This window comes from Marmota flaviventris, chromosome 10 (assembly GCF_047511675.1).
Source record: "Marmota flaviventris isolate mMarFla1 chromosome 10, mMarFla1.hap1, whole genome shotgun sequence".
In the NCBI taxonomy this organism is placed as follows: domain Eukaryota; kingdom Metazoa; phylum Chordata; class Mammalia; order Rodentia; family Sciuridae; genus Marmota; species Marmota flaviventris.
The window spans coordinates 121,213,579-121,285,667 of NC_092507.1; the positions used below are offsets into that span (position 1 = coordinate 121,213,579).

The following is a 72,089-nucleotide window of genomic DNA, read 5'->3' on the forward strand; positions in this document are numbered from 1 at the left end:
TGGATCATACCCGTCACTGACTACCGGTCCAGCATACAGCCATACTTGTGGATAGGCCTTTGCACCAGTGGGGGGGTGAGGTTCTTTGCCTCACCTCTGTTGGCCCCCAAATTTTAGACCATCACTAGTAGAGGAGGATGCAAAATGTCATGACATTAAGCCAATTGAGGGCTCCTTTGAAAAATTGTACCACCGGTGACATCATCAGCAAAAATACCCCAACACTACCACAAGTCGCTGCACCAACAGATAGTTCAAAATGCATACAGGTGAGCTCACAATGTGTCCAGGCAAGTTCTGCAAGCAGTTCAGTGATGGCTATTGTAGAAGGTGTAGATTGGTTTTATCTTTGACTTCACCAGCACTGGGATGAAGATAGGAATTCTGGCAATAATGGCTAAAGAAAAAATTATGTAACATTACAGAAGGCACTAAAAGAAAACAATTTTCTTAACAATTTACATTATCTTTAAGAGAATTATTAAATATAATGAAAAGGAAAGGTGAAAGTAAACAAACAGATCTGTTAACCTTCTTTTTTGTTTACATATTAAAACAATCCTCAACAGTTGTTTACCCAATATAAATTAAACCATATAAATCACGTGAAAAAAAAATATTTGGATCCATTTTATCATGAGCGCTCATCATATATGATATATGGACATTCAAACATATAACACAAAACACAAGTGTGCACACATAACATAATACATACAACACATAACATTATAGTAAAGGCCTTATAACTTTTTACAGGTGAAATCTCCATTGCAATGTTTAAAAACTCTATAGTCAAAAAATAGAACTGATCAGCAAAACATTAACCTAGGTCTGTATGAGCTCAAAAAACAAAATAGAACTTCATGATATGGCAAAGGGCAATAATAAAATAGATATTGAAAAAAGCATCCTGGTTCTGTTGCAGATGTAAGAATAGCCAAACTGGAGTTTTGGATATCAGTTGTTATGGATTTGAGCCAAATCATCTTCTTTTTGGTCTGTAGAAATCGCTTTAGTTAATCTTTCTGGAATCCAAATCGGCTGCTGTTCTCCCTGTGGAAACACATAAACAGACCCCCGACTCCAGACAATCACTGGGTCAGGACTTTGGTTAATCTCTCTGGAATCCAAATCGGCTGCTGTTCTCCCTGTGGAAACACACAAACAGACCCCAGACTCCAGACAATTACTGGGTCAGGACCTTTCCATTGTCCTGTTAGAATATCCTTCCAAAGTACCTTGGGCTTATGTACATTTTTTGGACACATATGCCTTTCCGCAGCACTAAGTCCTGATGAATCCAAATTTAAAAAGTTTAGAGTAAAAAGGGTTATTTTAAGTTTATCTTTGGGGAATATATACCCCTTCCCAATTCCTTCTTTTTGCTTTAATAAGTACATTTTAATAGTTTGATGAGCTCTTTCAACTATGCCTTGTCCCTGTGGATTGTATGGGATTCCTGTTATATGAGTAATGCCAAATGTTGAGCAAAATTGTTTAAAAGAGGTAGAAGTATAACCAGGGGCATTATCTGTTTTTAACTGTTTTGGAACACCCACAGTGGCAAAATTTTGTAAGCAATGAGCTATAACATCTTTAGTTTTTTCTCCGGCATGAAGGGAGCCCATCAAAAATCCAGAAGAAGTATCAACTGTAACATGCAAATATTTTAATTTTCCAAATTCTGGCAAGTGTGTGACGTCCATCTGCCAAATATGGTTAGGTATCAATCCTCTAGGATTGACTCCAAGATTAACTTGTGGTAAAAAGGTCACACAATTTTGACATTGTTTTATTATTTGTCTAGCTTGTTCCTTAGTTATTTTAAAATGCTTTTGTAAAGTATTAGCATTGACATGGAACTTTTTATGAAAATTTATAGCTTCTTCTAGTGTAGAGAAAATATGTATGTCATGTGTAGTTTTATCTGCTAAATCATTGCCCAAACTAAGGGCTCCAGGCAATCCTGTATGTGCCCTGATATGTCCTATAAAGAATGGATCTTTTCTGTCCCAGATTAGACTTTGTATAGTGGAAAGCAAAGAGAAAACAGTAGAAGAAGGGGAAATCCTACCAGCATCTTCAAGAGATACTATAGCATTAACTACATACTAACTATCAGAAAATAAATTAAATACAGAATCTTTAAACATCACAAAAGCTTGTAAAACTGCATTAAGCTCTACCTTTTGAGCTGATTGTTTGGGTACTAAAAATGTAAAAGTTTGATCAGGGGTAACTACTGCTGCTGTACCATTATTTGACCCATCAGTGAATATATTTGGAGCATTCATGATAGGTGTTTTTCTTGTCATTTTTGGAAAAATTACAGGATGCAATGACCAAAAAGACAATAAAGGATTAGATGGTAAGTGGTTATCAAATGAAACATTAGATTTGCACATGATTATTGCCCAAGTATTTAACTCATTAGCTAACTCATCAATTTGATTCATAGTATATGGAGTAATAATTTTATTGGGAGAAATTCCAAACACTCCCTTTGCTGCTCTTATTCCTTTGAGTATTAATTGTCCTACAGCCTCAGGATACCTAGTAAGAATAGTGTTAGGAGAATAAGATAAATGTATCCATAATAATGGACCTTCTTGCCAAAATACTCCTGTAGGAATATTTTTTGTTGGTAGTACAATAAATAATAAAGGCAAACTTATATCAATTCTATCCAAATGCATATTTTCCATATATGTTTCAATGATTTTTAATGCCTTTCTTGCTTCAGGCGTTAACATTCGGGGTGAATTTGGATCTGATGGACCTTTTAGGATATCAAATAAAGGTCCCAACTCTCCTGTTGGTATACCTAAATAAGGCCTTATCCAATTTATGTCTCCTAATAACTTTTGAAAGTCATTAAGTGATTTGAGTTGATCTACTCGTATTTGAATTTTTGGTGGACGGACCATGGTTGAGGATAATAGAACTCCTAAATAATTAATTGGAAAATTTAATTGTACTTTATCTATTGCTATCTCTAGATTATAATTTTTTAATAAGTTTGTAAGTGTGGCATAACATTCTAGCAATGTGTTTTTATCTTTGTGTGCTAATAATACATCATCCATATAGTGAAATATTTGTAGTTCAGAATTTTGATTTCTAAGTGGCTGGATTGCTTTGTTAACATAAATTTGACACATAGTTGGGCTGTTAGCCATCCCTTGAGGGAGTACTTTCCATTCATATCTCTGATCAGGACCTTCATGATTCAGTGCAGGGATAGTAAATGCAAAACGTGGACTATCCTCAGGATGAATTGGAATTGAAAAAAAACAATCTTTAATATCTATAACTAAAACATACCAGGTTTTTGGCAAAGCAGACAACTGAGGAATCCCTGATTGAGCAGGTCCCATAATAACCATCTCATTATTAATGGCTCTTAAATCTTGCAATAATCTCCATTTACCAGATTTCTTTTTGATGACAAAAATGGGAGTATTATGGGGAGATACAGAAGGTTGTATATGTCCTTCCATTAATTGTTGTTTGACCAGGTCATGGGCTGCTTGTATCTTTTCTTTAGTCAGGGGCCACTGAGGAACCCATACTGGTCTTTCTGATTTCCAAGTAATTTTTATTGTCTCAGTGGCCCTTTCTGAAAATCCAACCCATGTCTGTCTGTTCCTTGATCTATTTGTATTGGTGCTGCTATACCTTGTTCTTGTTTTTCTAATCTTTTTCCTTTCCTAAAACCTTGTCTAGTCATAATAGTGGGTGCATTTTGGTTGATGTTATTTGTTAATGTCAAACCTAATTGATCTAGGACATCTCGTCCCCATAAATTTACGGGAAGATGATCCAATACATATGGCTGTATAGTTCCTTCACATCCTTCAGGATCCTTCCAATCTAATACCATTGCACTTCTATGGGGATTAGTCGCCACTCCTAGGCCTCGAAGCGTTTGAGTGGCTTGTTGTAATGGCCAATGTTTTGGCCATTCTTGACGAGAGATGATGCTAAGGTCTGCACCTGTATCCAGTAGCCCATTAAATTCATGTCCTTGAATATTTAGTTTTAGCATGGGGCGAGAATCTAAATTTAAAGAAAGCATAGCCCAATCTACACCTGTGGAACCTAATCCCTTGGAACCTCTTTCTACAGTATGACTGGAAAATTTATCATGTAGGCTGGGTATTATTAGTAACTGTGCTATTCTATCTCCTGGTGAAATTACTGATATACCCTTTGGAGAACTGGCTATAATTTTTATTTCACCTTCATAATCGGGATCAATTACCCCAGGACTTATCATAAGTCCTTTTAGAGTAGAAGAGCTGCGTCCCAATAATAAGCCTACTGTTCCTTTGGGAAGAGGTCCTTTCACCCCTGTGGGAATGATTTGAACTCCCATCTCTGGAGTTAGTACTGCTCTGGCGGAAGCGCAGATGTCCAACCCTGCGCTCCCTCTGGTTTGTCTGATGAGGGATCTGATGGACAATGTGTCCTGGGCACTACCCTGATGGGGTTGCTGGGTTCCTCCAGTGCTCCGTATATTTGTGGTTTTGGGCCCCGGAGCATTGGGCCCCCTTGTCCATTTTTTGGCAATGGAGCCTGATGCCTTTCTCCACGATATCGTGGATAAACACCTGGTCCTTGTTCGTTTTTTGATAATGGAGTACCCTCTATGGTGGTTTGAGAACGGCATTCATTAGCCCAATGTCTCCCTCTACGGCATCGTGGGCAAATACCTGGTATTCTACTCCTTGGATACCTAGTTTTGTTAAACCCTCCTCCAATGGGGCAATTCCTTTTAAAATGTCCTGTTTGTTCACAATTGTAGCATGTTCTTGGCCTGGCATCTAAAGCCTGTTTTACTGCAGCTGCCACAATTTGCCCTTGTTCATTAATGTCTCTGGCATCTAAAGCCTGTTTTACTGCAGCTGCCACGACTTGCTCTTGTTCATTAATGTCTCTACATAATTTAATATATGTGTTTAAATCTTCATGTTTCCATGGTCTAATGATATCTCTGCACCAACGATTCGCTTGCTCATAAGCCAGGTGTTTTAGTAATGGCATTGCTTGTTCTGTATTCCCAAAAACTCTGGTAGCTGTTTGAATAAGCCTATCTACAAATTCAGCATAAGGTTCATTAGCTCCTTGTATTACCTTAGATAATTGACCTTGTAAACCTCCATGTCCTTGTAAAGTCTTCCATGCCTTAATTGCATCTGCAGCAATTTGTGCGTATACGCCAGGATCATATGCCATTTGTTGCTGCTGATCCTCATAAGGTCCCTTTCCTAACAACATATCTAGATTTCTCTGAGGATAACCAGCTGCTGCATTTCGCCTAGCCGTCTCCTTGCAAAATTCCTCATTGGCAACCTTCCATAACAGGTATTGTCCTCCATTTAGCACAGCTTTACACATATTAGCCCAATCTGCTGGCGTCATGTTCAAGTTGTTAATGGATTCGACCAAGCTTACAGTGAAGGGTGCTTGAGGACCATAGGTTGTTACAGCCTCTTTTAGCTGCTTCACTGTTTTGAAATTTAAAACTTGGTAAAATCGCTGCCCTCCTGCCTCAAATACAGGGCATGTTAATATTTGAGATCTTGTCTCAGGATCCCAACTATCAACTGCGGGGGTTGGGGACCTCCCAGCATATGGAGGTGGCCTTGTTAGTTGGACACTTACGTCCTCTGGTGATAGAAAGGTGTTAGTAGCAGTCTCCTGTAGAGGTGGTGCTGTTGGTTGGACACTTACACCCTCTGGTGATAGAAAGGTGTTAGTAGCAATCTCCTGTTGTAACTTTCCCCCTGATGGCTTTTTCTGTTTTACACTTTCTTTCTCTGTCTGACTAACTTGAGAGGCCTTCTCTTTTACTTGAATCTTTTCCTCTGTCTGACTAACTTGAGAGACCTTCTCTTTTACTTGAATCATTATGTCTTCTCCTTCCTCTACCATTGTCTGAACTGAAGGCTTTGGACTAAGCAAACAAGATACGAACGTCCACAATGGCAATGTGCCAACTGGCAGAGTCCCTGGGCTTTTCTTTTCTATTCTTTTTAAATCTTCACCATGATGGTTCCATTGTGATATATTTAACAACTCCTCCTTAAAAAGCCATGGGCTACATTTTTGTATTGTATCAACGTATGCCCTGACTGCTATTGATTTTACTGGGATGCCTCCTTCCTCTAACAATTTACTTAACACTCTTTCAGTTTGTTTTTTACTAATTTCTGATCCCGTATTTCTACTATAATACAACCCAACAAGATGACGCCAAACAAAACCGAGACAGAATGAGATAAAAAGGGAACAACAAAAAGTCATTATAGCCTTTCTATCCTCCTGACATGTGCATCCGTCCTTTCTCCCTATCTGTTCCTCAGACGTAAATAGTTTTTCCTCAGATGTGAGCGGTTTTTCTTCCGTCTCACTCATCTCCAGGGACAGGCAACTTAAAACAAAAGTGAAACAAAATAACAAAAGAAGAATCTTAAAATGGCTACCCATCCTCTCGCCCTGCCCTCAGGGGCGAGCAGTTTCACTTACCCTCAGTCGCTCCCCGTGCGAGCCACCAAATGCCGCAGTCTGGCTGGGCACAATCAGGAGCCACTTGTCAAAAGAAACTAACTTTATTTTTAGAACCAAACACGCCAAACAAACAGCCTCTCAGGAAAAAACCCCTCAGAGCCTCAACTGCCACCATCGGCTTTCCACAAGCCTCTCTCTCTCCCCACAAGCTTCTCTCCACCTCTCACAATCCTCCTGCTCTTGAGGCCGATTGGCTGGGTCACGTGGGCAGAGCCAAAAAGTCCCCCAATGAGCAGCTCCGTGGTCTGAAAGGGCAGGGAAACAGTCCAATGAGCATCACCGCAGAGGAGCCAATCAGCTAGATGTTGCTGGGGCCGCTGTGAGCCAATCATCAGCCGGCAGCTGGATTGCTGGCAGCTGGAAGTTTGCTGGGGCCCCTTCGGCTCTGGCTCTCAACACCCCACCAAAAGCCCAGCACAGTGTCTGCCTGCAGCCTTCTCCGGCCGTGCTCCAAGCTCTGAGGGCAGCTGCTGCCTGAGCCACCGCAGTTCCCACTGATGCCAGCGCCAAAGACTCCCGTGACACGGCAGTGGTCAGCAGTCTGGGGGCCCTGGGTGTGGCCACAGCTCTGGGGGCTGCTGCTGACCTGACTCCTGATGCTTAGGTGATTTCAGAGGAAACAAGGATCCCAGGATCTGAGGAAAAGCCCCAGATGCACCCTTCCTTAGGTATCCCAATTTCTCCTGAACTGCACAGCCCAAGTGTTCCCTCGTGTCATGATTTGGATCTGGGATGTCCCCAAAAGTCTCGTGGGTTGAAGACTTAGTCCCCAGGAGCCATGTCCAGAGAGTGGGGCCTCGTCGGCAAATTAATCCATTCAAGGGATTGATCCTTGAACTCGAGGAGGTGGGAACTGTGGACAGGTGGGGAATGACTGGAGGAAGCAAGTCACGAGGGGCATGCTCTCGGGGACAGTATCTTGTCCCTGACCCTTTCCTGTATCTTCTCTCTGATTCCCCTCTGCCATGAGCTGAACAGCTTTTCTCTGCCCCATCTTGCCACCACCAAGGTCTGCCCCACCTCAGGCCCAAAGCAATGGAGCCCACTGGCCATGGGCTGAGACCCATGCAACTGAGCCAAGGTCAACCTTTCCTCCCCGAGTCGTTCTTCCGAGGTAATCTGGCCACAGGAAAAAAGGCGACTAACAAAAGTACTGTGAATCCCAACGTGCCAGGTGACATTTTAAGCACGGGGGATAAACTTGAAACAGACATCCTTTAAAGTGGGCACTTTCCCACTTAATGTAGGTTGGTACCTACATTTTCTTGAAAATTATCAATTTTCATCCTTTGTGAGGTGGGCCTCACTCTAGGGGGAATAAACCCAGCTGAAACTAAACTTTAAAGCATGAAAAGATATTCTTGTGGGGTGGGGGTGGCTAAGAAAGGCATGTATTGACTATTGTCTCCTCATCTCACCAGGCCAAAACCTTCAGAGGGAAGAAGATAAGTTATTAATGAGAGAAAAATAGTGGGTGTCCTAATCACTGTTGTTGCATAACCAGTTACCCCATAAGCTTCTTAGTGTAAAAACAACAACTTGAGTTTTCTCACAACTTTGCACATCAGGTATTCAGGAAGGGCTCAGGGTAATTCTTGTTTTAGGCCCTTGCAGTCAGATGTTCACTGATGCTCTGGTCACCTGAAGGCCTGGCTGGGAGGGACATTCGAGAAGATTCATTCAGATGATTGGCAGTCAGTGCTGGACAGCTGGAACGTCCTCTGGAGTGTCACCTGGAGGACTTACACCTGGACCCTGTAGTACAGTGGTCCCAGGTTGGTCAGACTCCTCCCACAGCACCTGGCTTCCCTCAGACAGAGCACCCCGGGAGGGCAGATGGCCTTCTGTGACTCACTGGGAGTCACGCAACGTCACTTCTACCATGGTCTAGCAGTTGAAGCAGTCACAGGCCTGTATCTACTCCAGATAGGGGATAGAGAGCCCACTTCTCATGAAAATATGGTCAAGGAATTTTGAGGCATTTTAAACATTTTTTATTACTACATGATAGTTAGACATAATATTGGGGTTCATTTTGACATGATCAGACCTACGGGCATGGAGCATACTTTTCAGTCCCCAGAACTTCCTCTTTCCCTCCCTGGTGCCCCTTATTCTACTCCACAGGTTTTCCTTCCACTTATTTGTAGTCTCTTTAATTGGTGCTTCATATACACATGGAAACGTGGAATCACTGTGATATTCTCATATATGCCCACAGCATAAGTTGGCCACATCATTCCAACATTCCTCTCTTTTTCCGTCTTCTCCACTCTCAATCCTCCACTGACCTCCCTTCTATTTTCATGGGATTCCCCAACCCTATCTTTCTCCCTTATTTGTCTCTAACCTCTGCATATGAGGGAGGGCTTTAGACCCTTCACTTTCTGAGTCTGATTTATTTCACTTCGAGTGATGTTCCCCAATCCCATCCAGGAATTGCTGTGACACAACAGGAAATGCCATGACTTACTTATTATTTATGGCTGAGTAAAACCCCATTGTGTATATATACCACATATTCATTACCCATTCATCTGTGGATGGACACCTAGGCTGGTTCTCTCACTTGGTTGTTGTGAATTGTGCTGCTGTAAGCATTGATGTGCCTAGACCACTGTAGTATGATGATTTTAGTTCTTTGGGATAAATTCCCCATAGTGGTACAGCTGGGTCATATGGTGGTTCCAATCCTAGTTTTTTGAAGGACTCTTCATATCGCTTTCCAAAGTGGTTGTACTGATTTATAGCCCCACCAACAATATATGAGCATGTTTTTCCTCACCTCATCACCAGCATTTATCATTATTATTATTTATATTCTCATGATGGCAGTTCTAACTGGAGTGAAATGAAATGTCAATGTAGTTTTGATTTGAGTTTCCCTGATTGCTAGGGATATTGAACATTTTTTTCATTTATTTGTTGGTCATTCGTATTTCTTCTTTTGAGAAATGTCTGTTTAATCATTTTGCCCACTTGCGGATTGGGTTTTGTTTGTTGTTGTTTTTTGTTGTTGCTGTTATTGTTTTGGTACCAGGGGTTGAACCAAGGTCACTGAATCACATCCCAACCCTTTTTATTATTATTATTAATTTTCAGACAGGGTCTCACTAAGTTGCTTAAGGCCTCCCTAAGTTGCTGAGGCTGGCCCTGAACTGGCTATCCTCCTGCTTCAGCTTCAGAGTCACTGGGATTACAGGCCTTCCCCACCACGCCTAGCTGATTGGGGTGATTTGGGTTTTTAGTGCTAAGTTTTTTTAGTTCCTTATATATTCTGGACATTAATCCACTGTGAGAGGAATGGGTGGAGAAGCTATTCTCCTGGTCTGTAGGATCTCTCTTCGTGCTGTTAATTCCTTTCTCTGCTGTGCAGAATTTGAAATCAGGCACTGTGATGCCTCTGGCATCCGTCTTCTTTCTCAATATTGCTTTGGCTATCCTGGATCTCTGTTTCTTCCATTTGAATCTTAGGACGGTCTTTTCTAGTTTGGTGAAGATTGTCATTGGTATTTTGATGGGGATTGCATAGATCTGTACACTACTTGGGAGTGTGACCGTTTTAATAATGTTAATTCTGCCTCTCCAAGAACAGGGGAGGTCTTTCCAGTTTCTAAAGTCTTCTTCAGTTTTTTTTTTTTCTTAAGAGTCCTATAATTAGGATGGTGATGCAATACCAATGTCTTGTCAAAAGGTAACAAAGTTATTTGCATTCATCATATTAAATTTATATCTCACTCTTTTAAAATAAAATGCAATGGGAAACATTACTCAGCTGATTTCTACCTACTAGAAACACTGATGGAGTTTGATCACTTACCACTCTTGTCAATCATGTTCGTATCACTCCCATCAGCTTTCATTCTGGAGAGCACGGGTGCTCCACAGCTCTGGGGCTCTCAGCCCAGGTTGGGAGGACCACGTAGCACTGAGATTGGAAGAACCAGAGGATCAAGGACCAGGGAGGCTGGAACTTCTCCTCTTTTCTCCTCTCTGCCTCACCTAGGGCTGAGCTTCCGGGGTGTTCTCTGAAGGATCCAAACTGGCCCCTGAGGCCTATTACCTGTGAGTTCCAGGGCTCTTTGTCAACTCCCAACTCATGCCCCTGACTGTGACCATGTGAAAAGCCACCACTCATCCTCACCCCGACCTACAACCCCCCTCAAAAGGGTCTCGGGCACTGGGGAGTGTGTATGACTTGCTAGGTGCCTGTCCTGCTGCAGGCTCCTGCACCCGATGTCGGTCAGCCCAGGAGTGACAAAGACAGGGACGTGTTAAAGGTCGCAGTGAATGAGGGCAGCTTTATTCTTCACAGGAACACAAAGGAAGATGAACCCCTGAGTTCCTGGAAACCAGCAGGATGACCTCTGGGGGACACTCAGCTCTTCCAGGAACATCTCAGCAGGAAACAGAGGGAACAGCAAGACCGGGCCAGGGCCGGTGCCAATCATTTCAGAACTTCCTTTTCTCCAATGCTTTCACTTAGTTTCATGATTCAAGTCATTAGCAGCCCCCATATTTGTGGCCACCGCCGGAGACTCCAAACTTCTGACCACTGCTGCCATCACAGGAGTCGGAGCTCTGGCGACGGCATCGGTGGGACCTGTGGTGGCTGTGGTGGCTCAGGAAGCAGCCGCCCTCAGAGCTGGGGCCAGCACACCCTCCTGAGCTCGCAGCGCAGCCAGAGGCCACAGGCAGACACAGTGCTGGGCTCTTCGGGGGGCACTTGGGTGAGGGGCACTTGGGTGAGGGGCACTTGAGTGAGGGGCACTTGGGAGGGGGCTGGCACTGCTGCTGGTTCTGCTGGAAGGACATCCTGGCAAGAATCTGACCTTGAACAAAATAACACGAACATTTGAGCACAGAGTTTCAGACCAACGCCTCCCCACTTTGCTTGTCAGACCTCCCCTGCTCCCATAACTCAGCTGATTTCTAAGCAAAGACCAGTGGGAGAGACGTGGGGGCTTGGAGGGACGCTTGCATTTGGATAAGGCATCTTCGAGGATGTCAGATGGATCCGTGTGACAACAGGCTCAGAACAAGAACAGGAAAGGATCGTGAGGTCCTGTGGCTTGTGCAATTTGTGGCTCCCTGACTCCTACCCCCATCTCCCCCCTTGCCCTCATCTCCCCCGCCTGCTCCCTGTGGGTTCTTCCTGAGCTTCTATCTCAGATCTTAGCTCCTCTCCCCACACACTCTGAGCTGCAGATCTGTTCCTGTGGGGCACTCACCGGGTGCAGGAGGCAGAGAAGGCTGTTTCTGAGGAGCCCAGGGCAGGAAGCCTTTTATCCCATGCAGAGTGGGTGGCACATCACCTGAGCATGCTGCTGTTTCCACAGCCAGGGGAGGTGACAGTGCTGGACACTTCAGAGTTACCTGTCTCCAGTGTCTTCCTGGGCACGTGCCTCGAAGTCTCATAGGTGGGGCCAGGATGTCCTTGTGACCACCCAGTTACTTCCCTCTGCTCCTCCCTGACCGTGCTGCCCCGCCCTTGCCCATTCATTCATTCCCTGTCCCTTTCGCTTCATTCAACAGTAGTCACAGGAGATGCACATGACACGTCTCTTCCCTTTGAGCACCTTGCAGCCTTGACCATCACTCAGAAAAATCAATATATCGGATCTGGTGAGATGAGCACTATCAGAGGTGTTTACAAAGACTCAAGCCTCAGGGCCCAGCCTCGTCAGTCAGTCCACCGTTGCACTCCAGGCCCCAAAGAGCAATAGAACCTTCAAGTGCTCGCTGGGAGTGGCAGCCGGACAAGGCCATTGGCCTGAAAAACTATGAAGTGTGGGGTGAGGGGACCGTCATGCCCCCCTCGTGGCTGCAAGTGGACAAGTAAAGGAGTTGGCGAGGATAAGGCCCTTAGAACTCTACGGTGATAAGGCTTACAACCGAGGTTGTTAAGAAGGACGAGGAGGAGGATACTGTGTCCCTGTCCACCTGGCTGTAGGATATGGGTAGCAACTAAAAGAAAAAGTGGTTCGTGTGTTTGGAAGAGATGTGGAAGAAATCTGCAAAGAAGTGATGAATGACATCGAGCTTGTTTTCAGATGGTTGGTAATTGTGAGGTGGATGATGGTGGAGGGCGTACGTGTGCCCCATTCCACAGGTTGGCTACGTTTAGTGTAAACAATACCATTATCCCATTGGATTTCATTCTGAAATTACAGTTGCAGCCCTCATAGAATTTCAGCTCAAGCATGATAATAAAGCATATTACAGATATTTACCAAAAAGAAATAATATTGAAGGGGACTTTAATTCTCACATACTAAAATTTAATTAGTTCAAATAAACCTTCCAGTGGATATTTCAATCTGTTGTAAATTTGAAAGACTGGCAGCCTGTTTTTAGATGCTAAATACATACTGAATAGAAAAAGCTAGTGTCCTTTTCCTCTCCAGTCTAAAAATCACTCTTTTTAAATCCATGATTCCAAAAGTTCTTTCCGATGTGTACAAGAGCACAAACGCCCCTGGAACATAGATAAAGGGATTTCTGGTGACAGCAGGGACAATCTGAGAGAGCCCATGGTGCACATATGCCGTATTTTCTTTATCCACTCATTCACTGAGGGACACCCAGGTGGACTTCATATCTCATTATTGTTAATGATGCTGCAGTAAACAAGGAGATGCAGAAACCTCCTCGACTACCAATGCCCTTTTCCTTTGGATATAAGACCAGTAGCAAGACTGACGGATCATAAGGTAGTTAATTTTCCATTGTTTGTCAGACCTCCACACTACAATAATGTACATACTGCTATGTACACTATGGTGACGGCTGAACCAATCTACAGTCCCACCAATACTGTACAGGTGTTCCCCTTTGTCCCAATTCCTTACCCAGGGCTGTTCTCTCTTGTCTTTTGAATAGAATCCATTCTAACAGGTGGGAGGTAATATCTCAGGGTGGCTCTAATTTGCATTTCCCTAATGATCAGTGATGTTGAAACTTTTCACAGACCTATAGGACATCTGTATGTCCCCTTTGAGAAACGTCTAAAAGGGTCGGTCCTTTGCCCGCTTTTCAAGTTGCATTATTTGTTTTCTGTTACTGAGCTGTTCTTGTTCCTAAATACATTCTGGCTATTAGTTCATTGTTGGAATGTAAGGTTCACAAATATTTTCTTCCATTATTCAGATTATCTTTTCACTCTTGCTGTTCTGTGCATAAACCTTTTATTTTGATGAAATCCCATTAATTTTGCTTCTGTTGCCTTTGCTTTTGGTGGTCAAAATCCAAAACTTTTTTTTCAGGCCCATATTGAGAAACTTTCCTCCTATATTTTTTTTTTCCTAGTAGTTTTATAATTTGAGTTCTTATATTTAAGTCTTTAATCCGTATTAGCATACAGAAATGTTTGTATACACTAATAACAAACTATCCCAAAAAATGAAATCAAAAAAATAATTCCATTTACAATATCACTAAAACAATACTTAGGAATAAATTCAATCCAGGAATTGAAAGGTCTGTGCACTGAAAATTATAAAGCATTGACGGAAGAAAAATAAAATGATACAAAAAATGGAAAGCTATTCCATATTCATGGATTGACAGGATTAATATTGATAAAATCTTAGAGGTGGTGTCAGCAAGATGGTAGAATTCCTCAGCTCCACTCTCCCTCACATAAACCCAATTAGCAACTCTCTACAAACAAGAACACCTCATGAAGACCCCAGAACTCCAGAATGAGGCTGGGACGCTTCCTTGGACCACAGAACTAAGATTAGCTACAGGCAAAGGGTAAGCGGAGGGGCTTCATTCTGACCACACTGACTCTCTCCCTGATGGCCCAGCTTGAACACAGGACTCAGGGAGACCCACAGTCTGTACAGGAGTCAGTTAGACACGAACACTCGGCTCCCTCGCCATTCTAGGCCCTCTTCCACAAAGCATTCTCCTGTCTTACAGGAAACACCGGAGGTGTCAGTAGGGTGACATCACCTGGTGTTAGTTAGAAGCAAGGGACACGTGTAGGGCTCAAAATGACCAACAGCGTGATCTTTTGGTTGCTCTACATTCCAGCCAACAGAGGTAAACTGACGGAAAGTCTAGAAGACAGCACTGTTGTGCAGTAAGTATGGCCAAGGGGACTCCCAAGGTTGGCTCTTCGGCTGACTTCCCTACACAGCTCTGGTGCACTCCCTGAACCTCCATTGGACAGGAAATTAAACTTCAAGGGCACCACAGCTATTATTTACTAAGGGAGCAACTGAACCCATCTGATCTCAGCTGCTGAGCCTCAACCCAGATAATCCTGAGCATACTCCTTAACCCTTCCCCAAGCTGAAAATCAGGATCAAGGTTGCACTTAACTACAGAAAGACATCTGGCCCCACCCAGGCTTCTCCGTAGCAGCCAAGTGGTTAATATACCAAGCTCCAGTGCTCCACTTAAGGTTACTCTAGGATGGGGGCTCAGCCTGTGTGCATGCAGACCTTTTTTAGCACATTCTCTAAATTTCCTCACCCTGAAGAGCAGTCCAAGATAACTTGCTCAGTCTTTGTGCCCAGCATGTAAATCCCAAGCTTTAGTCCTTGCTAATAAGAAACACAACTTCCTAAAATGCCCAGAAACAACCCCAGAGCTCAGCCAACAGCCCTGGCTGACTTCAGAGGTAAGCTAGTGGTCTCACCAAACTGGGGAGGACAGCCAGCAATTCCATTCAACTCCAGAGCACAGTTTACATTCCAGCTCCACTAGAAAATCCTACAGCCAGGGCTGCAGCAGACTGACCCAACCAGAATCCCAGGACAGACTAAATAGGGAATGTCAATCCACCAAAGAAGACCAGTGAAGGCTAGAAGAAATAGCTATTCTTCAAACACGTAGGCACGATGCAGGACAGAAGATTATGGGAATATCAGGGGACAATTACACCATCAAAAAGAAACTAATCAAGTTCCAATAGTGGACCCTAAAGAAACAGAGATACATTAAACGACTGACATGAATCCAGGACAATCTTCTTAAAGAACTAGAAAAAAATAAAGATCAAAAATTAAATTACATGTGGAAAACAATTTATGAAGAAAATGAGAAGTTTTACAAATAAATACAAACAATAAAAAAACAGAAATACTAGAGAAAAATACAATATGGAACCAAAAGTTTAACAGAAAGCTTCAACAGTAAACTTCATCAAACAGAAGGAAAAAATCGGTGAACTTGAAGATAGAATGTTGAAATTATCCAGTCAATGGAGCAAAACTAAAAATAAAGAATGAAAGAGAATGAAGAAGGCGAATGGAAATTGTGGTATGTCATCAAGAAACTCACCTTGGCAGAGTAGGAACATTATCAGAAGAGAGGAAAAGACCCAGAAAACATAGTTAAGATAATAAAGGCTTGAAATTCCCCAAACATGGAGAAAGATGATAATGACCAGATATAGGAAGCTCAGGGTGCTCCAATGAAATTCCACAAAAAGGGAGTCCATCATGACACATCATTATCAGACTATCAAAAATCAAAGACAAAAAAAAAAAATACTGAAAGCAGCCAGAGAGAAATTGTCCCACTGAAGGTAGTCTCCATACAGCTGGAGTAGATGTCTTGTCAGACACACTGCAGCAGTCCAGGAGAAGGTGGGATAATACACTCAAAGAGTTGCTAGCCAAGAATGCTTTATTTCACTGGTAAGCTTGTCCTTAGAAATTAGGGAGAAATAAAGATATTCCCAGCTAAACAAATGCTAAGGGAATGTATTACCACAGGGTCTCCTGGGCAGAAATTGGTTAGAGGATTTATTTCAGTTGAAACAAGAGGATATAAGCTAATAACATAAAACATATGAAAGTTAAAAACTCAGTGGTAGAAGTAGAGCATTGACTTATTCAAAATTCCCTACAACTGTAAGAGTAGCATATAAAGCAATTTTTATCTCTACCATGAGGGTTAAAAAAATCAAACTATTAAAAACAAGTATAGCTACAATAAATGTGATTCCCTGCATTAACAAGATCAAGAATAGGAAGCATGTGACCCTCTAATTGATGCATAGAAAGCATTTGACAAAACTCAATACCATGTCATGATAAAAGTTCTCAACAGGTAAGTATAGAAGGAATGTATTTCAACACAATAAAAGCCATAAAAGGAAAATCCATATCTTGGTGAAAAGTTGAAATCTTTTACTCTAGTACAAGGTACAAGCAAAGATGTTTATTCTCATCACTTCCTTTTTAATAGCTCTCAAAATTCTGTCCAGAGCAATTAGGCAAAAGAAAAAAAAGAAAAGAAATCCAAACAGGAAAGGAAGAAGTGATTGTCTGCACTAATGATATGACCTCATATATCAAAAATCCTAAAGGCACCACCAAAAAAAAAAAAAGTTAGGACTGACAAATTAATTAAATAAAGCTATAGAATACAACATCAACATACAAAACACTGTAAGATTACTATCACTAATAACAAGTTGCTCAAAAGAAAATTAAGAAAAAATTTATAATAGATAAAAATAATAAATATTCAGGTGTAAGTTTAAGAAGTAAAATTCATATAGTGAAAATTATAGAACAATGATGAAAAATTGAAGAAAACTCACATAAATGGAAAGATATTCTGTTCTAAAGAATTGGAAAGATTGATATCGTTAAAATGCCCTTACTACTCAAAGTGGTCTCATATTCATGGCAATCCCTACCAAAAGTACAATGCCATTGGTCACAGAACTAGAAAAAGCAATTGTATCATTCATATAGACCTGCAAAGAGGATGGAAAGTCAAAAAAAAAAAAAAAAAGTCTGGAGCAAAATTAACAAAACAGGAGAAATCACAATGTTTTACTTCAAAATATATTACAAACTAATCATGATCAAAACAGAATGGTACTGGCATAAAACAAACTCATCAATCCGTGGAATAGGATAAAGTCCAGAAATAAACCATGTGGTTACAGTGCTTTATTTTTTACAAAGTTACTGAGAACGAACAATGGGGAAAGTGTGGTCCATCCAATAAATCATGCAGGGGAACCCGGATATCTACCTGCAGGGGAGTGAAATCAGACCCTACCTCTATCCATGTAAAAAAATCAATTAAAAATGGATTGAAGAGTTAAATGTAAACCCTGAAATTGTAGAGCTATTAGAGAAAAACATAGGCTGCAGCTCTGTGCCCAGCTCTTACTCTGTTAACTTCTCCCTTTGCTCTGCTGCGGAAGCTTTTCAAGTGCTACATCTGGCTTTTGACTCTTGCCATTATTTCCTGAACTACTGGCGTCCTATTCAGGAAGTCATTGCCAGTGCGTGTGTCCTGAAGTGTTCCCCTGGTGTGTGCTTATGGCAGTCTCCGTGTTTCAGGTCCATTTTGAGTTGGTTTTTGTGCAGGGTGAGAGAGGGGGTTCTAGTGTCACTCTTCCACATAGGGGCATCCGGTTTTCCCAGCAACATTTGTTAAAGACAGATTTCTCTCCAAGGCATGATCTTTGGCTCACTGACTTACCAGAACCAATGGCAGTAGCTGCACTGGTTTGTCTCTGTGTCCTCTTTTCTACTCCATTGGTCTGTGTCTGGTTTTATTTCAGCTCCATGCAACTTCTTGTTACTATGGCTCAGTCGTATATTTTGAAATCAGGTATTGTGGTACCTCCGACATTGCTCTTTTGGCTTGGATGATTCTTAATTTTTTTCATTTTGAATGTTTGGGGTCTTTTTCCTTCCATATGAACTTTAGGATTGCCTTTTTCTGTTCTGTGAAGACCGTCAGTGGCATTTTGATGGGGATTGCTTTGATTCTATAGATCACTTTCCGTAATATGGTCATTTTAACAATAGTAATTCTGCTGATTCACGAACATAGGAGGTCTTCCCATCTTTCCGTGTCTTCTTTAATTTCTTTCTTCAGTGTTTTGTAAATTTCATTGTTGAGGTATTTTACCTCCTTAGGTTTCTTCCCAATCCTCAGTGTATACCCAAAGACATTAAAGTCAGAAAATCTTACAGATGCCTGCAGACCTATATTTATAACAGCACTAATCAATAAGTCTAGGTTCTCACCAATAGATAGATGAATAAGACATATGAGGTGTAAATAAAAACAATGGAGTATTTTTCGGCCATAAAGAAGAGAAAAATTATGTCATTTGCAGGAAAATGGATATAACTGGACATGATAATGTTAAGAGAAATAAACCAAACCCAGAAAGACAAGTATCACATGTTTCATTCATATGTAGATCCTGGGGCAGGGGTCAGGAAAGCAGGACATGAAAGTAGCATGGAGATTGTTAAAGAAGAGGAGGGGGATGGGAGGTCGTAGGGGGAGGTAATGAGGGGGGGGGGGGGCATGACCAAAGAATGTCATTTGCATGTACAAACATGCCCTAATGAAACCCATTATTGCAATAACCAAAACACTAATTAAAAAGAAAACTATGACATTGCTCTGGGCAAGGATTTTTTGGATATGAAACCTGAAAACTCAAAAAAAAAAAAAAACAAAAATAGACAAGAGTGCCTCAGACAAAGAACTTCTGCAGAGCAAAGGAAAACGTCAGCAGAATGAAAAACAACCCACAGTAGGAGATAAAATATTTGCAAACCATATATATGATAAGAAGTTGATATCCAAAATATATTAGGAACTCAAATAACTCAATATCAAGAAAACAATACAGTTTTAAAATGGAACAGGGCTGGGGATGAAGCTCAGGGGTGGAGTACCTGCCCAGCATCTGCAAGACCTTGGGCTCAATCCCCAGCACTACCATAAAATAGTAAAATAAAACAAAACAAAACAATTAAAAATGGGCAAAGGACTTGAATAAACATTCTCAAAATAAAATATACAAATGATCTTCAAGTTCATGAAAAAAGTACTGAGCATCACTAATCATTGCAGAAATCACATTAAAACCACAAGATATCACCACCACACACCTCTTAGAATGGTTTTTACCAAAGTGGCAAAAAAAAAAAAAAATAACAAGGATTGCTAAGGATTTTAGGAAAAGATGGCTCTTTACACTCTTTGAGGGAAAGTAAATTAGATCAGCCATTATGGAATATGGTACGGAGGTTCCTCAAAAATGCCACACGATCCAGCCACACTGCTCTTGGGAATTGTGTGTCAGAGGGCTTCTGTAGTCCTGTGTTCCTTGCAGTATTGTTTATAGTATCCAAGGTATGGAATCATCCTAAGTGTCTATCAACAGAGAAATGGATAGAGAAATGTAGTATATATACACATAATGGAATACGAGTCAGCCTTAAAAAATGAATTCTGCAAATTCTGTCTTTGAGACAGACATTATGGTGACATTATGTTAATTTTTAAAAGGCAAATTCCACATGATCTCACTTGTAAATGAAATATTATAATTCACAGAAGTAGAAGAACAGTGATTAGAAGAGGTGGGTCAGGAAAGAAAGGCAATAAGTATTTACTGGTCAATGGATGCATAGTTTCAGCTACACAGGGGAAGAGTTTTGATATCTATTGCACAGCAGGGTAACTCTAGTCAAGAGTAACATTATATATTTTAAAATAAGTAAATTTCAAATGCATCATCAAAAAGACATCAAGTAAATCAGGTGATGGATATGCTAATTGGCTAATACATATATATTAAATTAAAATTAAAATTTAAATATATTAAATTATATATATAATTGTACTCCATACTATGATAGTTATGATTTGTCAAGTTAAAATAATATAAACAACTAAATAGAATAGAACGTCCATACTATACAACACAGTCTATAGATTCAAGAAAATATCAAAATTCCAATGACGTTTTCACAGAATTAGAAAAACAATCCTAAAATTCATATGTGATCACAAAAAAAACACGAATAGCCAAAGAAATATTAAACAAAAAGAATGAAACTGGAAAAATATACTGCCTAATCTTAAAATATATTCTAAAGCCACAGTAAAAATAATATAATACTCGCACAAAAATAGATATATAGCTCAATGAAACCAAGTAGTCCAGAAATTAATTCATGCATTTAGTCAACTGATCTTTGATAAAAGTACCAAGCATACCCTGTAGGAAAATTACAATTTCTTAAGAAAATGGTGTTGGGAAATACTTGGAATCATGCATTAAAGAAACAGTTTAGCACATCATCAACTTTATTTAGCATGAGTCTACCAACACAATTCACCAGAACTGAGCAGTGTACAGAGACATAATTTTAAAAACTCTTCCATCAAATTATGTGAAATTTGTATATGCTTTATCTAAAAACTGGGTACCTGAGAGATTTATAGTGGTACAAGTTGAGGGAATGCAAAATGTCAGGCAAAATTACCCGGGATTTTCATTGTTGGCACACTCTTGATTAAGCAAAGGGGAAACTTCAGATATGAAGGAAATAGTTCAAAAGTTTAATTCATAGAAGTAGAAAGACAGTGATTTTTTATACATTTCACAGTTACTGATAATACTCTACATTATATAAGTGAATACTGATTGGGAAAAAAAGAAAATGGCCCTGGGGAATCTGGATGTCTGCATGCAGAGAAGAGTGAGAGTCAACCTTCATCTCACCTCATACGGAGAAATCCTCTCAGCCCACTTGGGTGAATTTTCAGTTTCAGGCTAACTGCTGCCCTGGGAGCAGCCAGTGACTCGCTCTGGTGTGGTCCCAGAGCAGAAGTAAAGGGCATGGATCATGCCAAACTGGATGAGAAGGCTAAGGAGGGACCAGAGCAGAGGACACACGGCTTTGCTGGTGGTGTCAAGTCTGCAGCCTGGCAGACTCGGGTGGGGCAGCCTCAGTGGGAGGGTGCTCTCAAGGAACTCCAGGTGCTCCCTTGGCTCTATTCTGGCCCATGAGCGGTGACCCTCACTGGAGACCCCACTCGGTGACTTTTCTCCTAAGTCCAAGGTTTGATCTGAGCCTGTGCCCTTCCTAAGTGCCACCACCAGACCTTATGTCATTCATTCCCTATGTCATTCATTCCTTTATGTCATTCATTCCCTTATGTCATTCATTCCCACAATCCTCCACTTGGGAAGCCCAAGCTGAGTAGGAGCTAGATCAGTAAGTAGTTTGCTCAGGCTGAGGTTTAGCAGAGAATAAGAGGCACAATCGTGGCCTTCAGGGATCTGACAACCTGGCCCAGAAGATAGTCTCTCCACAAGGGTTCACATGTGATGACTGAGCCCCGAGGGATAATGTAGGCACTAACGGGAAATGAGAGGAGAGCTGACTTTGACTTAGGGTTCAAACCTAGCTGTAGAAGAGAATAATTATTTTTCCATGAAGAATGATGTTACGGTTTGGCTATAGGGAATCCTAACAAAACCTCCTGTGTTGATGCAGGAATATTTCAAAGGTAAAATGATGGTTAGGTTGAGAACTGTCACCTGATCAGTCCATCCTAGCTGGGTGGTAAATGGAGGTAGGTGGGGCGTGGCTGGGAAAGGTGGATCATGGGAGACCTATCCTAGAAGGATCTCCACCATGCCCTTCCGCCATGATGCTCCTCTTCACTGGGGCCCAGAGCAATGGAGTTGGCCAACCATGGACTGAACCCTGAAACCGTGAGCCAAAAGAAATGTTTGCTCCTATAAGTTGTTCTTATCAAGTGTTTTGGTCCCAGTGATGGAAAAAATGACTGATACGCGTGGTTTCCTGGAAGTAATACAAAGCCTATTTTAATCCCAATGACATACACTTTTGAGTTGCTGTGAGGCAATCCATGTCCCCCAGAGTGACTGGAGCACTTCAGAATCCGTCAGCAAGATGATTTCCTTTTCCTCATGCATCAGAAGCTGACTTGTGGGTGGATTCTTCTCAACCCCATCTCTGATTGTTTCCATATCCTGATGTTCCCAATTTTTTCCTTCTTGAGATGGAGCTCTCTAACTCACACTCCTCTTATGGAACTTCTCCCACCTCTAGACCCACCCACTTGTTCTCAGATTCTACAGTGAACCTGAGGTGGTGGGAGAAGGTTATTGAACCCACAGCCAGGTTACTTCTCCTAGAGCCTGGGTCAAATGCTCTGCAGTGACATTTGGTAATGGCCTTGACATCCTAAGGACCTGGGATAACAATGAAGGAAAAACTTACCCGCCCAGCTCCAAATCAGGATGTTATGACCTAATAACATGTGCTTCTGCTAGTCCAGGTGTAGTTCCTGGGCGAACCGTCTAAGCAGGCATATAAGTAATGAATGAGCAAACAGTTAAACAAACAAGGATCATCCATTCTCCTTAGCAACATAAGACTGATGCTGTGAAAGGCAGCTGAGTCATTCTTGGAGAAGATCAGATGAAAATCCAAAAATGCCCCTGGATGAGAGATTTATTTCTGGAGTTGATAGTTTCCTACTATAGAGTTTTAGGTGCATAGATTTGGGTTAACCTGTTGTTCATAATAGATTGCTCATCATCAGTCCACACTGAATTTTCTTAATTAATTGATCTATCTGCGTAACTATTTGCCCATTTTTTAAATAATACACACACACACACACACACACACACACATACAGGAACCACCTAAGTGAAAACCAGTATTTGATAGTAAGTTATATGTACCTTACACCTGACCTGTCCCATCTGAGATAACCATGATCCTAAATCTTGTATTTGTCATTCTTTTATTTCATTTTTTCATGTTTTATCATTTTTTATTCCTAAAAAAAGTTTTTTTGATTTTTATGTTTCTATTTTAAGTGGATTTCCTGAGGTATTATCATACAAGCCAAAAAAAAAAAAAAAAATTAAGTCCCAACCAACACCACTACATGTAAACACGTTTCCAGTTTGGATACAGCAGTCCTATCACCCCAAAATAGTCCCTCATGTGCCTTCAGAGAGTCTCTCCACTCTATCAGCCTTGGGCGATTACTGACCTACTTTCAGTTTTTACAACTTTGCCTTTTCCAGAAAGTCACGTAATTGGAATCATATAATATGGTGTAAAGTCTGGCTTCTTTCACAGAGTACATATGATGCACTTGAGATTCATTCCTCTCGTTCTGTGCATCAGAAGTTCCTCCATTTTTACTGCTAAGGCCTTCTATTGTATACACACACCATGTTTTGTCTTGTGATAGCCATTCAGCAGGGAAGGCCATGTGGGTTGTTCTGAGTTTGGAGCAGTTATAAATAAAATCACTACAAATTCTGGCCTCGGATTTTATGGGAATATAAATTTTCTTTCTCTTGGGTAATTATTTAATAATGAGATTTCAAGGAAAAATAGTAAATGGATGTTTAAGTTTTTTAAAGAAACAACTAATCTTTTCCCACAGTGGTTGTATGATTTTGCATTCCCACCAGCAAAGAGTGAGAATTCTAGTTGCTCCACATTCTTGATAGTACTTGGTATTGGCAGTTATGGTTTTTTATTTTAGCCATTCCAAGGTCTGTGGAATGGAATCTCATTTTGTTTTTAATTTCCATTTCCCTAATGATTAATGATGAGTGTCTTTTCATGTGCTTACTTATCGTCCATGTGACTTCTTCATTGAAATGTGTCTCCAAATATTTTGTCCATTTTTACATCAGATTGTCTATTTTCTTATTACTAATTTTGGGACATTTTTAATATTCTGGATAGAATTTCTTAATCACATATGTGTTTTTAATTGGCTCTTTTTAGTTATACATGACAATAGGGTTCATTTTGACATAATCATTATTATGGCCTAGCTTAGTAAGCACCCTATAGATTATAGGATATCAGTAAATATATCCTATAATTTTAGGATAAGCAATATTAAGTTATTCTGGTTATAAGTTAAAGAACTTAGCCTAAGTAACTCCATTTTAAAAATAAACCATCTTAACCTAATTAACAAACTTAATTGCTGCAACCCCTGCCCAACCACAAATGTCACCCCACCCCTAACAAAAAGTCCGCAATGCTTGCTCTAGACACTGACAACCCTGTAGAGGTTCACCTAATTGCTCATTTTAGCTTCTGTAACTGAACTTGCTTTGTAACTGAGCTTGCCTGTTCTGTGCAACTGCAGACCCCTACGCATGGGGGAAGTGGTGTTTATGTATACAGGAAGGTAGGCACTGCACCCTGAACAGCATCTTGCTAAGGGGCAGTCGCGGGCCAGCTAAATAAAGACCCTCCAATTTGGACAAAATTCGGACTGAGAGTGTTTTCTGAGCAATGGGCACCCAACAATTATAAAAGTGCAGAATATGATTTGTTCTCATTCAGTCCCTAGTACTCCCTATTGCCTCCCCCTTCCCTCTCCCCCATTCCTTTTCTCTACTGATCTTTCAAAAAAAAAAAAAAACTATAAGTAAATATCACATATGTATTTTAAAAATATTTTCTATAAGTCTGTAAATTTTATTTGCATTTTCTTAAGTATCTTTTGAAAAGCAGAATTTTTAAATTTTGATGAAGTCTAATATTTTCTTTTAGAAATATGCCTTTGTCATAGCTGAAAATTTTTTACATAACCAAAGTTATGAAAATATTTTCTCTTGTGTTTACACTAGAAGTTGGGTGGTCTGTGTTTCACATTTGGTCTGTTATTGAGTTAATTTACATATAACTCCACCTTGAGCTAATCTCTATATAGTGATAGGCAAGACTTTTTTAAGCATATGGATGCCCAAGTGTTTCAGTACCATTTTAGAAATGACTACCGCCTTTGCTTAAAATAATCTAATGATCTATTCTGGATCTAATTTTGGACTCTATATGTCATAGATTCACCTCTTCTTTGGGAAGAGCATCTTTCTCTCACTATTTAAGTCCAAGATTAACTTTTTGTTGTTGTTGTTCATGTCCTTATCACATTGAGGATGTTTGCCTTCTATTCCTTGTTTTCTAAGAGTTTTTATCATGAATTGTACTGGATTTTGTCAAACGCTTTTTTCTGCTTTTGTTAAGATGATTCCGGATTTGTAGTTTCCCTTTATTCGATATGAGCGCAGTATGTCTCAACTCTTCGTCGTTTCTCCTGAGAATCGCTGTCCTGTCTGAATTTTTCTACAGTTAAAAAAATGGGTTGGATTTTAACAAATCATGCATGTCTTTTATAATGTGTGATCTAGCTACGAATTGATTTCCTCAGCCTCTGAGTCCAAGACGAGATCACCATCACTACCCTTGTCCAAGTCACCGTCACTGAAAGGACCAACCATTCAAGCAGTCACAAACCAGTTCCATGTCATGTTTTAGAATCCACAAAGGGATGTGTCCCGTGTCACAGAAGCCAGTCGGACAGCTCTCGTGAGTCACGGTCCATCCAGCGCTGCCTCTCCTGCCCCAGCTCACAGCCTCCATGTCTACCCTTCTCCTCTCCTGAGTCACCTAGAAACTTGGGAGCTTACCCAGCCATTGAGATTGGCCTTGCTCTTCAGATACTGTTGCCTGTGGTCTCTAGATTGTGCTTGTTTAAACCAAAAGGAGTCTTTGTGTTTGCTTCTCTTGAACAGTATTAGAAATGCTGTCCATTTGAGCAGACTGATCTGAGCCCCCGATGAGATCAGCTTTGTTCTTCCTCCACAGGATCTGTCATTTGTACTGCAGACACACCACAGGGGCAATTCGTTATTTGGTGTGTCCCCTGTTGGCTGATGACCGGCATCCTTGTGCGGGCTGGCTATACCTCCTTCCTCTACACCTGGGTTCCTGTTGCTGAGCTCAGTGGCTGACCCACAGCTGGCACTCGGTGTTGGCTGAAGGGTCATTGACTGAGCGAGAAGAAATTCAGGAGAATGGGTGGATGACAGCCAAGAGTAGGATCTGGTCTGTGGGAGAAAGGAAATGGCTGATCTCATTCCTGGAGGTCAGACGAGACTTTCTTGAGGAAACCTGAGCCCTGGCAGCAGCACCTCCATTAGGCTGGCCTCTTCCTCCTGGTGACCATCTGCACTAAAATGCCTTTGGGTAACTACTGTGGGACACAAGTTGTAAACTAGGACCCTCTGGGTAAACCGGGAGACTCACCCCATCCACAAGGCATTGTCCAAGCCTTGCCCTGCCCAACGAAGCTGACCAGGAAAAAAAGAGGCATTTCCACTCTTCTCTCCCTGTTCACCTCATCATAAGTCTGCATGGAAAATGGTGTCCATCTTCCTGACTCACAGTTTCTCCTTTCCAATCAAGAACCTATTTACAGGCTCCTCCAACATGAGGGAAAGGGTTGACAGACCAACAGGAGGCAGGGCCCCAGGGGTATCGGGACAATGTCAGGTGCAAATCCCCTCCCCCGCTGTGCTCCCCACCCCTCCAACCTGAGCTGCGTCCTAAGGTTCACTGTAAGACCTTCCCCAGTGGGGTCGTGAGATAACTCATAGGATCTCTCGGTTTCAGAGTGGAAGAGTCTTCAGATGGAGTGAGAAAACACAAGTGTCTGAAGGTAGGAAGTAGTTCTATAGGTTTTAATAGTCATAAAGAATAAAAGACACTTGCTATAAAAATATTTCACTCAAAATATCATATGAAATAGTATTGATAGTGTAAAAATGTAACCAGTTGTGTCCACTGCTTATTACCGGCTTTTCACCAATTAACACTAAGCCATCAACATTTTTATCCACAAGAAAATATAAACCCAGGATAGAATATTATTTTAATAACAAAAGGTATTTAAATGACATGTGCATTATTAAAGTTTAATTATAGCCTTGATTATGTTTTTTCTTTGACCATAGCATGAGGTGACGATTATTCAGATAGGCAAACAGATTTTAGATTACATGGATTTACTAAAATCAAACAGAAGATTTTTTAGCTCTGAATAATCCACTTATTTGTCCACCGAACACTAAGTGGACTCTGCCCCTTAATGCTCAGAAAATCAGGGTGCCTCCTGGATGACATGAGGGGCTTCCACCAAACAAGCCCACACATTGCCCACGGCTTCCCCATTGCCAGGAGCTCAGCAGGCCACCGTGGACGGCATCTAGAGGCCACGGCCATTGGTTAGCCTGGAGACTTTGTGCACATTATATTACAAAACTTATCGCTTGGAATTTAAAAATAACAATAGAAGGGAGATCAGTAGGGCACAGGAAGGGGATCAGAGGAGGGGGAGGGAAGGGAGAGGGAGGAACTGGGGAATGACCCACAGATCATGTCACGTGCATGGATGAATGTGTCACAAGGAACCCACTATTGTGGACAACCAAAGTGCACCAATAAAGAACATTACAAAGAAAAAGAAGAAAGGAAGGAGAGAAGAGACGGAGTGAGGGGGAAGGGGCAGGCCCTCGGGTAAGCCGGTGGGAGGTGTTGGGACAGTCCCGCTTCCTGGAGTTTCCAGGAAAAGGCTGGAAACCTCGTCCTGGGCATGTGCCCAGCTGTCACCTCCCCTAGTTGTGAAAGCAGCAGCTCAGGTGACGCATCACAAACCGCGTGTAGGATAAAAGGGCTGCTGCCCTGGGCTCCCCATCCACAGCCTCCACAGACCAGCCTCCTCCTGCATCCTCTGCACCAGGTGAGTACCCAGCAGGGAGTGGGCCCAACTGGAGGTGTTGGAAGGTCAAGGTCACAGAAAGGGGAAGGGAAATGGTGAGGTCTGAAACAGAAGAGCACTGAGGGGGTAGAAGTGAGAAGAAGTGAGGTCAGGAGTGAGCCCCTGAGGGACCCGGCAAGAATTGTAAGACCTGAAAGGCCGTGGGAACTCCGATTCCCTCCCACCCGCTTTCTGTTCATGCCTCATCCGTTTCTGTGACATCCGTCCTCCAGAACGCTTTTCCCTGTAAAGAGACGCGATCCACCAGGGGTTCTTTGGAGATAGGAAAACTTGGGTGTCCAGTTAGATTGACAGCAACCGTCCTGGGTGGAGAGTAAAGTATGAGGCCACTGCTGTGACCCAACCAGCCGCAGTCACAGCAGCATCCCTCGCCCTCCTGCCGCTCCTGGCTGGAGGCAGCTGACCTTCCAGGAGAGGGGGAGTGGCCCAGAGCTTTTACACTGACCTTGTCTTTGGACCATCCAGACTCGCTGACTCCCGTGGAGATGTCCCTCCAGCAGAACCAGCAGCAGTGCCAGCCTCCTCCCAAGTGCCCCTCACCCAAGTGCCCCCCCAAGAGCCCAGCACAGGGTCTGCCTGCAGCCTCTGGCTGTGCTGCGAGCTCCGGGGGCTGCGCTGGCCACAGCTCTGAGGGCGGCTGCTTCCTGAGCCACCACAGGCACCACAGGTCCCACCGATGCCGACGTCAGAGCTCCGACTCCTGTGATGGTGGCCGTGGTCAGCAGTCTGGGGGCCCTGGCTGTGGCCACAGCCCTGGGGGCTGCTGCTGACCTGGATCCTGATGCCGAGACAAGGGATTTCAGAGGAAATGAGAATCCAGAGTCCACGGAAGCCCCGTCCTGACGCACCTTTCCCAGACACAGTGCTCTGGCTCCCACAGGCTGGGCGGGGGGCCCCTGCCCAGGGTCCAAACTTCCCCAGAAGGTCTTTCTGTCTCATGTCCAGGGTCTCACGATCCCCCACCCTTCCCCTGCTGGGTACACTAAGGCTCTGCACTCATCCCTGTACCTGACCCTGTCAAAAAATAAAGCTCCTGGTCCCCATCACCACTGGTGGCTCACTGTCCTTCACTGCGCCTCCCCCAGGTGGATGGTATGTGCCCTCCCCTCTGCCCCTTGAATCCAGAACTTCACCCAGAGGGTGCAGGACCATCGCTCTAGACTGGAAAAACGGTGCAGGTTTTACTTAGTCATAAATAAAGTTGTGTCATTTGCTGGCTAATGGATGAGGCGTGAGGACATCAAGCTAAGTGGAATGAGCCGGACGGGGAAAGTCTAGGGTCTATGTTCTCTCTCCTAGGCAGAGGCTGGAGAGAAACAAGGAATTTTAAAGGGGGCTGGGGGGGGGTCCCATGAAAATAGAATAGAGAACAGTAAACTAGCAGAAGGGGGTCGAGGGGAGGGAGGAGAGATGGGACAGGGGAGGAACAACAGGATGAAATTGACCAAATATGCTCTGTGCATGTATGAACATCTCACAGTAAATCCCATTTTTGTGTTTCTCTATAATACACCAATAAAAATGATGAACTAATAAAAGATCAAAAGAGTAGAAGAAGGGGATCGGGGAGAGGGAGAGGGAGGAGGGGGAAGAAAGGGGGAAATACTGGAGGCTGGAATGGAGCAGATTATATGCATGTATGAAATGGCCAAGTGAACCCCATTGTTGTGTATGACTGTGATGCACCAATAAAAACAGGGAGAACTGGGGACCTGTCAGGCCTTATATGCTGGATCTACGTGCAGCACGGGAGAGGAGGATGGTCTAAAGCCTCCAAAAAGGAATGACGTGTTCTATGAAAACACATCTCATAGCGAACTCCCCAGGCTCTTATACAGCTCCTCCATTGCTTTCAACTAACTGTTTTGGCATTTCAATTTCAAAATGTGAATTCTTAGTAGGCAAGTATATATATGTACATATATATTATATAGTAGGCTATGTATGTTATAATAATTATATATAATACATAAATATATAATAGATATAAATTATATATATATATATATATATATATATATATATATATATATATATATATACATATTGCTGTTGTTATTGTTGTTAAGATAGAATAAGCCCCTTTTTTTCAGTTGGGGGGAATTTGATCCTCCAAAGGACATCTGGAAATACCTATGGACATTCTGGGTTGTCAAAACTTGAGCTCAGAAAGAGTGCTACTGGCATTTAGTGGGCAGAGGCCAGGGGTGCCCCTGAACATCCTACAACAAAATTATCAGTCCCCAAATACCAACAGTACAAAGACTGAAAAGAAAACCTGACTATAATTAAAATACAGGAAAAGGAAGGGTTAGACACAAGAATAGATGACTCCATCTATCAATAAAAATTCCACAGAGGGATAGGGAGATAACCAGTTAAAACTAATAATGTTGTGGATCAGTGGAGGAGATAGGCTGAGAGTTTAAAATGTGCAAGAATGTGAAGAGTATTGCAAGAATTGTGAATTAATATGATTGCACAATCAAAAATTGTTAGTGCTTATCATGTACTAGGAATCCCTGAGAGACTATAATGAACTCATTTAATTCTCATTTAATTCTCTGTAAGCAATCTGTTCTCTTAATAACTACATTTTTACAAATGGAGAAATTATAGATTCTAATAATTTTATACCAGGACCCAGTACACAGGCTCAGGGCCACTTGCCACTTCCCCTTCCCTTGAACTTTTCAAGACATCATTAAAACCGTTGGGTCTTTTCCACTTAACATTTATTTTGGCCTGTTGAACTTTGTGGTTTGATTTGTTTTTATTTCATTTTTTTTTAATCTGCAGAACTAATAGCTCACATATGAGTCATAACTTCAGTAAAACTTTTTAAAAAATTATTTTTGTCCCCATATTTGGAAACTAAAATGTGAAACTTAAATGCCTCCTAGGCTGAAATCATCTCCTTAGTGGTGAGCCTCATCCACTCCACCTGCCAGGTGTTGAGACACTGGAATTAAAGAGTAGTCCATCAAAGGCAGGCAGAACAAGCCCAAGGAACGTCACAGAACTGAATTAGATTCCAACATTGAAACTGTGGGAGAAATTAATATGAGGCTGGTATACCAAGTGAAAAAATAAATCCATGGAGCACTTTTAGGATTTGTTGAATCAAAAATCAGAAATGATTGGAAAATGTCTGACCATTTTCACTACAACATCCAAAGACTCAGAATTTCCAAAATATTTAGAGTTTAAGGGGGAAAAAATATGAACTTTCAAGGAGGTAATGTTGAAAATATACCTCAAAAAACGTCCAGGCTGGGTGAGGTTGGCTGGGAAGTTGGACTTGCCACCATGTGTGAGGTCTTGCCAGATGACCCGAGAGTCACAAATCCCACAGATCTTGACAGAGAGACTTCACTAGTCCAGAATTGAGGGTCAGTTTGTGAAGAGTGGCCGGAACTCATGGACTACACTGCTAACTGTGCATTAGCAACAAGAGGAAGAGCTCATCCTTGGAGGAAGTAAAGTCTGTCATCTACCGAGGATCACAGAATGAAGGCTGAAGGTTCAGAAGCACCTGCCTGCCAAGTCTAAGCTCTCAAGGCCAAAGTGCAGTTTTTGCAATCGGGGGTCCACTAGGAAAGGAGAAGAAACAGGAGTCAGACCAAGTAATAAAGTTTGGATCTGCAACACCGGGACAATCTAAGATAGCCATAAGTTGTGCCGTTCACACTGCTCTGTGGACCTCGAAAGGTGAGACAGCTCAGCGAGTGAGGAGGTAACCCGATTCCCATCAGGAAACCACCTCCGCCCAGTCCAGGATCCAACAATTAATAATTCATTCATTCAAAAACTCTTGCCAAGTATGGTGACCTGTGCTACTTGAGAGGCTGATATAGGAGGATTACCAAATTTGAGGCCACCCTCAGCAATTTAGCAAGACCCTGTCTCAAAATTTAAAAAAATAAATAAATAAAAAGGGCTGGGAGTATATAGCTTAGTAGTAGAGCACTTCTGGGTTCAATCCCCAGTAACACACACACACACACACACACACACACACACACACATTTATTGAGCATCTGCTAAGCCCAGACACCACTGTAGGTGCTGAAGATACAGGGAGAACCAGAATAAGGCAGCATTCTAGGGAAACTTCTGACCTGGTGAATCTATTCAAGACAATCCCCTAATTTATTTGCACAACAGTAGAGTAGGTACGATCATCCCTATTTCTAGCGGATTTCCTAGTGGAAATTGGAGACAGAAATGCAAGTTTGAGAAACACAATGAAGGACCCTCACCTGGAACAAAATTGAGTGGCTTTGCTGGTGGCAAAAGGCTCCTGTGATGACATCTTGCTTTCATCTTAAGGCAGCAATGGGGGGGGGGGACACGAGGGTGACAGAGGATGACGGTGCATGCCCTTCCCAACCTCCTTCCTCCAAGTCCCAGTGTGTGCGTGGGTGGGGGTTGCACCTGTACCAGGAAGGCAGTCAGTTCCCTTACCTCCACACGGGGGGCCAGAAGTGTAGGACTCCCAGAGCAGGATAAATCGATAAATAATAATATTGATCAAAAACTACGTTTAAATTGCATGTGTCATATGAGAGATTTGTCCTAGTCTTAGGTTTGATTATGCTTGAGAAGAAAATGCTTCTCTAGTGCTACAGTAAAAGCCAACAGGAGAATCCTCCTTGTCCACCTTGAATGCAGTTCCACAGACATTAGCCCACCACCTCAGGGCATTGCGTCAGTTGTACACAGAAGCACTCCCAGGTCTGTGCAGTGTGATTCACCTTCTAGTAACGACAGTTCACCTTTCAGCTAAGTTCCCCTGGGCTCTTCCAGCCTAGATGGATCATCCCCTCCTCCGACCTACTCCTGAAACTTAGAGCAACTGACCGCCGGACAGATCTCTCATCCCACCCAAGTTGGATTTCCACTTTAACACCGATGGCGCACTGTGCTTCTTCATCTCCCCCAACTCTTCCACCCTAGGACAGCCATCACCTGTAGAAAGAGGGAAATGAAGGTAGGAGCACCTGACTCCTCAGCCAATACGCTTAGAGAACATTCCGGACCCTTTATCCGCCACGTCCTGCCCTCAGACACCGGCTCCATCTGCCACCACCCCTTTCCAGGACACCGCTGCCCTGGGCTTCGTGAGCTCCCAGGACCAGCTGACCTTGGAGAGGTGGGGCTCCTCATCCCGTGACCCTGCTGCATGCCATCTCAGCTCTGATGTCACTGACCTCACCTCAGCCACTCCCCAGTGATACCGATGACAACCTCCAAACACACTGGGCAACAAAGACGGATACCCCAAAGCCTGGCCCACGCCTGAGGACTCCCCACGTCTTCATTACAGCTCTTATCACCTCAGGTCATGGACACGGGACCCCCTGTCCATCTACCCTACCAGGCGGGGAGCCCCTGAGTCGAGACCACACTCACTCACACCTGCCACCTCAGGGACTCTGTGTCTGCGACACGGCCTGGTCTGCACTGGTACTAGGTTTTGAAGGAGTAATAGAGAATAAGAAGGAAGAAGGAGTTTAAGAAGAAAGGAGAGGCCAGAGGGAAGACACCAAGCAATGGTGGGTTGAAGGAAGGGCATCTGGGCAGTCAGGGGCCCCCTGGATCCCTTCTCATAGAGAACCCTGCTCTCCCCTCCCCTTTCCCTCCCTGCCCCCGACTGCAGCCCGTGTAGGAAAGACAGGGAGCCTCGGGCAAAGCCCTGTCCACGCCCTGGGGGCCAGCATCCCTGGGATGAGTGGACAGGGCTTTGCCTGAGGTTCCCTGTCTTTTCCCAAGGTGCTCCGACAATCTGTAAGTACTGGGCATTAGTCGCTAAGGTGCACTCCTGCCTAGGCACAAGCAAAGTCCTGGGCCCTCCGTGAGGAGTCGGAGGGGAGAGTTTAGGAGAACATGGCAAGGGCTGAGACTAGAGAAGGCAGCTGGTCCCTGTCCAGAGACTACTGGTTACTGCCAGCTAAAGAACTGGGGTGGGGGGGAGGTCCTGTGGGTGAGGGGGCTACAAACCCAGGCAATCCATCTACAACCTCCAATTCTTCCTCTGCCACCTCATGTGATCTGATCTCTCAAACCTGGCTGTACAGTAAAATCACCCAGAAAGAGACTAAAACTCCCTGGCTGCACTTCACACCAAGTCAGTCTTTGGGGGAGGAACTCAGAATTCAGTAGTTCTTAAAAACTTTCCCAGATGGTTCCAATGAGCTGCCAAAGGGTTCTCAGTTCTCTCCAGAAACTGCACCCTCTCTGATCTCCTCATGGCACCTACGGCCGACCCAGTCCCCAGCTCCTAGCTAGCCTTTGTACCTGGCTATGACTTTCTGAAGTAGCTAGATTTCTTCAGCTCCCTCTGGCTGCCCCTACCCTGAGGGTTGAGCCCTGCTCAAAAGTGAACACAGGAAAGAGCTTAGCTGACAAGTCCCCCTACGGCCTCCAGAGAGGGCTGTGACGGTCCTGTGGAGTTTTCAGACACAATGTTTGCTAGCGTTGACATAGGAAGCCTTTCACCTCCTTTACCACAAAGGCCTGAGTTTACGGAGCAGTCATTAATGCCAAGAAGGAATGTTTTCCTAAAAGCAGTTTGGGAAATGTCACACAACTCATGAAAGGTATTATAAGTAAATAAATGATTTATTTACTGACTGAGAGTGGGAAGGGAGAGGAACCAAGAAAGATCCGGGCTACAAAAATCTTCTAAGAGCCTTTTAACAAGTGTATCAGGCAGTCAGAACTCGGTGGGTTCAATTTCTTTTGCCCCGCTCTCTGTGTTCTCCTGTGCTACACAAACACTCCTTTGATGATATCTCGAGTGTATTCCAGAACTTTCTAACCATTTTCAGAGATTCAGTGATTCTCTCCTAATGTCTAGAAGTATATCCACCTAGATTTACTCGATTCCTGCCCCCCACCCCTGGTCCAGCATAGCCCAACCATCTCCGAAAGGACGGTGTGGGAAAGACGCACGGTCAGTCTGTCACCCACTCCCTACCTTCTCCTCTATCTGGTGGGTCCACTATCTCCTTCACAGAGGAATTTTAAGGATACTTTGAGGTGAATGAAAATGAAAACACAATATGTCAAGGCTTATGGGATACAACCAAAGGAGTGCTCAGAGCACTCACAGCTGTAAGGTCCCATATTAAGCAAGAAAAAAAAAATCTCAAATCAATAACCTAAACTCTTACCTTAAGACTGGAAAAAGAAGAGAAAATTAAACCCAAGAAAAGGGAGGAAACAATAAAGATTAAGTTCATAGCTACACTCTTCATAATATCCCCAAATTGGACTCTTATGTAACTTAATTCCCTCTTCCTCTGAGGATTGTTAGGGTCATACCGTCCATATCATTCTTCATTGGAAGACCATAAGCACAACTTTGTAAGTATTGCTTCATGCAGTTGTCTTTTAAATCACATGGAGACAAATGCAAAATACATTTATCCTATATTTTATATTGATCTCTGTACTCTATCAGCACTCCTTATATCTTTATTCCAAATGTTCATTATTCAGCCATGAGAAGGAATGAAATATGGATACATACCACAGCATGCATCAACCTTGAAAAAATATGCCAAGTGAAAGAAACCAAAACAGAAGACTATATATTGTGTCATTCCATTTATATAAAGTGCACAAAATAAGCAAGTCCAGGAAGGCAAAAATCAGATTAGTGTTTGCCAGGGAGACATGGGGAGCAGACAGTGACGGCTGAAGGTACAGCCTTCCGCTCCAAGAGTCATGGAAGTGTCTGAATTAGTGCTGATGGTGTTTAGAATCTATTAAAAATGACTAAATTGTACACTTTTAAAAGATGGGGTTTATGGTATGTAATTATATCTCAATCCCCCAAAAAAGTAGTATTGTCCATCTCTCGCCTCCCATCTTACCTATGATTCAGTTAGGTGTCACCAAGTCAACCTTGTTGGGTGACAAGAAAGTCTTGACTTGACCATCCACGCTGATCAGTTGGAAAGGAAGATTCATCACTGACATATAAGTTATGTCACTGAATCAAACTGCACCCAAGGAAGTTAGCCTGAAAAGCCACACGCCTATCTGCATACTACCAGTTCACTGATGAGTCAAGAAGTCCTGCTAAGATCGTGAGTCCAGACAGGCGTCATGTGTCCTCCGCCGCCACCCCAGGATGGTGGGATGCCTATTCTCCTAGAGATGACACTCAGGCAGGGTGACCCTGCAGCGTTGCTCTGGTACTCCCTCCATGTCCAGGGAAGGAGCTCCTTCTCCAGGATTAGAGATGAGAGACGAGAGTGTGAGGCACACGAGAGGCAGGCAGAGGGGGAGCAGAGGAGACCTGCGTTTCCTGAAGGACAGAGAGGACCCCTTCCTCACTGCTCACTTCTGAACACTCTGACTTGGAACTTGACAAACTGGGGTCAGGTATTTTTCAAGCACTGTCCACAAAAGATGGAAGGAATTAAACCCCCTTATAAATTCTCTCTAAAAACAAGTAGTCAATCATATAGTTATTTTTAATATTCATTGGAAAATAGGACATGCTGTAAAAGTGCTGCATTTAAAATGTCGTATAAATGCCCCTGTCCTTACTTCTGGAGAATCGTGATACATGTAAAATAAAAACCCACTTCTTCAGGGCGTCTCAAGCCCCAGACTTGTCTAGGCAAGGTTCACAGAAATGGGAGCGCCACCCTGGAAATGGTGTCCTTCCTCTCTTGACCTCTGGGGTAGGCCATAAACTCTCCCTTGTGCCCTGGGTATTCCCAGTTCTGTCCACGGTGCCTGGCCATGGTTCAGGCTCCACAAAACCTTTCTGAATTCAGACAGAGGTGAATGGCTCAAATGAGAGGAAGTTCCAGAAGGAAGGGTAAGGGTGACAGCTGGAAACCTGGCACTTGCTTAGATTGTTCAGGTTGCTATGACAAAATACCATAAACTAGGCAGCATGAAAACAACAAAAAGTTTCTTACATTTCTGGAGGCTGGAAGCCTTGAGATCAGGTGCTAACCTAGTCAGTTTCTAGTGAGGACCCACTCCTAGGCCCTATTCCTGATAACTTAGTTTTGTATTCTTATACGGCAGAAAGAAGACTAGGAAGATCTCTGGGGTCTCTTTCTTGAAGACCTAATCTCCTTACATGAAGGACCCACTCTGATGGCTCAATCGCTTCCCAAAGTCCCAACCTCCTAATATTGGGGATCAAGATTTCACACATGAATTTGGGGGAGAGACGAGCTTTCAGTCCACAACAAGGCCTTGTCTTACATGTGACACTGACTTCCCTGGACGTGACTAGTGCATTAAGCTGTGCCATCACCACAGTGTGGCGTCCTCCCTGGCACCGGTGGCAAAGCCCGTGGATGGGGGCCGTGTCTTCCTTCATTCTGCACCTGTCTTCAGCCTTACCTCGTAGGGGGCAGAAAGGCTCCCACTGTCCCTCCTCAGGAGCACCTTCTCCTGAACAGCATCCATTGGGTGGGACACAAATGTGAGAGAAATAGCCCCGAATCTGAAGGGAGCTGAGGGGCTCCCCAGCCCTCCCCACTGACCACCCTGAGTCACCATTCTCCTCCCACCCAGAGCAAGCCATTAATCCACGTCTATGAAGAAGGACTAACAACATCTGTATGTTCAAGGAAGACTTGGAAAGGGAGAAGAAGGGAGAAAACGGGGGGCGGAGGGAGGGGGTAGATAGAAGGAGAGAAAAAAGATGGAAGGAATTAAGCCCCCCTATAAAACAAGTAGTCAATCATATGGTTATATTTAATATTCATTGGAGAATAGGACATGATGTAAAAGCGTTGATTTAGAATGTCTTATAAAGGATCCTTATGTTCTTTTATAAACTGTTAGAGCAAGTTATAAATAAGCATGAGTATATCTGTCTGAAAATAAAATAATACAATTTAATAGGAAAAAAATTATAACTTCAATGGTATTATTAAACTATTCTTCTTTGAAAATGTAGAAAATGCACAATATGGGCTGGGATGTAGCTCAGTGGCAAAGCGTCTGCCTTGCATTCGCAAAGCCCTGGGTTCGACCCCCAGTTCCAAAAAAGACAAAAAAAAAAAAAAGAAAATGCACAATAATAATTGGTAAACTCCAATCAGAAAAGCCTCCATCTTCCATAAGGAGATACAAACTTCACGTATTTGCTGGCTCTATTAACTTGTTCTACACGACAAACACCAAGTCAGCGCCACTGCCGGCTTCCCTAGGAACCCCACGATGGGATCCTCAGGGGACAGGAGACTTCTCGGTGGGCCCTGCTCCACCTACAGAGCTCTATTTCTCCATTCTACACTCATTCCTCTCATCAAAGACCCTCAAGAGGATAGTAACTGCTCCTCTGGAGGTGTCAGGGTGGGGGGTTACGTCGAGGTCGGACGGGCTCACACCAAAGACGGGGCCTCAAGCCCGCAGACATGGCGCTGGTTGCCCTTCAGCATCTTGCACCTGACGCTTGATCATACTGACAAATGTGAAGGTCTTCATATGTCCATCTCTCTTTCCTGACAGATTGTGAGCTACCAAGGTCAGAAAAGTGCTATCTTGATCCTTGTAGCTTCTTCCAGCAAAGTCCCTGGGGCGGAGTCTGTGTTGAGAACCGTGAGCTGAATGAAGTTGTGAAGGGGTCGAATGGCCACCTCCTGCAGGCCCCAGGGAGTGAAGGTGGTCAGTCATCAGAACTCCCCGGCTCCCTCCTGCCAGACATCCTAGTGAGTGAGTCCCAGGGAAGAGGATGAGTGGGTGGACTTGGCCATGTCCCAGCTGTCACCTCCCCGGGTTGTGAAAGCAGCCGCGTGCTCAGGCTGTGCATCACCACCCTGCACTGGATAAAAGGGCTGCTGCCCTGGGCTCCCCATCCACAGCTGCTCCAGGCTCAGCCTCCTCCTGCTCCTGCCTCTGCTGCATCTGGTGAGTGTCCAGCAGGAGGCCACCCTCATCCAGGAGTAGCGGGGAGGGGAAGCACAGCCTCCAGTGCAGAGGAGGGAAGCAGAGGTGGAGGAACAGGGTGGGCCTTGGAGGGCCTCGGGGGACAGGTCAGGGGTCAGAGAGCACAGAACCTCTGAGGGAAGTTAGAGCCCTGGCTCTCAGGTCCTCCCCGCTCTGGTCCTTCTTGAGAGACCACGTGTGCCCACAGGGACTCTCTGGAGTCACCAGCCAATGAATGCATGTACTGGTGTTTCTGTGAGGACAGAGGGGGTGGGACTCGGGGCGTCCCAGCATTCTCCTCTGGAAGCAGGGCAAGGGGAAGGACGGGAGGTCCTCCAGGTCAGAGGATGGAGATGGCTCTCCATTTTCCTTCCTGAAGCCACAGCCCAGGAGGCAGAGGGCCTGAAGAGCCAGGGTTTACACAGCTGGTCCCAGGGGAGGAGTGGCCCAGAGCTTTACACTGACCTTGTCTTTGGTCCATGCAGGCTCGCTGACTCCCGTGGAGATGTCCTTCCAGCAGAACCAGCAGCAGTGCCAGCCCCCTCCCAAGTGCCCTTCACCCAAGTGCCCCTCACCCAAGTGCCCCCCCAAGAGCCCAGCACAGGGTCTGCCTGCGGCCTCTGGCTGTGCTGCGAGCTCAGGAGGGTGTGCTGGCCACAGCTCTGAGGGCGGCTGCTTCCTGAGCCACCACAGGCACCACAGGTCCCACCGATGCCGACGTCAGAGCTCCGACTCCTGTGATGGTGGCAGCGGTCAGCAGTCTGGGGGCCCTGGCTGTGGCCACAGCTCTGGGGGCTGCTGCTGACCTGGATCCTGATGCCGAGACAAGGGATTTCAGAGGAAATGAGAATCCAGAGTCCACGGAAGCCCCGTCCTGACGCACCTTTCCCAGACACCCTGCTCTGGCTCCCACAGGCTGGGCGGGGGACTCCTGTCCAGGGTCCAAACTTCCCCAGAAGGTCTTTCTGTCTGAAGTCAGTGTCTCACAGTCCCCAGCCCTGCTGAGGAGTGGTAGCAGCTGTCCTTGATTCTGTCCAGAAATAAATGTTCTTCTTCTATTACCATTGCAATGTCACTTGTCATTTTACCTGTCCCTCCTCTCTCAGTTCCTAGCCAACACAGCCCAGCTCTGGCGCAGATGATTAGCTGTGCACAGGGCGGGGAAATCACTGATCTTCTTCCTCTACTCATGGAAGGGCTGCAGAGAGTCAGGTTGGAATGAGAGGAAGAGAAGGATTGCAGGCTGTAACCCGAGGCCCTGCAGCTCAGAGAGGAAAGACTGACATTTCCTCTGAAATCTAAAAAGACCCAAATTTGCAGGCTGTGATATTGGACCTTTCTGGATAAGACATTTCTAGGGTTTTAATTAAGAAGCGGTGGATCAGGAGGTGGGAACACAGACATTAGGCAGATGAAGAGCAGAATAAAAAGATAGAGGAAGGGAAAAGATGGAGCAAGACTCAGGGAGGAAGGTTAAATTAATTAACTCTATGAAGATCCAGGGAGATGAACGCTTAGAGACTTATTTGAATTAATCAGGTTAACTGGCAGAGATGTAGCTGGGAGTGATGGGTATACAAAAATCAGAATTCTTAGAAAAAGGAAAAGAGAAAATGAGAAGTATTGCTGCAACTATAAATAAATATAATTAAAGAAACAAATATTGATTAATTAAGCAAATATTTATTAATTTTGAAACTCTACCAACACATTGATGTGTTATAACCTCATACAGTAGCATACTTCGACCTAAATTATAAAATCCAGGTTCTCTTGAGGTTGAAAAAAAATGCTTCTACGTGTGAACCAAGACCAACATCCCATTTTGCCAGAAAGCCAGTGAAATGGCACCGAGCTTCCGCCCCAGCTCAATTGCAAATATTAAGAGAAACTGATGTTAGGGATTGAGTAGAGCAGGCAGGAAAAAGCTATAGATAATGCTATTTGGCTAATAATTAAGAAAGAATTTCCCCCAACTGTAAAGTAATTCTGATAACTTGGGGGATCAAAAAGACCAGGAGAGAACAAACAAAACAAAAGTCAGAGAGACCCTGAGAGGGACCGAACATCAGACCTGCACCAACTGGATCCAATAAGCAAAATGTTTGCTGAAGGAGGAGCCACAGGTTTGGCCTTCCTTCCAAATTCAGGGTAAAATCCTTGGAGAGCATTTAGCCAGCTGGGGACAGGAACCACGTGAGCCACGTGGAGCGGATGGGCGGGCCAGCTCCCAGAGGACAGCTGTGCACCCTGAGAGAGCCTGCAAGGTTTCACAAGCTGGGTGCAAGTGACAGGGACACACCCGGAGACTGTGCCACAGGCTGGACAAAACCGGAGGATTAGAACCCACCCCTGCTAGGGGCTGGTGAACATGCTCAGAGGCTCAGAGGCGCCTCAAACCACCACTAGGAACAACAGCAGAATTCCCGCTGTGGTTAGCGTGATCTGATTGAAGAGAAAAGGGAGCAGAGTCAACGGGGAAGTGCCTTGCTGACGCACCAAGGAGATACTGGGAAGCTGAGAGGAACAAGAGCCTCTTAAAAATGGAGCCCAAGAGGAGGTCCCGGCAGAGGACAAAAACTAATCCCCCAAACCCCGTGAGGGTGACAGAAAGTCCCAAGCCCTGGATCCATGTATTCATTCAACACATTTTTATTGAGCATCTGCTGTGCACTCAGTTCTGAATACCAGAGATTCCGCAGGAAATCAGAGAGACAAAGTTTCTTCTCTTGGGAATTCAGCATTCAAAATGGGCCCAAGGGAGACTTTTCCCAATTATATGTGCAACACAGAGAGCGAAGCATCATGATCCATTCTTTTCATTGTCCTTTCATCCCTTGGTGGTGAATAGACCCTGGCATTAATTTAACTAACCCAAAGAAGATGCCCAGCTCAGACAAAGTATTGCAGCTTGAGACAGAGGCTTCAGCAGTTGAAGAGGGAAAAAGCCCCATTTACTAGCTAGCACCCAGAAAGACAATAGTCAAGAGGGCAAAGGGATAGATTGTGAATACTAGATACTGTGAGACACAGTTAGTGTGCAAACAGGCCTCTGTCCCCATGCCCTTCCCCTCTCCTCAGCCCCAGGGAACCCTCTCTCCCAAGTGCTCTCTTCTTCCCATGAATGTTATCTATTTTATCACCTACAGGGGATTTCGGACCCTACAGCCTTCCTGTATCAGGTGGCCAGATACAGAACAGTTATAAAGCAATAAAACCACATAACCCCTGCGACTGATATTTGTGATTTAAAAGACTAGTTCCTCCATCCTGGTTTCCACAGGGGCTGTACTAACTCAGATCCCCACCAACAGCCTGTCAAAGTCCCTTTTCCCTTCATCCTCACCAGAATTTGTTATTTGTGTGCTTGATGCTTGCCATTCCAGCCTCAAAAAGCTAAAAATAGATCTAACATATGATCCAGCTATACCACTTATCCATCCAATACAACAAAGTCAGCACATTTCAGAGATACATGCATACCCAGGTTTATTGCAGCACAATTCACGAGAGTCAAGCTATAGATCAGCCTAGGAGTCTGTCAACAGATGAACGGACAAAGGAGATGTGGTGTATCCACACACTGGGATTTTATTCAGCCCCGAAGAAGAACAAAATTATGTAATTTGAGGGAAAATGGATGGAACTGCAGACCATAATTTTGAGCTAAAATAAGTCAGACTCAGTGAAAAAAAAAAAGTATCATTTTTTTTCATACATGGAAGCTAAAAGGAAAAAAGTTAGGGAGGGGGTCATTCCATGAAATTAGAAGGGAAACTAATAGGTAGGGGAAGGAGATCGGGGAAGGGAAGAGGGCAGGGTGGAGGACGAATTACAAAGTGAAATTGATAAAATCATGTGTTATGGACACAAAACCATGCCACAATGGACCCCACCATTCCATATAATTAACATGCACCAAAACCATTTTTTTTATTTTAATTCATTATATATGACAGCAGAATGCATTACAATTCATGTTACACACAAAAAAAATTTAAAGAAATATTTGTCTCATTCTTGAAAATGTTGTTTCAGAGAGCAATACACCTTTAATGTCAGGACAAAACACAATGGAAAAATACCACACACCTTACAGTATGATTCAATTTCTGAGCCCTCGGTCAGTCGCGGCCAAGCTTCCCCATTATGGACCAAAACATCGCCACACCCATGAGGATCACCCACAGCTCCACTGATCTCCCTAGCCACTCCCTCCCCTAAACTACTCCTGGAGACCTTAGAATAAATATCCACATCCCTGGGACCCAGGGTCACAGTCCTCGGGGGTGTTCCAGTTTTCCAACCGTGGCGCCTGCTCAGCCAGATTTCTTACTCCCTCTGACTTACCCTTGGCCTACTGTGCCTTTTCCACTTTTAACTCTTTCTCTCCCCCATAACAGCTGTTCCCTGGAGAAGCAGGACCCAGACTCGGCTACGCCTGACTCCAGAGCCAATGTTCTTAACAAGCCCATCTTTGGCCCATTCTACTTTGTCTTAGATCTCCCCGGTGTGTCCGGGCCCTTAGTTCCTCTCTCCTCCAGCACCAGCCCTCTCTCCCACAGGCACGGGCACCCTGGGCTCCAGCTGGTGGCCCGCGCACAGATCGGGCACGTACACCTCTGCCGCTACCTATCCAGATACTGTCCTCACAAGCCAGGGACCTCGACTCACCCCTCATGTGCAAGTCATAGCAGGTGACCGCTTCCACACACAACCTCCCCTTCAGAGTCCACTCAGACAGAAGGGACTCACACCCGGAGGCCCTGACCTTAGGCCTGAGGACTCCCCACCAGTCATGCAGTCACCACGTTGGATTACGCTTTTGTTAAGTGTCTGCCCCGTGGAGGGAAGACCAGAGGCCAAGGGGACCGAATCAGGACAAATTGTATCATGTTTTACAATCATTTCAAAATAAGTCCTAGTGTTATATATAGCTAGAAAGAACCCGTTTTTTTGAAATAAAAGGCCTACAGGAAGTTTGAGTCGTAGGTATTTTTTGAGTTATAGGCATATGAGGGTCCTTTCCTCCCAAAAAAAACCTCTTGGCACTTGGCCAGGAATGTACGAAAGGCCTTAAAATGGACATTACAAGGAATTATCCACTTTAGCATATTCTAAAGAAGGAAGGAAGGAGAGAGGGAGGGAAGGAAGGAGGGAGGAGGGAGGAGGGAGGGAGAGAGAGAGGGAAAATAAGAAATGACCACATTTCTAAGAGCCACCAATAAATTCTTGGCTGTCCCTGGGATCTCATCGTCTCTAACTCCAAACACCCATCCCCTCCCTCTTGGGAAGTGCTTAGGTCCACTCTCTAGCTATAAGGTAAAGGATATTGTCCTGAATGTGGTTATCTTGAAAAAAAATTCTAGAAAAAAAAATTACTGTTTTAATATTAGAGATTAATTGGATGAGAAATTCATCTCCAAAATTAAAGTGAAATCCACAGGGAAAATAGCATTTGTTTCCATCCATTCATCAGACCCAAAATACGGACACTGTCAGATTCCCTTCACTAAATGAGATTCACCCAACCTCACCATCACCCTGATCAGCTGCAACCCATTCCACAGATCATTTTACCAATTACCATTCATGTTTGCAAACTTCCTCAGCCAGGCAGAGGGACCGCTCTCCCTCTGCAGTGCTAGGATCTTTCAGTGAAGCACACTTGTCCCCTGGGGTCTTGACAGTAACACTGGTCCTTAGTAACATGCTGCCTACCTCTCCTCACACCACTGTAGCTCCCTTAGCGGAATTCACTTTTCCATCACCACTCCTGCCAATCCACTCCTGCCCGGGGGGCCCCATGTTGCCTCCAAAGGCCGCAGACTCTGCGGCCAGTCACGTTTATCACAGAGAACAGACTCCTTAGTCATCCGTCTGTCCAGTTACACAGTTCCTTACTCCAAAGCCAGTTACGGAACAAGGCCTCTGTGAGTGCACATGTGGCCTGAGTAGAAGCAGGTAGCAGGGCTTCCTGGGTCCCTATTGTCATATGCGTTGTCCTGCATCCAGGAGGACACCCAAGGCCTGAAGCTGGGCCGCGGGTGTGTGGAGCCATCCCCCTGCACCCTGCAGCCCACCCCTGCTGTGCATGACAGACCGCAGTCCTGTCTGGGACTTCTCAGCCCACAGACTCCTCAAGGCAGCTTTCTCCGGCTTCCTGAAATCAGACCAGCGTTTAGCTGGAGGCAGGCCCTGAACTGGAGGAACTGGGGAGATGAGAACAGGCCTCCATCAAAGGAGGGAGAATCAGAGGGTCTGGGGTGGAGGCCGCAAAGGGAAAACGGGCTTAGCGCCTTCAGGGTTCTGGGACTGCAAAGGCCGGGGGCCCTCGGCACACCTCGTCCTTCTCCTGTACTTGTTCCGAGAGACTTGCTCATCCTGCTAGACCTCCTCAAGAAAGTTCTAGGTTTGATCTCTGTGATTTCATGGAGATAAGATGCCTTGGGTGCTCAAGAGAAAAAGCATCTCCTTCCAATGAATTAACTCCACATCGGCCTTCCTTTCTGAGTTCAGAATCAGAACGTGAGATCTACAGAAACCATCAGAGACACTGACCAGAAGCTGGGCCGCGGGTGTATATACCAAGCCTGTTTGAATCTCTCCAGGATCCTCTTGCTGAGATGCCCTACCAGCCAAAGCAGCAGCCGTGCAGATCCCCATATCTCCCCAGAGTGCCTACCCCGGTGCCCACTCCCATGCCCACCTCAGTCTTCTGCAGTGGGCCCAGCCCCAGGGGCCCATCTTTTCCACTGGCACCAGATCCAGAGCTAGAAAAGTGAGCCTCGGCACACAGGGGCTGAGGCTGAGGTTGACCTGGAAAGTGTGGTTTAGATGAGAAGATTTAGAGGAAATCTTCTAGACCTTCAGGAGTCTCGTCTGAAGTGTCTCCCCACTTCCTGCCAGTGGTCTGAGCTCCTGAGCTGAAGTCTTCCCTAGAAGTCTCCTGGCTGCCCCTCAGCTGTCCCCTATGCATGTTCTTGTTGGTGTTCAGCATCACTCATGTCTGACCATAATGAACAGAGCTCCTCCTTCCCACTTCTGTGTGGACTTTGCCCCTCCTGGGATGTTCTGCTGCTCTCCCTGCTTACCTCCTGGGTCAGTGCTGCACAGGACTGGGATTAGCAGACCACACTTCCCTCCATTCACAGGGAGGCTGAGGAGCTGGCCTGGTGGGTCAGGAAAAAGGTTGGGTGGGTAAATGGCTCGGGTAGGGGACGTTCACTTCATTTCTGTGGTCAAGAGCTGAGTGTTGATGAGGTGGAAGGACTCTGACAACTGAATAGACGATGGCTGCAAGGAGAGAAAAGGGGAGAGGATTGCAAAGGATACCCCAAGAGAAATGTAGGGAAAAAGAAAGGTAAGAATGAGATCATTGCAAGGCACATAGATTGGGTATATTCATAATCTCCAAGATTTGTTCACTACTTACTGTGCACAGAGGCCTGACATATAGTAAATAATTGAATCCTCACTCTGATCTTTTGGGGTCTGCACTACCCTTCTCCCATATTACAATGGTGGGGGGGGGGGAACATGGAGTGGTGGCCCACGGTTTCATAGCAGCTACAGCATGAACCCAGATAGGTTAACTGAGGAAACCAGGCTCCTGAGCACCATGGTTTCCTGAGTTACTCTACAACGTGCTCAAAAATTTTAGCAAATGGTGGATTTCCTCTGTAATTCTTTTAAGTCCTCAGTATTTTGGGTCACAAGCCATTCGTGGGTTACATGTGTATCACAACACATCGAAGCCTAGTGGATAGAAACTTCTGATATCTGGGAAGGTCCAGTGGACATTACCTCTGGTCAACTGCCCAGGGACATTGTGAATTTCTATTCTGCTCTGCCACGTCCCACACAGCACCTGAGATGGGTGTGACCTGCCAAGATGCCAAGCAACCAGATGACTGTAAGACATCAGGAAGCAGGACTCCACCCTTGAATCCTTATCCCTGCCTTTGATGCACCTCCTCAAATAAACCACGGGAGCCATCTTTCCTTTGTCTAGATCCAGCTCTTGTATGTGTGGATCTTTGTATTTTGTACTTCACTAATTATTTTAGACGCTTAAGTTTTCAGGTGGCTTACACCCTCTTCAGCAGGAAGAAGAATCCCCCAATGAGACACCGGCCGTCACCCCCGTTAATTTTGCTTTTTAAATGTTATAACACTAAGGTTCCAAACCACATGAGCCTTTAAGGAGTTGTTCTTCCAGAGTTTCCACCCAGAGTGTGGCACTCAGCGGCACCAGGCACTGAAATCACGGTCCTTGAGGTGCACTAACAGCGCCAACTCATTTTGGGGATGGCGATGCACAGGGTGGGGGAGAGTCAGCCAACATTCAAGCCAGAATGTTTATCAGGAAAATTCGGAAATCCATAGAGATATCATAAACTCAGAGCTAATAAAGTGAAGTAAATATTAAGAGAAGCTAGTTTAGGGCCACATACAACAGGGAAATTGGCGTATCTGGTAGTATATGAAAGAGGTAAATTCTAAGCTTCTTTTTAAGGCCCTAAGGAAACAGCAAAATGGGAAATTAGTTCCCTCTCCTATGTTCATAGGCCTTCGTTTCTTTAAGACCAAAAGGAGCCCCAGGAAGGACCTGAAGTCAGACAGCTCCAATAAGTTTGGATTCAGTGCTCAGCTCATCAGGCTGTGAAAAGATGTCTTTTAGAAATTGCTAGTGCTGTGGGAACTACTGATTCACGGCCGCACACCATTCAAAGTTTGAGCAAGCTTTTGGATAGAACCAGTCCAAGGACATGAAAAATGTTGAGCTAAGATGCAGTTATTACATAGAGAAGGAAAAAGGGTGGATAGTCTTGATTTCTGGAAAATATTTTGCCATGGGTGGTAAAATGGATGGTGAGTTCGCCTCATGGCCTTAAAAATAATATTTCAGGATGGACATGACAGAGGTTTATGGGTCAGGTTTACAACCCCACATGGGCAAGGAAAGAAACAGATCTCAGCCTTTGGTTTTCCCATTAAACCCTGCAACATGTCATCGTCTACCAGGACTCTCTAGAACCAGGCGTAGGGACTTAGCAGAGCCCTTCCAGTGAGGTGTAAGCTCCAAGATGCCGCCAAATCCCCGCTATTGATGAATCTACCCAGAAATGCAAATAAATGAGACCAGAATGAACCAACAGTTTGGATTTGAGACACGTGTACAGTCAGGGGCATCCAGAAGTCACATCTGTTAAGGTTCTCCACCTAAAGTTGACCCAGATAACTGAGTTCTCAGTAGTTATAGAGAAACAGATTGTTCAGTCCTTGTCAGGAGGCTCCTAGACCAGTGCCCAAGTTCATTCATTCAACAATTCATTCATTCAACAAGGGTTTACGTGGTATAGGTCTAGACGCTTAGTGCAGAACAAGACCGCATGCTCTCTCCTGGACCTTACTTCCAGCGGGACTCTTGGGGACAACTTCTGATTTTCCTTGCAAAAGAGCAGATTTAGATGAAGGGGTTTCTATATTCAGTTGGATTCTCATTCTGGGGTATTGGATGGATACACAAAGGATCTCTAAACTCATTAAAGGCATCTGTCATGGGCAAATTTTTGAGAATTGGATATCATTGTTTTGGTGGATGCAGAAGAGACACCTAACTGTGTGCTTGGTTTCACACCAAAGGGAAGAGCTCAGCGAGATGGGGACAGATTGAAGATTCCAAGGGTGAAATGTTCGTCTGAAAGCTGATCTGTTCCTGTCTCCTTCCCGTCTCCCTTTCTCAATCCCCAAGTCTCAGTGAAATCCCCACTTTCACCCAAGAGTCTTGAAAGAGCTTCAGTTATCCACTTGGTTGTAATATTTGTGACCATCTAAAATAAACTGGTCATACCCACAGTCTTTCCTGTATCAGAATAACCAGACACATTGAATATAATGGTTTATCAAAATTTTTCATTTTAATATATCTTTGAAATTTAAATGGCTGTCATTTCTTTTACACATTTTAAATATATTGGTTCAGGATGAAATATTTATCTACTATTATACTAAATGCAACAGGAAAGCACTGTATAGAGCTTAAGGAACTGCACTTACCACAACTTTGGCCCACTTGATGCCCCGTGTTCATAATCATCACCATACTGACTTCGTTATAATCACATCCATTTCTGTCATTCGTTTGGGGGCTGATCCCTTAGCCATATCAAGCCACTTTGAGTAAGCCTCTTCCCTGGCTCTCTCAGAAGTAATACTACAGGCACCAAGATATCGACACAACATCATTTCAATGTCCATTGATCTGTAAGTCATGTCACTGCAGCATTTATAGATCTCTTATCATCTGTGATCTTACCTTGACGTTTCAGGTCAGTGTGCCTCTGTATAAATAGTGCTGTCTCTCCTCAGAACTTTCTACCTTAAAACAACTCTTAGGAGCAGTATGGCGGGATTCAAGTCTCCCTGAAGTAACAGCAGTGCCCAGAGCTGAGGCTCCCAGGAAGAGAACGCAGGTGGCACAGAGCAGGATATTGGAGTAGGCACTTTGGGAAGTACTCAGCGGGGTTTGATACGACCCTAGTTTTATTTCCAGGACATCTTGGAGGAAGTTTAGTGTCTTCCTTTACTTGTACTTTAGTGACAAAGTAAAAACTGCAAATAATAGCACCTGAGAACCTTTGTTTTAAAACTTGACTATTTCACATCTCATAGCTCTGAACACAAAGTTTAGAAAAACTTCCTGAGTAGAGGGGAAAGGAAAATAGAAGGTAACTTGGGTTGAAGGACCTGATTCCAGTGAGGAGTGATGAAATCTTGGACGGAGTTCTTTTCCTATTTATGTTTACAAGCAGGAAGTGCTCTTAGTGAACATTTTATTCTGTCCCTGAGATCTGAGATCTTGGGTGCCCCCAGAGCTCCCTCAGCCCCATTCTCCATCAACCCCAGAATTAACTCTCCCTCCTGGTGGCCCTTCAATACGTCTTAGGTCTCCAAGCTCCTTTTAGTCCCCCCCTGGTTTACTACCCCTCGTCAGGTACAGGCTCTACACCTTGCTCATTCCATTCCCCTTCCCAAGAAATGCCGGGTGACAACGTCTGAATTCACCATTCACTTGAGTCACTGCTGAGCCACCCCAAAACTCTGATGTCACGCCTGAGGACTCCCACATATGTGAATTACAGCAACGTTAGTGATCTCATGGTTATCTAACTGCTTCTCTCTCAACCCCACATTGTCAGCCTAAGGGCCAGAATGATAACTTCTTTGTTGTTGAGTCTCCTTTGCCCAGAGCAGTGTATAATATTATTTTAATACAAATTGTTTGAAAGAATGAATGATTTTAATGAATGGAAAATCAAGAATGGCAAAGCTACATAAAGACTGAAGAACTGATGTTTGAACAGTCTTGGGGTTTCCTGGATTCCTTCTCTCCTCAAAACCTGTGGTATCTGCCATGGAGATGCAGAAGGCTGGAGTCAGAGCTGCCCCTAAACAAGACTTACTACCCTCACCCCTTCCCATCCCGCTACCCACTTCCTGCTTGAAAACTAAAATAAGAAAAGAACTCCATCCAAGATTTCAAAGGTCCTCACTGGAATCAGGGGCCTTCAACCCAAGTTACCTTCTAGCCTCGTTTCTCCTCTACTCAGGAAGTTTTTTCTAAACTTTGTATTCAGAGCTATGAGATGTGAAATAGTCAAGTTTTAAAATAAATGTTCTCAGACACCATTATTTGCAGTTTTGTCACTAAAGTACCAGTAAAGAAAGACACTAAACTTCTTCCAAGATGTCCTGGGGGGCGGGGGAAACTAGGGTAATATCAAGGCTGTGCCCAGTGTCTCCCAAGTGCCTGCTCCAACGTCCTGCTCCCACCCCCCTGCATTCTCTTCCTGGGGAGCCTCAGCTCTGAGGGCTGCCAGAGCCTCAGTCCTGATGAATCACAGACTTCACCGGTCCCACTGGGCAAGGTAGCAGAGCTCTGGCTGCTGTCACTCTGACAGTGGCCAAGGCCCTGAGAAGCATACAAAAGGAGGATTGGATGACCACCACGTGAACCAAATGCCTGGGCCAGTCTGTTGCTTGTCCTCCTCCCCGTCGCTCTGCCTCCGAGGCGGAGGAGGCCCTGAGACATTGCTAAGGACCATAGGAGGAGTTCCCTCACAACATTTGCTGCTTAATCTGGAAATCACATATATCATAAGTCCTCGTTATTTTTGTTTTTAAACCATATGCATCAATACCTGGTTTCCAGCTCTCGGTGTGTCCTGGTCTTTGTGACCTTAGGTTTAACTTCCAGAATGACTCTCGGCAGAATCCTCTGGTGTTTCCTAGTCACCATACTCTCCTGGTGCCCAGTCCAGATTTTCCCTGTCCAATGTCACGGGGTTTCTTCAATGCTCCCATGGACATTACCTCTCGACCACTCTGCTGCTCCTCATTCCATAATGAACAAACCTGAGTCCATTCCAGGTGAGACCCCCCTCAGATCCAACGTGGTTCCCTTGAAGATCCAGTAGCCATCACTGAAACGAAGCACCTGCCCAGGACCTAGCACAGACCCTCCGTGCCCCAGTGTGTCAACATAGACAGGAGGTCTTAAAAAACTAGTAGAAGAGAGAATTGTTCCCAAGAATCCAAGGGGGAGAGGGCAGGTATCACAGCCACAGACCTGTCCAGGTCAGGTTGATCAGTTCCCCTGTCTCCCAGAGAGTTTCCTTGTCCTCACGGACCTGCAGGTAAGAAGCACACAGATACTCCTACCATCCCACACACACTTCCTCTCCTCCACTTCTTCATTTTCAAGATTCTCCTATCCTTAGGAGACTTCCTCTCTGACCCCCAAACTCCCATCCTGTCCCCCACCCCCAGTAGCTTCCCAGTTCCCACGTCCCAGTGTCTGCTGCACCTGTGTGTGGACAGTATGAACTTACCTGAACCTGTGTCCTGACTGTCCTTCGTGAACTGGAATCGATCTGGAATTCATTGATTGGAATTGATACTAGAAAAGCCAGTGGGAATCTGACTGCTCAGATCTGCCAGATCCGAGAACTTGATCTTTGTAACAAGATGCCCAGTTGTTATGAAGGTTTTTTTAAAACCTTCTAATTAGTATATTAAACACCTAAACTCAGTGTGGTAAAATGTCTTCCAGCCATGGTCTTCTCCATGAACTGAGGCTAAGTATATCCAGGAAATTCCACACTTCTTCAGGCATTTTTGTGGATAATTAAGTCCAGATCAGTCCAATCCTGAACAAAACTTTAAACTCAAATCCTCCCTCCCCTAGGCACTGTGATTGTTATGGATATGGGAGGAAGCAAGCAAAGAAGGAACTATGAGTTGTAAGCAAAGAGAAGAATTTTGTGTTTGTTGATTCATCCTAGATTGCAGAGATGCCATGTCCAAAATACACCCCAAAGAACTGAACCTGAGATCCTGCACTGCCAGTTCCTATAGTACCAATTAGAGTGACTAAGTCATAATATTCCCCCAAGATTCACCCAGCCAGACTATTCTCTGTTTCCTTCAAATCCTGAGTCTGCCGAGAGCCAAGGCTCCTCACAATGAGACCCCTGGAGGAAGTGGACAGATCATCACCTTAAAACCAGTGTCTATCATCACAGGACGGAGGCTTTGCACATGGGATCTGCAGAGCACTTGATCTGATGAGGAAAAGGAGGGTGAGAGAGGATCGACTCATAAAGGTGGAGATGATGACGAGCTCCGTCTCCAGGTCTCGTGATGAGACAGGCAGTCAGTGATGGGGCCAAAGGAAGAGTTTTTCAGATGTCCCCTTGTGTTTCATAAAAGAGGTAAGACTATCCACTGAACGTCATCAGCAAGGATGTTTGGATCCTTTGAAACATACCGAAATGTTAATGTTGTCACTTTTTCAGTTATCTCCCCCTCCCTCTGCCCCCTCCTCCTGTGACTCAGGGTCGCAGCCCTGGGGGGAAACGGCTGCCATGCTTGTTGCTGACAGTAGACAAGGCTCGCATCTCATCCCACAAAATAGAGAAACATAAAGTTCGTTTTTGCATCAAAATCTAGGCCCCAATACCTTTTTTTTTTTTTTTACATGCCCATGTCACTTAGAATTCCTGTTGGGAGCCATTATTCCTGGTATAATTGATATTTGATCTGCTAGACTGTCAACTTACTGAATAGAGATATTGAGTCCCTCTGTCAATTGCTGTGTGCCTACTACTGTCCATGACATCTGGTCCGTAACTGTTACCAAGAAAAGAAGGAGTAGACCCGGAGCGCTGCAGCAAACTGGCCGGTCTCTAATAGGTAGCTCTGATGCTCTTCATTGAACACAAATGATTAACAGAACTTCAACATCCGACAACATAGCTCTATGACCGTGAGGAAGCATAGTGAAACAAGACCACTCTTGCATCAACAAAAACAAGAGCATTGTCGAGACCACAAAAATAACCAACATCTCCTTTTCTCTGTGAGTGACTGCTATCTCCTCACTAATCACAGAATGAGCCCTACTTCATCACCCCTGGTTTCTGGTTAAAAATTAAAATACCAAGTTATAGAAATACCCTTGCTTCCTTACAGCATCCAATCTAGAGCAAAACTTCACTCCTTTGAACCTTTGCCCCAAATTACCTAACACATGCTCAAACCCTGTAACAAACACTTCTTTTTTATTATTATTATTTGTTCTAATTAGTTATACATGACAGCAGAATGCATTTCGGTTCATTGAACACAAATGGAGCAAATTAAAAAAAAAAAATAGAGGTACTACCCTGCATTCTATCAGACCACAATGGAATGAATCTAGAAATCAATGATACAATTAAAAACAGAAGCTACTCCAACACCTGGAGACTAAATAAAATGCTATTGAATGACACATGGATAACAGAAGACATCAGGGAGGAGATAAAAAGAAAAAGTTCTTGGAGGTGAACAAGAACTCCAATACAACTTACCAAAAGCTGTGGGACACTAGGAAGGCAGTACTACCAGGAAAGTTTCATTGCATTGAGCTCATTCATTAAAAGAAGAAAAAGTCAACAAAAAATGACCTCACACTACATCTCAAAGCCCTAGTAAAAGGAGAACAAATCAACACCAATAGTAATAGAAGACAGGAAGTCATTAAAATCAGTGCTGAAATCAATGAAATTTAAACAAAAGGAACAACTGAAAAAATTGACAAAATAAAAAGCTGGTTCTTTGAAAAAATAAATAAAATTGATAAAGCCTTAGCCACCCTAATGAAAAGAAGGAGAGAGAAAACTCAAGTTACTAAAATTTGAGATGAAAAAGAAATATCATGACAGATACTTTTGAAATACAGAAGATAATTTAAAACTATTTTGAAAATGTACTCTCTAATAAAATAGAAAATCTAGATGACACCAATAATTTTCTGGAGAAATACGACTTGCCCAAACTGAATCTGGAGGACATATACAATTTAACAGATCAATTCTGAGCAATGAAATAGAAGATGCCCTCAAAGGTCTACCAACCAAGAAAAGCTCAGGACCAGATGGATCTTCAGCCAAGTTCTACAAGAATGTCAAAGAAGAATTAATATCAATACTCCTCGAATTATTTCATAAAATAGAAAAGAAGGGAACCCTTTCAGACTCATTCTATGAGGCTCGTATCACCCTGATACCTAAGGCAGACAAAGACCCATCAAGGAAAGAAAACTTCAGACCATATCCCTGATGAACATAGGTGCAAAAATTCTCAATAAAATTCTGACAAGCACTTCCTAATGTTCCCAGATAGGGTAGTGTCTTCATCACTGCAACAAGCCAAACAACATGATTTTGTTCTACTACAGGGGTTTTCCTGGTGCTCTTTGGATTTAGGAACATTGGTGATGCTCAATAGAAGCTTACTAAGTGAAGGAATATGGGGTGAATGACTTGAAGGAGAAGGAACTTCACAGGGGAGGAATACTGGTGGTGGCACTCAGAAATGGGCTGTACTCTGAGCAAACACTGGGTTTGTGAGGAGAGACAGGAAGATGGTGCCTTCAACCGGAGTCACAGTCCAGGAACCAGGATGGACACTTTAGAAGGCCCATTCCCCACCCAGTAGCATGCCTTCATTAGACTGGCCCTCTGCCCATCTGACATTCTCTTGGCCTCTATCACCAGCAAAACTGGGGAAAGAATGACAGTTTTTAAACACTGTATCCTTCATCTTCACCACGCTGTCTGGTATGAAAAAGTATCCAATTTGCCTTTCCGTAGCAGTGAGTAATTCCTTCCACTGCACTAACAATGTCTGAAACAACAGGAGACGAATGGATGCTTCAGCATAGTTGTGGATTTAAGCTTTAAAAACATTCCCTGAGCAAGAGATTCCTCGAGTCACAGGATTCCTGGAGCCAGAAGAATATCAGCTCTAACCTTTCCCCTTCCTCCATCCCCAGCCACATTCCTGAAGACCAAGTGCCATTCATTCTCCTTGGACCTCTCAAAATAAATTATTGAATATTCATGCTTTAAAGTGGGTATATTGGAAAGTTTAAACCTTATAAGGAATGTTGTGTTGAAAACCATGAACTATAAAGCACAGATAACAATCACATTTACCATACATTTATCAAAAAAATTTTTTCTTAAAAATCATCATTTAATTTAATTGTAAATAGAGTTTCATTATAATTCTGACGGTAATTTTCTGAAAACAAATAGCAAAATACAGTTATTATGATAGTAAACAAGGTCAATGAGAAATTTATCTCTAATGCTAAAATAAGGAAAATAGGATCCAGATTTTTTTTAAAAAAAATTATCCTAATTGTGACTCACAAGATATCAATCACTACCATCATCAATTTCATCATTAGCAGCATATTGAAAAAAAAAAACTTCTACCTTTCCTATCCTCTACAACAGTTACTAATATGGCATTATGTAAAAATGTGGATGTGTAACCGATGTGATTCTGCAATCTGTATTTGGGGTAAAAATGGGAGTTCATAACCCACTTGAATCTAATGTATGAAATATGATATGTCAAGAGCTTTGTAATGTTTTGAACAACCAATTAAAAAAAAAAGAAAAAAAAATCTTTAAGACTCCAATCAGTTATCTTCAATATTCTATGCTCATGGATCATTTTCTCTTCTTCTTTTGTGTGTGTGGTTGGGGGGGAGTTACTGAGGATCAAACCCAGGGCCTTGCACGTACTAGGAGAGCAAACTACCACTGAGCTATATCCACAATACTTGTTTTATTTTCTTATACTCAATATCATTCAACTCTCAGAAAGTTAAATATGGGCAAACTGACTTTTTTCACCTTAATTATGAGTCTCATGATCTCAATGCCGGTAGGCCCTTCCACGGGTTCTTCCCATCACCCATATAATACTACCCTTAGTTCTCTTAGGAGCCCCACTTGTCTCAGGGGCTGAGATTCCATTCCCTATCCATTACCTAATACATCTCATTCCCAGGGGCTAATGGTCTCAAATCACCCAACTTCCCCAAGAATCAGACGCCAATTGCATGTGAACAAATCGTTCTCTCTTGGGAATACACAGAGCAACAGGGACATTTGTATTGCAGGAAGAATCACATGATATCAGACAAACAGGTGTAATCTCTGTCAGTCCAGTTAAACTTGAAATGCTCTTGGTCAGGAAATGTGTCATATACATCTCCATTCTCACTGTCCAGCAAAAAAATACAAGGCACAGAAGCCAAGCTAAAGAATACGAGCTGAATGCATGAAAGAAGGAGTAATGGCGGGGCCTCAACACGCATGAAAAGCGCTCACCCAGATTTCCTCGTTCCCTCTTGTCAAGGTCCTGGAAGGAAGGAAGGAAGGAAGGAAGACGGTGGACCTGGATGGGAGTGGTTGGTCCCCGGGTTGTGAAAGCAGCCGCGTGCTCAGGCTGTGCATCACCACCCTGCACTGGATAAAAGGGCTGCTGCCCTGGGCTCCCCATCCACAGCTGCTCCAGGCTCAGCCTCCTCCTGCTCCTGCCTCTGCTGCATCTGGTGAGTGTCCAGCAGGAGGCCACCCTCATCCAGGAGAGGGGGTGGAGGGACAAGCACAGTCTCCAGTGCAGAGGAGGGAAGCGGAGGTGGAGGAACAGGGCGGGCCTTGGAGGGCCTCGGGGGACAGGTCAGGGGTCAGAGAGCACAGAACCTCTGAGGGAAGTTAGAGTCCTGGCTCTCAGGTCCTCCCCGCTCTGGTCCTTCTTGAGAGACCACATGTGCCCACAGGGACTCTGGAGTCACCAGCCAATGAATGCATGTGCTGGTGTTTCTGTGAGGACAGAGGGGGTGGGACTCGGGGCGTCCCAGCATTCTCCTCTGGAAGCAGGGCAAGGGGAAGGACGGGAGGTCCTCCAGGTCAGAGGATGGAGATGGCTCTCCATTTTCCTTCCTGCAGCCACAGCCCAGGAGGCAGAGGGCCTGAAGAGCCAGGGTTTACACAGCCGGTCCCAGGGGAGGAGTGGCCCAGAGCTTTACACTGACCTTGTCTTTGGTCCATGCAGGCTCGCTGACTCCCGTGGAGATGTCCTTCCAGCAGAACCAGCAGCAGTGCCAGCCCCCTCCCAAGTGCCCTTCACCCAAGTGCCCCTCACCCAAGTGCCCCCCCAAGAGCCCAGCACAGTGTCCGCCTGCGGCCTCTGGATGTGCTGCAAGCTCCGGGGGCTGCGCTGGCCACAGCTCTGAGGGTGGCTGCTTCCTGAGCCACCACAGGCACCACAGGTCCCACCGATGCCGTCGCCAGAGCTCCGACTCCTGTGATGGTGGCAGCGGTCAGCAGTCTGGGGGCCCTGGCTGTGGCCACAGCTCTGGAGGCTGTTGCTGACCTGGGCAGTTGCAGTTGAGAAAAGAAAATTTAAGAAAAACAGTGTTCAAGGACTGTCCCCACCTGCTGTGCTGCAATACTCCAATCTCCTCTAGCCTTGAGCTCTGGGCTTTTCCTAGTGACTCTCGGGTCTCTTCTCCAGTTCCTGACAGGTTGCCCACCTGGTATCTTCCAGGCCTAGCCACATCGGCCTGATCAGTTTTCACTCCCTACACCTGACCCTGTGAAAAAATAAAGATTTGTCTTCTCAGCATCTCTGGGTTCTCTCTGACTCTGATGTGGCCTCTGCTCTGACCCTCCAGCCGGCACAGCCTTACATGGGGATCAGGCCTTGTCTCTAGAGCAGAACAGCAGCAACTCTAACTCCTCTGAAGGCACAGGAAGATAAGGGACACGGGTCTGGATCCTACCAAAGAAAGACCTGGTTTCCCCGTAGTATGGTATGGGAAGTGCTTTAAGTGGTGCCCAGACCCTGCTGGAAGGTGACTGCCATCGTCTGAATATGACAAGGCGACCTGGAATCCCCCGCTAAGAGGGAGGGAATGGGAAGGCAAAGGATCTACAAACAGAAAAGTTGCTGAGACACCAGGAGAGGAAGAAAGACTGTTAAAGTTAAAACTGGAGAGGTCTGGCAGAAGGGCAGAAATGTGGCTGAGTTCTCTAAATAGGAGTCTTGGGCCAGAAAACAGGAAAGAAGAAACAAGTCAAAGTGAGAAGCTGTGCTGCTTTTGCAAATGAATATGTTCTTTTTTAAGTTCTGATTTGTTATATGTGACAATGCAACGGATTACAATTCATATTACACCTATAGAGCACAGTTTTTCATTTCTCTGGTTGTATACAAAGTCTATTCACATCATTCATGTCTTCATACATGTACTTTGGATAATGATGTCCATCTCATTCCACCGTCATTTATAAACCTCTGCTCCCTCCCTTCCCCTCCCACCCCTCTGCCCTATCTAGAGTTCGCGGATTCCTCCCATGCTCCCTCTCCCTGTCCCATTATGAAACAGCTTCATGCTGGTTGTTTTAATGAATCGTAATAATAGCCAAAAAGAAAAAAATCAATTTTGATTCTAAGATTATAGTAAGTTTTAGAATTAATTTTATGGTGGTCTCTGCAAGCTTGTCATAAAATAAAGGTTAGTCTTTCCTTCATAATTTATTAGAAACTGAAAAGTTCTTTAATCAATCTTCCCAGCAACCCTTTGAGGTGGGCACTTTTATTAGCTCATGTGACAGATATGGAGACATAATTGTATCGATTGTCTGGCTACAAAGATGATCAACACAACTATCAGGCTTTTTGATTTTTTTCAAATCAAGTGAAAGAATTCTTTTTAAATTATCTTTAGAGAGAGGTGGGAGGGAAAGGGAGAGAGAAAGGAAATTGCATGGAAATGGAAGGAGACCCTCAGGGTTATACAAAAGTACATACAAGAGGTAGTGAGGGAAAAGGGAAAAATAATACAAGGGGGACAAATGAATGACAGTAGAGGGGGTAGAGAGAGAAGAGGGGAGGGGAGGGGAGGGGGGATAGTAGAGGATAGGAAAGGCAGCAGAACACAACAGACACTAGTATGGCAATATGTAAATCAATGGATGTGTAACTGATGTGATTCTGCAATCTGTATACGGGGTAAAAATGGGAGTTCATAACCCACTTGAATCAAAGTGTGAAATATGATATATCAAGAACTATGTAATGTTTTGAACAACCAACAATAAAAAATTAAAAAAAAATAAATTATCTTTAGTTTATAATTTTAATATGTAACATATACAATTTAGCTTATAATTAGCTCAATGTGCTTAGCATTGCTTTTTGAACTCTAGGCCACCAAGATGCCAGTGCACATAAGTCACAGCTTCAGTAAGTCCCCACGGGGTGGGAAGGTCCTGTGGCAGACCTTAGGCAACTGTGCAGCAATCAACTGACCACCTTCATCCAGGACTGAAACCATCGCTTTGCCTGTGAACCCACAGTGACCCTTTCCACTGAACGAGACTGAAATGATCATAAAGCAAAAATAATCCAGGCCTAACCCAGGGTGTTCCTTAAAACAAAACTAAAAAATCAAAAAGACACCATAGAACAGGAGTTCTCCTAAGCGTATACCCCGAAGAATTGAAAGCAGGTGCTCAAACAGATATTTGTACACGTCGGTCCATAACAGCACTATTCACACCACCAAAAAGGGGGAAGCAAACCAAGTGTCCAGCGAAAGATGAATAGAAAGAAAATGGTGTGTGTATTCTATATGTCACACAATGGCGTTATTCAGCCTTAAAAAAAAAAAAAAAGAATGAAAGTCTGCTACATGCTACAGCATAAGAGAGCCTTAAAAACAAACATTAAGTGAAATAAGCCAAATGAGAAAGGACAAATATCCTGTGAGTCCACTAATAAAAGGTACCAAAAGCTGTCGAGTTCAAAGAGACAGGAAGCGGAGTAGAAGTGTCCAGGGGCTGGGAAAATAGGGATTGGGGATTTACTGTTTACTGAGGGCAGAATTTCTGTTTGAGATGATGGAAGTTTCTGGATCTGAACACTGGTGGTGTCTGCACATTGTGAATGTGCCCAATGCCACTGGGTTACACACCAAAAGCAAATGGATAAAATGGTAAATTTTAAGTTCTATACATTTCATCACAATTTAAAAAAAAAAAAGAGTTTTTAAAATATTAGATCCTGAACTAAAGTAAATCCAGCGCAGTGCCACATGAGTTCACAGAGTTTAAAGTTTTTTTAAGTCCCTTGAGAGTTGGTGAACTTCCCAAACTTCAGTCAGTTTCTCCTCCAGCAATCATGGACACCAAGTTCCTTAGACTTTAGGAACAAAAATGTACCAAACAGTCCATGAAACAGGACAGGTTTGATGTCAGATGACTCTGAAATGTCATCTGGCTCAGACAGGATCACTCGAGGACATGGCTACCGCTGTGGAATACAGCAGGCCTTGGGTTCACAGCCACAGGCAGGTTCTTTATTACCCCCAAACTATGAGGGATTCTTAAGCAGTACTTATCCAAAAAAACATAAGGATTTTGAGTTATAATTAAAACACCCCACATACATACACATACATGCAATGGTATCCCAGGGTACAAAAACCTGGCCTCAGATAAGATGTATTTCTGTTTCTATGAGAGTTTTCGAGAACTAACAGGGAAATTATTTGTGCATTTATGGCCAAGAAAAAATTACTGATTTCTAGGAGACCATTTTATCGCCTTAGAACACTTATTGGGATTCATAAACCCTATTTGTGATTGCATGTGAGCAACCAGCAGTGTTCAGTCTTTTGGGTTCAAAGTGGAAGAATTGTAAGGAACCATCTACCAGGAGCTGTGGAATGAGTCACGGAGACTCTGAAGTGCCTCAAGATGGCACTCAGAAAAAGCCCCCAGAATTCCAGGTGTTGGGACATCTCATGAAAAGACAAAAGAAGGCAGGATCTAGTATTAAAGTTCAGACCTAAAACACCTAGGAGATCACGGGAAGCCTGAAATAATGCATGCTCGGTCCACTTCTTTAAAACCTGAAGGAGGTCTTAGGGGTTGGGAGAAAGAGATTCCCCAAATACCACCCGATCCTGCTCAGGATTCTACAGTTCTCTAGGGAAGTAAGTATGTATTAAGTTATCCCATGTGCCACATGCCAGGCACCATGATAGGAAATAAAAATATAGGAGAGAAGGAGATTTAGAGTCACCTCTCTCAGCAATCTGTGTTCTAATGAGTCTGTTAAAGACTATTCCTTAATCTGCTTCCAATGCAGACCACAGACGCCTTGTGATCAGCAGACGTGGACCCATGTAGGTCTGGTAAACTCGTGGACAACAGGACCCGGACATGGGGCAGGAGCAGAAGTGTGGAACCCACCTGTGTGCAGCAGCAGTTGGCCCAGCTGAGACACCCGGGAGCAATTCATGGGACCCTGAGGCAGCAGGGGACCCAGGAGGAAGAAGAGGGAAGACTCTAGGAAAGGGGAGAATGGGACGGAGTGGGGAGTCCGTATGAATTGGGAAAAGAATAGCGCACTGGCCTGAGCAGAACCTTAGCTTTGGATATGTCATATTTGGTGGTGACCACCAACGTACTTACATGTACTTCTTTTCACACCAAACATGACATCAGAGCCCAGAGAGGGACGACATTACTAACACCGATGGGGGATTAACTTGTCACCTCAACCCCTTCTCAGGCTCCCGTACTCATTCTCCAAACCTGCATAGAGAAAGTATGTTTCAACCCAAATATTGAAAGAACCCATTTAGAGTTTCTAAAAGGTAGAGGCCACTTCTATAGATTTTTATAAATATACTTGAAAAGTAATACCACTTAAGGTAGCACTAACCTTCACTCTCTCAAGAGCTAGCATTTTAATTTATATATGTCCTGTAGAAGAGCTTTGGGGTGGTTTTGGGGGACACTATATTTCAGGGAGAAATGCACCTCTAATACAATGAATTCATTCTAAGGCAATGAAATAGAGTGGGGAAATGTCAGCGCATATAAGTCCACTATCCACAGACCTGGGGCGTCTTGACTAGTTCACTGTAAGGGAGGGATTTCAAAGGTGAAACACTAAAGGGTGTGAAGAAGAAGACGATGACGGTGGTGAAGTAAAGGTGGTGTCGTGGCACAGGAAACAAAACACTGCCAATCACGTTTTCTCCCTAAGTTTTGTCAAAAGCCAGCATCATCCCACTTCACCACGATCCCCTGCCTGAAGTCATTTGGTAGATGACAGAAGAGTCACACTACTGAATTCCTGCGGTGGAGCCATTCTCCCACCCCAAATCGACATGTTGGAGGTGGGGCGGTGACTCTTCTGGGAGCTAGAGCCAGGCCCCCCTCAGACCCTGTGGGCAATGCCCAAGGACTTGATGGTATCATCTGAAGGCAGCATGTGGCCGTAGAGTCCACAGTGGATGTCGATGCCATACTTCATGGTAGCCTTGGAGACAGTTTCCAAGTCCAGGAAGCAAAGATGGAGGAAGAACTTCGTGTTCCCCTCAGTCGACATTCACATCTGCATTCACCTCCCTTAGCTGTTCCAGTCTGTGTGACTTACTCCTCTCTCTCTCATATTCCTAAATGTCTTAGAATCGATTCCACAGCAAGCTGGATATTCAGATTACCTTACATCTCTTCCTTTTCCTGTTTTGTCATCTCAACACTCAGAGAGTCCTAATATCTATGCTTGACTCAGCCTTAGTCATCTCTAAGTGCTCCATTGCATTGCAGTCACTTTATGGTAACACCCCTCTCTCAAATCCCTCTCATTACCAGCCATTAAATGAACAAGCAGTTGTGTATCCAAGGTCATACTAACTGGCAAGCGGCAGAGTTGGTGTGTGTGCATGTGTTTAAGTGTGTGTGTGTGTGTGTGTGTGTGTGTGTGTGTAAGAGAGAGAGAGAGAGAGAGAGAGACTTGGGTTGTACTCGATAATTCATAGCTGTTACTAGCACAGTCAAAAAAAGGTTCATGAATCTAATTCAACTTAGGAATGTCTGACCCCTGCCAAAAATCAATACTCCTTATAAAAATACTATTCTTCCATGAACTCTGTACCTTCTTCTGGCTTCCCATCCAGTCCCATTCTCCCCTCCAAAGGAGAATTAGCTTTTCTTCCTTGTGCCCCACTCATGCTGCCTCTAGGGTCCCATGAATTGTCCCTGTGGGTCCCAGTTGGGCCAGCTGCCCCTGTACTGAGCTGGGTTCTCCACCTCTCTTCTGCCACATGTCCAGGTCTGTTGTCAAAGACCTTATCTTGTTCACCATCCCAAGTGAGAGCAGATAACAAGATCAGGACTCATCTCATCATCCCTCGGTGTCACTGTCACTCAAAGGCTCTTGCCCAACACCTGAGGATTTCCCACATATGCATGTTACATAATCCATCACATTAGGTCATAACTGTGCGGGTGTTTGCCTACCTCACGACCCTGTCGGTTACTCAAGAATAGAAACTTAGGGGCTGGGGTTGTGGCTCAGCGGTAGAGCGCTCTCCTAGCACGTGTGAAGCCCTGGGTTTGATCCTCAGCACCACATAAAAATAAATAAAATAAAATAAAGATATTGTATTCATCTACAACTAAAAAAATATTTTTTAAAAAAGAATAGAAATTCAATTTTATTCCTTTCTGAATCCTCTTTGCTCAGAGCAGTGTGTGTAACATAAGGCAGGCTGGGTGTGTATTGAATGAGTGCGTGAATAGATGAATAAAAAACAAACCAGCACCCCAAGCCTCCAGTAGGTCTAAAGGACAGGAAGTCATGCCACAGAGAGAACTTCCTAAAACTTTTCTAAAAACTCTTCAGAAAAAACTCTAGGCATCTGTCTAAGGAGAATCAGAGCCTTGGACCTGGAGGGTGGAAACACAAGGAGCTTCCCCTCAACAAGACTCTGTCCTCCCCCTGCCTGATCCCACCACCATTTCCTGCCCATAAACAGGAACAGGGACAGAGAAATATGTGCTGGCCACCGGGAGTCAACCCCAAGGCATTATCTCCTCCCCTGCTGGGAATGATAGGTCAGGAATTTCCCCCAGCTATGACCACAAGCTCCAGAATATATGGGTGAAGATAACTGGCTGCCACCACTATGTCCTCGTCATGTCAGCACAATCAGCAACAACACCAACCCCTTTGGTGTGTCCCAACCTGCCCTCTGTGGTCAACTCCATGCCCTCCACTGTCGCTCTCCATGTGGCCCCAGCTGGGTTAATTCTTCTGCCTGAATGAGCTCAGGTCTCTGAGAGCCAGCAGAAGTCAAACCAGACTATCCAAAGCCCGGGCAGTGGTCCTCAGGTTCCAGCTGCAACGAGGACCACTTTCTCCACTAATCCACGTGGCACCTTTGAGGAATTACAAAGGTGGACACAGACTAGAGCTCACTATAGCTGAATCTGGGCCACTACAGCTATATTTCATCCAACCTTCTCCACGGGCCAGGGGGGCCTCAAAATATGGTTCAGGGCCTGCCACTGATGGCATCCCTGAGGACCGCAGAGGAACAACATGGAAAGACACAAAGGGGAGATGACCTCCCCGAGCCTGGTGTCCCCTCCAACCTCCTCTTCTCCACTATTGAAGCTGAGCCCCCAGAATGTTCTGCAAATGGATCTAAATGGGCTCCAATAGAGCTCATGCAGTTTGTTTTGGGGGCTTCTCATTCCACACATTCCGCCAACCCCCCGGCCTTAGGGGGTCAGCAAGGTGGCCTCCAGGAGGACTCACTCGCCTGCTCCTTCTCATCTCTAGTGTCAGTGCGCTTACGCGGGGCCTTCGGACCTCTGGCCAGACCATAGCCTGCTTCCCTCCCTCCTCTCTGTGTTTTCCCATTGGCCCTAATGAATGATAACACTTCCAGTGACTCAAGTCAAATCATCATCAAAAACACCCAAAGAGATGCCACAAGGTGGGAACAGGTCCAGCATGATCCAGAGACAAAAAGGAGGCTACACTAGAGAACATGGAGGGAAGGGGAGAATAAGGCAGGCAGTCACCAGCCATGTAGGCTCTTCAGGCCAAGGATGTCATTCCAAATGCCACTGAGTGTTTTAAAGCAGAGGAAGGTCAGGCTTGATCTACGCTTTTCCACATCACTTAATAATTCCGCATGGTCTCCCTCGTTTGCAGAAGCTAAAAAGGATTTAGAAATGGACAGTAGAATAGAGTAAAAGGGGAGGAGAGACACTGAGAGGGTGGACAATGGGACCAAACCCAACTAGGGGGGAATCACTCATAACGTCATGCAGAATAACAGGACAACTGTACTCCCACAACAGTAACTTTCACATTTCAAAATAATTAGAGAAGGGTTTGAAGGTTCTCAACACAAATAATATTTGAGGAGACAGAAATGTTGACTTCCCTGATTTGCTCATTACACATTATACACAGGCATCGGACTACAATACGTCATTCCATAATAAGTACAATATGATATGCCAATTTAAAATTAAAAACACAGACACGAAAAAATAATGACTTACTCCGGTGGGGAGACTGAGACAAGGGGAAGGAGATAAAAGTGGAAACAGGATGCCACTTGTGCTCGAAGGAGGGGATTGTGACCCAAGCCAGGCAGTGGATAGAGGAGACAGAGAGACACAGCAGATGTGTAAGGACTACTTAGAACGTGGACTGAACAGTTCTCTCATACACTGATGGATGCTGTTTGGACTGGATTGGAGACACGGGGAAGACAGCAATGAAGACTGAATCCTCTCCCTCTTCTTCTTTCTAAGTGACAAATGCTGTGTGGGGGACGGAGTTGGCAATCTCCCTGTGTGGAGGCTGCCAGATGCCACGCTGATGGTGATGCAAAGCCAAGTTCTGTGCTGGGTGCGTCTTTATAGTCTGAGAAGATGGATGGTGGGCATCTGCCTAAATAAGAGCGACCGAATCCCTCCCAGGGAAGAAAACTGCTAAGCCCCCGAAGGACGTCTGCCTCCTACCCAATAATGCCCAGGTCCCTCAGTATCCCCCCAGTGCCCAGTACATCCGGCCTTCCCTGCCTGACCGCCTGTCCAGCCTCCTCCTGCCTGCTCCAGCCCCAGGAACAGTGTATTCCTTGGAAGACATCCCGCCCTCTGAGCCTGGCTTGTGCGACAGGTGCTTGATCTGAAGTGCCCCCTTGGCCTGGGGCAATTTTGCCCATCCTGCGGGACCCATGTCCCAACAACTCATGAAGTCCCTTCTTCCCCGGAGCTCCGCACCTTCTTCCTCCCACCCTTGACCCGCAGGACTCAGTGCCTGGAACGTCACTCTCCCACCCTTCCCCACTAGAAAGGAAGCCCTGAGGCCGCCCTTGCATGCTGCTCCTTCTTCCCCATTCATGGTGTGTCCCTGTCCTGCCCGTCACCACACCAACTTGCACTTAGGACCCTGTGCCACTTGTCTCATAGGGTCAGTGTGTGCCTATAAGTGTGTCACCAGAGGCAGGCTGGCTGGAGCCCTGTGGGTTGATAGCGAAGATTTGTGCTTTCAATAATAGGAACCGTTGCACAGATATGCCTCTAACTCACCCACTGGGGCCCGTAGGGACCCCGAAGCCCAGGTTGAGCCCGTTCAAGGATGAAGCCGGCAAGAAAAAGGAAAGCAGGCCTAGGTCAATGACAGTATCCAGGCCCAGTTGAAGACAGATTGGGGGCAGTAGCCACGGCTGCAGCTTGGTCAATACCAGGGGCTTGCAACATGAACCATCGCATGAGGTGAGAATGACCAGGGCCACCTCGCAGCCATCTGTGGCCAGAAGCACCTTCAGGTCAGTAGGGAGTTGCCCTCAGAGTCGACTATGGAATTTGCAGGACCAGAGAGCAAAAAGACTCTCAAAAAGTTTAAAAAAGGAAACAGATGGACAAGCTGAGTAAAAGTATTGTATAGACTATATTCAGGGATCCGAATATTCTTACATATTATTCGTTCTACACAATTCCCATGTAACGCAAATGCCAAAAGTTCCAACATTAAGACATAAAAAAATTATCACCCAGATTCTGAAAAACTGATAAAGAACAAAGGAAATTCACAAAAGAACTGTAACTGAAAAAAAAAAAAAAACATTAAAATAGATTCCAACCTTTTCAGAAAATCAAAACAAAAAAATCCCATGGATATAATTAGCTCTTTTTGTAACGTCCAGCTTGTGGGCACTTAAGAGATGTGTGGCAGTCAGAGTGACAAGTCAGACGGTGTGACCAAAGACGTTGTTAAAAAGTAAAATGATTTGACAGAGTGGTAACTATTTCTAGGAAAAAGTTCCCAGCTAAATCATTAGAGATCTTCTTCTTTAAAAAAAAAAAGTATACGTCACTCTTCAGAAGTAATGAAGTAGAACCAGCCTCAAGGTCCTCAATAGGGAAGAGTGAAGTGGAATATTGTGCATCTGTAAAACGGGTGAAATCCTGCTGCATTGCTACAACATGTTACAGATGGGCAAACTCTCACCATGAACATGGAAAAGCAAACTGCAGAACTGAAGTGTGGTCTCAACTGTGTATGCAACACCCTGTTCTCCTGTTCTCATTGTCTTCCAAAATTTAAAGATCTAACTATCAGACAGTAACTTCTTTGTTTTTAAAAGGAAACACTCAGGCAGGGCTAGATGCCTAAGAATTAGGAGTCCTGAGGCTGCCTGGCCCGGACAAGAAGGGACCTAGGGCCTCAGCTCTGGACAAGCCGTCTCTCCTGCTCTGACACAGAAGAAACAGACGTCCCTTGCTCTTCCCAGGTCACAAAACAGTAGCAGTCTCCAGCGACCACTTCTGCAGGACAAAGCCAGCCCCTTGCCCCGAAGAAAAGATGACCAGGACTGCGGCTCACCTGTGCAGTCCCCAGGTCCTACCCTGCCCAGAAAGGAGCCGTGAGCTCCCCACGCCTGTGGCAGCTGTGCTCCAGGACCGGCCCACTCTGCTGGGAACAGCTAAGGCCACCAACCTGCCCTGACCTCAGAGGGATTGCTCAGTCCCACTTACAGCCCGCTTTTACTGCCTTCTACTGATATTTACCGCTTTGATTGTTGTTTGAAAATAACTTAATTCTCTTGTACTTAATTCCGTGAACTCCTGGTGACTTTGACCAATTTTATCTCAAACAAAACCCAGACCTTTCAAGGAAGCACCCCTGGGTCTTCACTGAGCCAAGAAGGGATGCTGAGGAGGTCGGAGGTCCTGAACCCACTTCCCAGGTCCATTCTGAGCCTGCTTCCCGCCTCGTTGTGCAAAAATCCTTCTTTTGCCTGCAGGTGCCTCAGGAAACAGAACTGCACCAGGGAGGGACCTGGGCTGGTTGAGGCTCATGTTCACATTGGAAGACCACCTCTGTCCCACCCAGGGGAGTGGAGGGGGTGCAGAGGAAACCCTTTAGTGGAAAACAATATCATAGGCTTGTCCAGTTAGGATGTGTGAGAGGGAGAGAGCGAGATTGGGGGTTGAACCCACTGGCTTTATTTCCAACCCTTTTTAATTCATTTATTTTCTGAGAGAGGGTTTCGCTGGCCTAGAACTTGTGGTCCTCCTGCCTCAGCCTCCGGAGTCCCTGGAATTCCAGGAGGGCCCCACCGTGCCTGGCTGGCCCCAGTTAGGAATTTTTATTGGGGAAGTTGTCCTTATTTTCTGTCTAATGTTCAATACAATTTAAAATTAAATTGAGTTATAAAGAGAAAAAATTTAAACTGTCATCATTTTAACTTAGAACATCTCACAGATTTTTGTTGTTAAAAGGACCCAAACTACAATTGAGACTTCAAGAAATTACAATGGTTTCCCGAACTGTCATCCTCATTAATTTTAAAACTACTTTCCTCTTGTAAATTGCCACCACACTTGCCTCACAGGTGACTGCAGGGATAACGTCATCCTGTGCTTCAATCTGACGTCACTGGAGCAGGTGTTCCAATGACAGCCCTTAAGAGTGGTTGTTTCCCCAACAACACACGCACATGCGCTTAGTCATACATATTTTCCTACACACTAAGCACAACCTGGAGTCCAAAAATAGCTCTCATACTTATTTCACATAATTCTAGAGTAGGTGGATCGTCACTGAAGCCAGAAGTCTTTAATTTGGATGTCAACCTAAGGGTGAACCAATGGCTGCTTCTCTTTGAAATCCCCTGAGGCGTCTGTAGAGGGCAGCACCGCGCAGGGGAAGGAGCCCTGGGTTGGCATTCCCCTGGCTTGAGTTGAAACCGGGTGGTGCAGCTTCCTCTATTACCTACCAAGGTAATAAGCACTTTCCTGCCTATGAGAAAGGGTTAAAGATCAGATTGAAAGATAATGACTTAAAGAAAATGTAGGCTGAGCCTGAACCTAATAAAATTATTACCTGTGGACAGAGAGAAGGGCGGAAGTTGGGCTTTAATGTGCCTTGTTTGTTAGTTTTTAACTGAGGATTAATACAAATGTTATTTACATGAGTAAAAATAAAGTGAAAAATAAAGTTAAAATCTTTAAACATCAAAAACGAACTAACACAAATGGGTCTAACTCTATATCAAGTTGATGGCATAACCATACTAAGAAAAGAATTATCTAAAGTACCTTTAAAGGAATGTTTTTACTATACCTCTCCACGCCAAGGACCAAATGAGTTCCAAAAAACTTACCTAGCGTTGAAAGACCCTATCAATAATAATCATGTAAGCCTTATCACTCGGAAAGTGACAGAGTTGTAGTGTAGATTAAAACAAGAAAGACTGAATTTTTCAACATAAGAGAAACAACATACAAGTATAGAATCCAAGAAGTTAAGCAGATAGCCTGAAATGCTAAATTTGAATTGGAAATGTCATTATTAGTTAATAATTTTCACTTTAAAAATATTTTTTCAACTTGACCACTAAAAACATCTGGCAACAATAAAAACTCAGTAGCATTTTACAACCATAGTGCCCATAGGAAGGCCTCTAAATACTATTTCCCACCAAAACAAAGTAGGGATCCTTGGAGAAACACCTGAGTCTAGTTCTGAGATAGGTGACATACAAGGTGTACTGAAATATTTACTGTACCAGAAAGCAGGGACGCTAAGGTAGACCATTACAGTTATGTCACAAACACAGGAGAAATTTTTCGAGGATGCCTGCTGTCAAAAACGTGGGACTGATCAATACATATCAAAACAGAGAATCCATGAGTTCGTAATGATTTTTTAAGTTATCTTTGAAAATTGCTAGGTCACCTACTTATTATTCTGAAAATTAGCAAGAAACATAACTTAGCATTTATTAAATCTGTTTTTTCCGTAAAATTGCTACTTCAGGCTATCAAACGGTTAATGAGAAAGGTATTTCAATTTTAAAAGCAATCTATTCTAGTTAATGGATAAGTGATAGAATTGGAAAAATGCCATTTAATTAACTCCTAATGAAATAATAGCTCTACCAACAATCATTGAGATATGTTTATTCAGTTAATTGAAAGGTTTCTGGGAACTTCTAAATTGGGTAGGTGAACAGTACTGACAATACTCAAATCTCCACATCCTAGCATCGCTAGCATCCCAGAAGTAGAACACCCAGACAATATTTGTCCTCCTTATGGTCCAATAATAATGGTACAATGACACATTTGATATGTTGCCAAGAAAAATTGAACCTGCAAGCTTCTAGATCTGATTACAAGTTTACAAGAACACCAAAAAAAAAGAGCAATCAAATTCAAAATTTGAGAAATTTCTCTAGATGAATAAGCCAATTCCTTTTTTATGCAAAACATCTTGTTTATTTTGTGTCATCAACAAAAATACATTTTATAATTATTTTAATATCAATAAAGTAAGTTTAAGAGTATACAAAATAAACGATGTGGATATATTTTGTTGATGAGCCCATATCTACCAAATATGTGGACTTTGCTTACAGCTGATTCAAATGAACCAACTCTAAAACCACATTTTGGAGATAATTGTGAAAAATGGGAGCACAAAATAGATGTTCCGTGATAGTAAGGAAGTATTGTTAATGGTTAGGAATAGTAATGACTTTGAAGTTATGCAAAAGAGAGAAATGTCCTTATGTGTTAGAGATATATATACTTTAGTTTTTATGAATGGTAAAAGATGTGATTTTTGTATTTTGCCTTAAAATAATCCAGGGGATGGGGGGGATGCCAGGATAGATGAAATAATTATTTCCAAATGTTCCCTTTTTTTTAACCATCTGAGGGCTAATTGATGGATCATTGTCCTATTATTTCTGCTGTTATAAGAATTTGAATATTTCCATAATAAAAAATAAAAATGACATGATTATTGCATTAGGTTAGCATGTGAACCTTCTTTGTGAACTGTCAGGCTGCGTGCATGTGAGAGGTGATATCGACAGTAAGCAAACAGAGGACAGAACTATGGCCAAAAATAGAAGCCGGGCTCAGGACAGGAGACGGGCACAGGTCAGCACACCAAGCAAGCCCTCCACCGTGGCCGGAGGTTGACTTAGCACAAAATGCAGTGATTTCATCTGTACAGGTTCACCTAAAGTTTATGCTGTGGCTATGTGACCATCCGCCTTCCCTGCCTGAATTATAGACTCGGCCTGTACTCTCTATCTCATTGCCTGGATTTATTTTTTCATAGCAATTATCACTGTTTGTGATTATAGGATCCACGGTCAGTTGCTAATTTTCAATCTCCCTGTCCCTCATCAGAAGGAAACACTGAGGCCAGGAACTTTTTTCTCTTTCTGAATCCTCAGCTCCCAGGATAGTTTTGGGCAAAGTTAAAGGGCTTGATTAAATATCTGTTGAATGAATAAATAATGCGAATTACATGCGTATTTATTTATACTGGAGAACTGGAGGCAAGAGTATGCCCAACAAGAAGGAGTTTGTTATATAAATGGTGGCCCGTCCAAC

At 44.1% G+C, this 72,089-nt stretch overlaps 4 protein-coding genes across 4 annotated transcripts; 3 read left to right on the forward strand and 1 right to left on the reverse strand.

The window, feature by feature from the left end:
• Positions 1-11,079: 11,079 nt before the first annotated feature.
• On the reverse strand, positions 11,080-11,391 carry LOC114106639 (late cornified envelope protein 3D-like). Its single transcript, XM_027953675.2, has one exon. It carries the CDS (start codon positions 11,389-11,391, stop codon positions 11,080-11,082), a length of 312 nt encoding a protein of 103 aa, XP_027809476.2.
• Positions 11,392-28,502: 17,111 nt separating this feature from the next.
• LOC114106633 (late cornified envelope protein 3D-like) lies at positions 28,503-28,787 on the forward strand. The gene has a single exon (XM_027953669.2). It carries the CDS (start codon positions 28,503-28,505, stop codon positions 28,785-28,787), a length of 285 nt encoding a protein of 94 aa, XP_027809470.2.
• A 10,649-nt stretch (positions 28,788-39,436) lies between these two features.
• On the forward strand, positions 39,437-39,736 carry LOC114106632 (late cornified envelope protein 3D-like). Its single transcript, XM_027953668.2, has one exon. It carries the CDS (start codon positions 39,437-39,439, stop codon positions 39,734-39,736), a length of 300 nt encoding a protein of 99 aa, XP_027809469.2.
• Positions 39,737-57,416: 17,680 nt separating this feature from the next.
• LOC114106640 (late cornified envelope protein 3D-like) lies at positions 57,417-57,716 on the forward strand. Its single transcript, XM_027953676.2, has one exon. The coding sequence runs from the start codon at positions 57,417-57,419 to the stop codon at positions 57,714-57,716; it is 300 nt and encodes a 99-aa protein (XP_027809477.2).
• The last annotated feature ends 14,373 nt before the right edge of the window (positions 57,717-72,089 follow it).

Excerpts from the sequence above, each read along its gene's own strand:
- LOC114106639 (XM_027953675.2), bottom strand. The coding sequence starts at position 11,391 with ATGTCCTTCCAGCAGAACCAGCAGCAGTGCCAGCCCCCTCCCAAGTGC.
- LOC114106633 (XM_027953669.2), top strand. The coding sequence starts at position 28,503 with ATGTCCCTCCAGCAGAACCAGCAGCAGTGCCAGCCTCCTCCCAAGTGC.
- LOC114106632 (XM_027953668.2), top strand. The coding sequence starts at position 39,437 with ATGTCCTTCCAGCAGAACCAGCAGCAGTGCCAGCCCCCTCCCAAGTGC.
- LOC114106640 (XM_027953676.2), top strand. The coding sequence starts at position 57,417 with ATGTCCTTCCAGCAGAACCAGCAGCAGTGCCAGCCCCCTCCCAAGTGC.